The sequence below is a fragment of the Mercurialis annua genome, linkage group LG2 (genome assembly GCF_937616625.2).
Source record: "Mercurialis annua linkage group LG2, ddMerAnnu1.2, whole genome shotgun sequence".
Lineage (NCBI taxonomy): Eukaryota > Viridiplantae > Streptophyta > Magnoliopsida > Malpighiales > Euphorbiaceae > Mercurialis > Mercurialis annua.
This window is the reverse complement of record NC_065571.1, coordinates 28702758-28774846: the sequence shown is the minus strand read 5'-3', so window position 1 is coordinate 28774846 and position 72089 is coordinate 28702758. Positions and strand designations below refer to the sequence as shown.

At 33.8% G+C, this 72089-nt stretch overlaps 4 long non-coding RNA genes across 4 annotated transcripts; all 4 read left to right on the top strand.

Moving 5' to 3' along the window:
• The first annotated feature begins 20638 nt into the window (after positions 1-20638).
• LOC130015150 (uncharacterized) lies at positions 20639-22674 on the top strand. The gene is made up of 2 exons (XR_008790141.1): positions 20639-20797; positions 22281-22674. It is a non-coding gene; the product is annotated as an uncharacterized LOC130015150 (long non-coding RNA).
• Positions 22675-30521: 7847 nt separating this feature from the next.
• LOC126670609 (uncharacterized) lies at positions 30522-33149 on the top strand. The gene is made up of 3 exons (XR_007638760.2): positions 30522-30672; positions 31672-31770; positions 32929-33149. It is a non-coding gene; the product is annotated as an uncharacterized LOC126670609 (long non-coding RNA).
• Positions 33150-34346: 1197 nt separating this feature from the next.
• On the top strand, positions 34347-36013 carry LOC126670610 (uncharacterized). The gene is made up of 2 exons (XR_007638763.2): positions 34347-34760; positions 35620-36013. It is a non-coding gene; the product is annotated as an uncharacterized LOC126670610 (long non-coding RNA).
• A 6038-nt stretch (positions 36014-42051) lies between these two features.
• Positions 42052-43737, top strand: LOC130015159 (uncharacterized). The gene is made up of 2 exons (XR_008790178.1): positions 42052-42486; positions 43344-43737. It is a non-coding gene; the product is annotated as an uncharacterized LOC130015159 (long non-coding RNA).
• The last annotated feature ends 28352 nt before the right edge of the window (positions 43738-72089 follow it).

Sequence of the window (72089 nt, the reverse complement as noted above, 5' to 3'; positions counted from 1 at the left end):
ATTTCGTCACGTCACGATAAATTAATTATTGTGATAAATTCAATTTATCACACCTAATTAATTATATTGAAAATTAATTTCATCACGTTATGTTAAATTACTTCTTGTGATAAATTAAATTTATCACAACTAACAAATTATAATGACAATTAATTTTGTCACGTCATGTTAAATTACTTCTTATGATAAATTAAATTTATCACAACAAATTGATTATTATGACAATTAATTTCGTCACGTTATGAAATATTACTTGTGATAAATATTTTTTGTTACTTCACAATCTTTTTGTCACTAATAACTCGGCGTATGTAGTGACAAATGTATATTAATTGTGATAAATATGGTTTTGTCACCATAAAATCAAATGTCACTAATAACTCGGTGTATGTAGTGACAAATTTATATGAATTGTGATAAATATTTTTCTGTCACGATATTAGCGTTTTGTCACTAGAAGCCGATGTATATTACGACAAATTTTGACAACATTTGATTACTTGTGATATACATTTTCGTCACAATAAATATGAATGTGACAAAACAATTTTATCACAATAGAAAATTTATGGTGACAAACTATAAAATGGACTTATTGTGACTTGTTTGTTTTGACCAACAAAATTTGTCACAAAGTAGTCACAATAACGTTGTTGTGATAAATTTTGGGCTTAACGTGATAAATTTCGTTCGTCCCAACAAGCCAAATTTTTTGTAGTGAGACCCTAACTCTATAGAGTACTAGACACCATATAGGACTAGCGCAATTAACACGTCGGAATAAAATACCCAATAGGTAGAAACGCACAATTAATACAAGTCTATTGAGTCCATGCTTTAAAATCCATTTAGAAAATATTATTTAAATAATCTTTAAATAATAATTAGTTTCCAAATAGTAGGTTAGCCGAGTTACCAATAACTAACAAGCTAATCTCACTTGTCGAGTGACCCAAGTCTAACCCGACTCAAAACGTTTATCAAATATAAACCCGAGTTTATATTTATAAAATAATTCGATAAAATAATAATCCATTTTAAAAGCAGAACTCAATAACTTCAATTTCAAGTAACCCGAGTTACAACCAAAATTTAACCATTTTAAGTTCATAAAAGTTTAGGGACTAAACTGTACTTTAGCCAATTTAGGGACTAATTTGTATTTTAGCCAATTTAGGGACTAATTTGTACTTTAGCCAATTTAGGGACTAAACTGTATTTTAGCCAATTTGAAATTCGAAATAAAATTAATTACTTTTGTTTACAATTAAAACAAAGTATAGGTTTACAAACCAAAAACTTAATTAAATAAGTTTTAAAAGCGTTTAAGGGCTAAATTGTAATTTAGCCAATTTCATGCCAAATTGATATTCGAAATTAATTATAGTTATTATAATTCAAAATGAAATATAATATTATAACCCACAACTTAATAAGATAAAATATGTCCAAGGGCTAAATTGTAATTTAACCACTTTGATATTCGAAAACAAATATAATTAATCGAGTAATTATATTAACTAAATTTCTAAATTGCTATCGTTTATAATATTTAATTATAAATCAGAACGAAATCCAAGTTACTAGGTAATGTTTAACTTTAAGGGTTTAAGGGTTTAATTAATTTAGCCTAAACAATTAAATGATCAAAATGTATATTTGACCATCTCCTTCCATTTGGAAAACCAAATTCCCTCTAACCTACGAATTGCAGTAACCATCTATCAAACTCAAGCTTCCCCAAATTCAACAATTCATTAATAACAAATCAAGGACTCAAGATCAACAATTCATGAGTCATGCAAGGTATAACATCCACGATAAGGCAAGAGTACAACTTTTGATAAAAAGAGACATGATATAACGATTAAGAATCGAAACAAAGCCAAAACGATAACTACGGCCGAGAGACTAATCAAAAACTAAGATTAAATCAAGTAACAACTAATATACTTAGGGATTTATAGTCACAAACATATCAAAGTAAGAGTCCAAGGGAAAGAAAGGATCGGCAAAAACTATATACACAAGAAACAGTTTATACAATCTTAGACGATAAACCGAACGGCGATTGAAACGAGGTCGATCACGTACCGTTTTGCAAAATCGAGATGGGGAATCGTAGATACATGAGTCTAGAATCTCTGGGATCAAACAGAATCAATTTCGATCTAGAAACGAAGGAGAACGACTCAAATTACGGAATGTCGTTCAAATGCCAAAACTGAAATTCAATGAATTAAGGAACTTACCGAGGCAGCGACTCTGAAGGACGATACCAGCTATGTTTCTCAGAGAATGAGCAAGAGGGTGATGGCTAGGGTTTATGTGAAGTGTGGTGAAGATTTTTTATTTAGAAAGCGTATTTAAATACCGAAGAATCTAGGTTAAAATCGAGTTGGAAAGTGGAGGGAAACGTGAGTCAAGATGCTAATGATCAATTTCAGCCGGTCTCGCTGCTGGTCTCGTACGAGACCAACAGCAACACATGAGGTCTCCTTCGAGACCTCAAGGTTCGAACGAGACCTTGCGTGTTTTTTAGGTCTTGATTGAGACCTGATTTACATGATTGTGGTTGAACCATTTGGTTGAAACACAACCCAAGGATTTTTTTTAGTAGAACCTAAACCGAACCGAACAACGAAACCTAAAAAAAATCCTAAAATGAAATCGGAAATTCATCGAAAATTTTAAGGATTTTTACGGGATATTACACAAACGTTTACAAACGTTACGAAACAAATCCAAACGTTTTACCTTTTTAGCGATTTAAGCCAAACATTTATAAAGGTTATGAAACAAATTCAAATGTTTCACCTTTTTAGCAATTTAAGCCAAACGTTACCAAACAAATCTAAGCGTTTCACCTTTTTAGCAATTTAAGCCAAACGTTTACAAACGTTACAAAACAAATCCAAGCGTTTCAACTTTTTTGCAATTTAAGCCAAACGTTTACAAACGTTATGAAACAAATCCAAACGTTTCATCTTTTTAGCGATTTAAGCCAATCGTTTACAAACATTACGAAACAAAACCAAAAGTTTCATGTTTTTAGTGATTTAAACCAAACGTTTACAAACGATAAGAAACCAATCCAAACGTTTCCTCTTTTTTGCGATTTAAGACAAAAGTTTACAAACGTTACAAAATAAATCCAAACATTGAACCTTTTTTGCGATAGCAACGTTAAGAAACAAATCCAAAAGTTTCACCTTTTTAGCGATTTAACGTTTACAAACGTTACAAAACAAATCCAAACGTTTCGCCTTTTAGCAATTGAAGCCAAACATTTACAAACATTAACAAACAAATCCAAACGTTTCCCATCTTTAGCGATTTAAGCCAAACGTTTACAAATATTACGAAACAAAACCCAACGTTTAAAATGTTACGAAACAAATCCAAACGTTTCACATTTTTAGCGACTTAAGCCAAACCTTTACAAATGTTACGAAACAAATCCAAGCGTTTTGTCTTTTTAGCAAATTAAGCCAAACATTTACAAACGTTATGAAACAAATCTAAGTGTTTCACCTTTTTAGCAATTTACGCCAACCGTTTACAAACGTTCCGAAACAAATCCAACTGTTTCACCTTTTTAGTAATTAAAGCCAAACATTTAGAAACGTTACGAAACAAATCCAAGCGTTTCACCTTTTTTAGCAATTTAAGACGAACGTTTACAAACACTACGAAACAAATCCAAACGTCTCACCTTTTTAGCGATTTAAGGCGAACGTTTACAAACGTTACGAAACAAAACCAAACATTTCACCTTTTTAGCGATTTAAGCCAAACATTTATAAACATTACGAAACAAATCCAAATGTTTCCCCATTTTATCAATTTAAGCCAAACATTTACAAACGTTATGAAAAAAATCCAAACGTTTCATATTTTTAGGAATTTAAGCCAAACATTTCCAAACGTTACGAAACAAAAACCAAGCATTTGACCTTTTTAGTAATATATGCCAAACGTTTACAAACATAACAAAACAAATCCAAGCGTTTCAACGTTTTAGCAATATAAGCCAAACGTTTACAAACGTTCCGAAACAAATCCAAGCGTTTCTACCTTTTTAGCGATTTAAGCCAAACGTTTACAAACGGTACGAAACAAATCCAAACGTTTCACCTTTTTAGCGATTTAAGCCAAACGTTTACAAACGCCACCAAACAAATCCAAACGTTTCGCCTTTTAAACAATGTATGCCAAATGTTTACAAAGAATGCGAAATAAATCCAAGAGTTTTACCTTTTAAGAAAATTAAGCCAAACGTTTACAAACGTTACAAAACAAATCCAAGCGTTTCACCTTTTTAGCAATTTAAGCCAAACGTTTACAAACATTAGGGAAAAAATCCAAGCGTTTCACCTTTTTAGCAATTTAAGGCAAACGTTTACAAAGGTTTTAAAACAAATCCAAAGGTTTCACCTTTTTAAAAATTTAAGCAAAACGTTTACAAATGTTACGAAACAAATCCAAGCGTTTCACCTTTTTAGCAATTTAAGCCAAACGTTATAAAACAAATCCAAGCGTTTCACCTTTTTAGCAATTTAAGCCAAATGTTTACAGACGTTATGAAACAATCTAAGCGTTTAACCTTTTTAGCAATTAAAGCCAAACGTTTCACCTTTTTAGCGATTAAGCCAAACGTTACGAAACAAAACCAAAACGTTTCCCCTTTTTAGCAATATTAGCCAACCGTTTACAAACGTTACGGAACAAATTCAAACGTTTCCCCACTTTAGAAATTTAAGCCAAACGCTTAAAATGTTACGAAACAAATCCAAACATTTTACCTTTTTAGCGATTTAAGCCAAACGTTTACAAACGTTACGAAACACATCCAAATGTTTCACCTTTTTAGCGATTGAAGCCAAACGTTTACAAACGTTACGAAACAAATCCAAACGTTTCACATTTTTAGCAATTTAAGCCAAACGTTTACAAATATTACGAAACAAAACCAAGCGTTTCAATTTTTTAGCAATTTAAGCCAAACGTTTACAAACGTTACGAAGCAAATCCAAGAGATTCAACCTTTTCAGCAATCTAAGCCAAACATATGCAAACATTACGAAACAAATCCAAATGTTTCACATTTTTAGCGATTTAAGCCAAACATTTACAAACGGTACGAAACAAATCCAAACATTTCACCGTTTTAGCATTTTAAGCCAAACGTTTATAAATGCTACGAAATAAATCCAAACGTTTCCCCTAGCAATTTAAGCCAAACGTTACAAAACAAATCAAAGTGTTTCACCTTTTTAGCAATTTAGGCCAAACATTTACAAAGGTTAGAAAACAAATCCTCACCTTTTTAATGATTTAAGCCAAACGTTTACAAATGATACAAAACAAATCGAAACGTTTCACCTTTTTAGCGATTTAAGCCAAACGTTTACAAACGGTAAGAAAAAAATCCAAACATTTCACCTTTTTAGCGATTTAAGCCAAACGTTTACAAAAGTTATGAAACAAATCCAAACGTTAAACTTTTTTAGCGATTTAAGCCAGACGTTTACAAACGTTATGAAACAAATCAAAACGTTTTACCTTTTTAGCGATTTAAGCCAAACATTTACAAACGTTACGAAACAAATCCAAATGTTTCACATTATTAGCGATGTAAGCCAAACGTTTACAAACATTACGAAGCAAAACCAAGCGTTTCACCTTTTTAGCAATTTAAGCCAAACGTTTATAAATATTACGAAATTTCAAACGTTTCCCCTTTTTAGCGATTTCAGCCAAACGCTTACAAACGTTAAGAAATAAATCCAAACATTTTACCTTTTTAGCGATATAAGCCAAACGTTATGAAACAAATGCAAACGTTTCGCCATTTTAGCAATTGAAGCCAAACGTTTATAAACGTTACGAAACAAATCCAAGCATTTCACCTTTTTTGAAATTTAAGCCAAACGTTTACAAACGTTACGAAACAAATCCAAACATTTCACCTTTTTAGCGATTTAAGCCAAACGTTTACAAACAATACGAAACAAATCCAAATATTTCACCTTTTTAGCGATTTAAGCCAAACGTTTACAAACGTATTAAAGAAATCCAAACGTTTCACCTTTTTAGCGATTTAAGCCAAACCTTTATAAAGGTTACGAAAGAAATCCAAATTTTTTACCTTTTTAGCAATTTAAGCCAAACGTTTACAAACGTTACAAAACAAATCTCAACGTTTTACCTTTTTAGCAATTTAAGCCAAATGTTTACAAACGTTATGAAACAAATCCCAGCGTTTAACTTTTTTAGCAATTTAAGCAAAACGTTTACAAACGTTACGTAACAAATCCAAACGTTTCAATTTTATTATCGATTTAAGCCAAACGTTTACAAACGTTACGAAACAAATCCAAACGTTTCACCTTTTTTGCTATTTAAGCCAAACGTTTACAAACGTTACTAAACAAATCCAAACGTTTCCTCTTTTTAGCTATGTAAGCCAAACGTTTACAAACGTTACGAAACAAATCAAAACGTTTCCCTTTTTTAGCTATTTAAGCAAAACGTTTACAAACATTACGAAACAAAATCCAAATGTATCACCTTTTTAGTGATTTAAGCCAAACGTTTACAAACGTTACGAAACAAATCCAAACGTTTCACTTTTTTAGCGATTTAAGCAAAACTTTTACAAACATTACGAAACAAATTCAAGCGTTTCACCTTCTTAGCAATTTAAGCCAAAAGTTTATAAATGTTTCGAAACAAATCCAAGTATTTCACCATTTTAGCAATATAAGCCAAACGTTTACAAACGTTACGACACAAATCCAAATATTTCACCTTTTTAGCGATTTACGCCAAACGTTTACAAACGTTACGAAACAAATCCATACATTTCACCTTTTTAGTGATTTAAGCCAAACGTACAAAAGAAATCCAAACGTTTCATATTTTTAGCTATTTAAACCAAACATTTACAAAGGTTACGAAACAAATCCAAATTTTTCACCTTTTTAGAAATTTAAGCCAAACGTTTACAAACGTTATGAAACAAATCCAAGCGTTTTAACTTTTTAGCAATTTAAGCCGAACGTTACGAAACAAATCCAAGAATTTGACATTTTTAACAAATTAAGCCAAACGTTAACAAACGTTTCGAAACAAATCCAAACGTTTAAAATGTTACGAAACCAATCCAAGCGATTTAAGCCAAACGTTTACAAACATTAGGAAACAAAACCAAGCGTTTCACATTATTAGCAATTTAAGCAAAACGTTTACAAATGTTATGAAACAAATCCAAGTTTTTCACCTTTTTAGCAATATAAGCCAAACGTTTATAAATATTACGAAACAAATCCAAGCGTTTCACCTTTTTAGCGATTTAAGCCAAACATTTACAAACGTATGAAAAAAATCCAAACTTTTCACCTTTTTAGCGATTTAAGCCAGATATTTACAAAGGTAAGAAACAAATCCAAATTTTTCACCTTTTTAGCAATTTAAGCCGAACGTTTACAAATGTTACGAAACAAATCAAAGCGTTTCACATTTTTAGCAATTTATGACAAACGTTTACAAACGTTACGAAACAATCCAAGTGATTCACCTTTATAGCAATTTAAGCCAAACGTTAACAAACGTTACGAAAAAAATCCAAATGTTTCACCTTTTTAGCGATTTAAGAAAAAGTTTTACAAAGGTTATGAAACAAATCGAAGTGTTTCACCTTTTGAGCAATTTAAGCCAAATGTTTACAAACGTTACGAAACAAATCAAAACATTTCACCTTTTTAGTGATTGAAGACAACCGTTTACAAATGTTACGAAATAAATCCAAACCTTTCGAAACAAATCCAAACATTTAAAACGTTACGAAGCAAATTCAAACGTTTTACCTCTTCAACGATTTAAGCCAAACGTTTACAAATGTTACAAAACAAAGCCAAACTTTTACAAATGTTACGAAACAAAACCAATTGTTTCACCTTTTTATCGATTTAAGCCGAACGTTTAGAGACGTTACAAAAAAAATCCGAGTGTTTCACCTTTTTAGCAATTTAAGCCAAACGTTTACCAAAGTTACAGAACAAAACCAAGCCTTTCACATTTATAGCGATTTAAGCCAAACGTTTACAAACTCTATGGAACAAATCCAATCGTTTCACCTTTTTAGCGATTGAGCCCAAACGTTTACAAACGTTACGAAATAAATCCAAACGTTTCACCTTTTTAGCGATTTAAGCCACACATTTACAAAAATTGCGAAACAAAACCAAACGTATCACATTTTTAGCGATTTAAGCCAAACATTTACAAACGTTACGAAACAAAACAAAACGTCTAAAACTTTACGAGACAAACGTTACGAAACAAATCAAAACGTCTACAAAAATTACAAAACAAAACCAAAAGTTTCACATTTTTAGCGATTTAATCCAAACATTACGAAACAAAACCAAATGTTTCACCTTTTTAGCGATTTAAGCCAAACGTTTAAAAACTTTAGAAAAAAAAACCAAACGTTTAAAATGTTACGAAAAAAACGTTACGAAACAAATCCTTTACCAATGTTACGAAACAAAACCAAACGTCGCACCTTTTTAGTGATTTAAGCCAAACGTTTATAAACGTTACGAAACAAAACCAAACGTTTCACCTATTTAGCGGTTTAAGCCATACATTTACAAACGTACGAAACAAATCCATTTAGCGATTTAAGCCAAATGTTTACAAACTTTACGAAACAAATCCAAACGTTTCCCGTTTTTCGCGATTTAAGCCAAACGTTTACAAACGTTACGAAATAAAACCAAACGTTTCGCTTTATAAGCGATTTAAGCCAAACGTTAACAAACGTTACGAAACAAAACCAAACGTTTAAAACGTTACGAAACATATCCAAACATTTACAAACATAACAAAACAACACCAAACATTTCCCCATTTTAGCGATTAGGGCCAAGCGTTTATAAACGTTACGAAACAAAACCAAACGTTTGTAAACTTTGAGAAACAAATCCAAACGTTTCCCATTTTTATAGATTTAAGCCAACGTTTACAAACGTTACGAAACAAATCCAAACATTTCACCTTTTTAGTGATTGAAGCCAAACGTTTACAAACGTTACGAAACAAATCCAAACGTCTCGAAACAAATCCAAACGTTTGTAACGTTAGGATACAAATCCAACTGTTTCACCTTTTTCGCGATTTAAGACGAACGTTTACAAAGGTTACGAATCAAAACCAAACTTTTCACCTTTTTAGCGATTTAAGCCAAACGTTTACAAACATTACTAAACAAATCCAAACGTTTCGCCTTTTTAGCAATTTAAACCAAATGTTTAAAACGTTACAGAACAAATCAAATCGTTTTATATTTTTAGCAATTTAAGCTAAACGTTTACAAATGTTACGAAACAAATCTAAACATTTCACCTTTTTAGCAATTTAAGCCAAACGTTTACATACATTACAATACAAACCCAAACGTTTCCCCTTTTTAGCGATTTTAGCAGAATGTTTACAAACGATTCGAAACAAAACCAAACGTTTCACCTTTTTTGCGATTTAAGCCAAACATTTTCAAATGTTACGGAACAAATCCAAACATTTAACCTTTTTAGCGATATAAGTCAAACATTTACAAATGTTATGAAACAAATCCAAACGTTTCACCTTTTTAGCGATTTAAACAAAACCTTTACAAACGTTACGAAACAAATACAAACGTTTTACCTTTTTTAGCAATTTAAGCCAAACGTTTACAAAGGTTACGAAACAAATCCAAACATGTCACCTTTTTAGCAAATTAAACACAAACTTTTACAAAACGTTATGAAACAAATGCAAATATTTCACCTTTTTGGCGATTTAAGCCAAACATTTACAAACGTTACGAAACAAATACAAAAGCTTCACATTTTTAGCGATTTAAGCCGAACTTTTACAGAAGTTACGAAACAAATCCAAGCGTTTCACGTTTTTAGCAATTTAAGCCGAACGTTTATAAACCTTACGAAATTTCAAACGTTTCACCTTTTTAGCGATTTAAGCCAAACGTTTACAAACGATACGAAACAAGTCCAAATGTTTTACCTTTTTAGCAATTTAAGCCAAATGTTTACAAACGTTACGAAACAAATCCAAACGTTTTGCCTTTTAGGAATTTAAGCCAAACGTTTACAAACGTTAAGAAATAAATCTAAACGTTTCACCTTTTTAGCGATTTAAGCCAAACGTTTACAAACGATACGAAACCAAACCAAAGATTTAAAACGTTACAAAACAAATCAAAATGTTTCACATTTATAGCAATTTAAGCCAAACCCTTACAAACGTTACGAAACAAAACCAAGCGTTCCACCTTTTTAGCAACTTAAACCAAACGTTTACAAACGTTATGAAACAAATCGAAGCGTTTCACCTTTTTAGCAATTTAAACTAATCGTTTACAAACGTTCTGAAAAAAATTTAAGCGTTTCACCTTTTTAGTAAATTAAGCCAAACGTTTACAAACGTTATGAAACAAATCCAATCATTTCACCTTTTAAACGATTTAAGCCAAACGTTTGCAAACTTTACGAAACAAATCCATACAATTCACCTTTTTAGTGATTTAAGCCAAACTTTTACAAACGTATGAAAGAAATCCAAACATTTCACCTTTTTAGCGATTTAAGCCAAACATTTACAAAGGTTACGAAACAAATCCAAATTTTTCACCTTTTTAGCAATTTAAGCCAAACGTTTACAAACGTTACAAAACAAATCAAAGTGTTTCACCTTTTTAGAAATTTAAGCTAAACGTTTACAAATGTTCTAAAACATATTCAAGAGTTTCACCTTTTTAGGAATTTAAGCCAAACGTTTACAAACGCTACGAAACAAATTCTAGTGTTTCTCCTTTTTAGCAATTTAAGCCAAACTTTTACAAACGTTGAGCAACAAATCCAAACGTGTCACCTTTTTAGCGAATTAAGCCATACGTTTATAAACCTTACGAAACAAATCCAATCGCTTCCCCATTTTTGCGATTTAAGCCAAACGTTTAAAACATTACGAAACAAATCCAAACATTTCACATCTTTAGTGTTTTATGCCAAACGTTTACAAACGTTACGAAATAAATCCAAGCGTTTCACCTTTTTAGCAATTTAAGTCAAACGTTTACAAAGTTACGAAACAAATCCAAGTGTTTTACCTTATTAGCAATTTAAGCCAAAAGTTTACAAACGTTTCGTAACAAATCCAAACGTTTCAATTTTTTATCGATTTAAGCCAAACGTTTACAAACGTTACGAAACAAAACCAAATGTTTCACCTTTTTAGCGATTTAAGCCAAACGTTTACAAATGTTACGAAACAAATCCAAACGTTTCACCTTTTTAGCCATTTAAGCCAAACGTTTACAAACGTTACGAAACAAATCCAAACGTTTCACCTTTTTATCAATTTAAGCAAACTGTTTACAAACATTACGAAACAAATCCAAACGTTTCACCTTTTTAGCTATTTAAGCCAAACGTTTACAAACGTTACAAAACAAATCCAAACGTTTCACCTTTTTAGCGATTTAAGTAAAATGTTTACAAACATTACGAAACAAATCCAAACGTTTCCCCTTTTTAGCGAATTAAGCCAAACGTTTACAAATGTTACAAAACAAATCCAAACGTTTCACCTTTTTAGCGATTTAAGCCAAACGTTTACAAACGTTACCAAACAAATCCAAATGTTTCACCTTTTTAGCGATTTAAGCAAAACGTCGACAAACATTACGAAACAAATCCAAACATTTCAATTTTTTAGCGATTTAAGCCAAACGTTTAACAAAACAAATCCAAACGTTTCACCTTTAAAGCGATTTAAGCCAAACGTTTACAAACGTTACGAAACAAAACCAAAGGTTTCACCTTTTTAGCGATTTAAGCCAAACATTTACAAACGTTACGAAACAAAACCAAACGTTTCACCTTTTAAGCGATTTAAGCCAAACATTTACAAACGTTACGAAACAAAACCAAAAGTCTCACCTTTTTAGCGATTTAAGCCAAACGTTTACAAACGTTACGAAACAAATTTAATCATTTCACCTATTAAGCGATTTAAGCCAAACGTTTGCAAACGTTACGAAACAAATCCATACAATTCACCTTTTTAGTGATTTAAGCCAAACTTTTACAAACGTATGAAAGAAATCCAAACGTTTCACCTTTTTAGCGATTTAATCCAAACATTTACAAATGTTACGAAACAAATCCAAATTTTTCACCTTTTTAGCAATTTAAGCCAAACATTTACAAACGTTACAAAACAAATCAAAGCGTTTCACCTTTTTAGCAATTTAAGCGAAACGTTTAGAAAGGTTCTGAAACAAATTCAAGTGATTCACCTTTTTAGGAATTTAAGCCAAACGTTTACAAACGTTGCGAAACAAATTCTAGTGTTTCACCTTTTTAGCAATTTAAGCCAAACTTTTACAAACGTTGAGAAACAAATCCAAACATGTCACGTTTTTAGCGATTTAAGCCATACGTTTATAAACCTTACGAAAAAAATCCAATTGTTTCCCCATTTTTGCGATTTAATCCAAACGTTTAAAACATTACGAAACAAATCCAAACATTTCCCCTCTTTAGTGTTTGATGCCAAACGTTTACAAATGTTACAAAACAAATCCAAGCGTTTCACCTTTTTAGCAATTTAACCCAAACGTTTACAAAGTTACGAAACAAATCCAAGTGTTTCACCTTTTTAGCAATTTAAGCCAAAAGTTTACAAACGTTTCGTAACAAATCCAAACGTTTCACTTTTTATCTATTTAAGCCGAACGTTTACAAACGTTACGATATAAAACCAAACGTTTCCCCTTTTTAGCGATTTAAGCCAAACGTTTACAAAGGTTACGAAAAAAATCCAAACGTTTCACCTTTTTTTATCTATTTAAGCCAAACGTTTACAAACGTTACGAAACAAATCCAAACGTTTCACCTTTTTAGCAATTTAAGCAAACCGTTTACAAACGGTATGCAACAAATCCAAATGTTTCACCTTTTTAGCTATTTAAGCCAAACGTTTACAAATGCTACGAAACAAATCCAAAAGTTTCGCCTTTTTAGCGATTTAAGGAAAATGTTTACAAACATTACGAAACAATTTCAAACGTTTCGCCTTTTTAGCAATTTAAGCCAAACGTTTACAAACGTTACGAAACAAATCCAAACGTTTCCCCTTTTAGCGATTTAAGCCAAACGTTTAACAAAACAAATCCAAACGTTTCACCTTTTAAGAGATTTAAGCCAATAGCTTACAAACGTTACGAAACAAAACCAAATGTTTTACATTTTTAGCGATTTAAGCCAAATGTTTATAAACGTTACGAAACAAAACCAAACGTTTCACCTTTTAAGCGATTTAAGCCAAACATTTACAAAAGTTACGAATCAAAACCAAAAGTCTCACCTTTTTAGCGATTTAACCCAAACGTTTACAAACGTTACGAAACAAATCCAAATATTACACCTTTTTAGCTATTTAAGCCAAACGTTTACAAACGTTACAAAACAAATCCAAACGTTTCACCCTCTTAGCGATTTAAGCTAACTGTTTACAAACATTACGAAACAAATCCAAACGATTCACCTTTTTAGCGATTTAAGCAAATGTTTACAAATGTTACGAAACAAATCCAAATGTTTCACCTTTTTAGCAATTTAAGCAAAACGTTTACAAACACTACGAAACAAATCCAAGCGTTTCACTTTCTTAGCAATTTAAGCCAAACGTTTACAAACGTTACGAAACTAATTCAATCATTTCACCTTTTAAGCGATTTAAGTCAAACGTTTACAAACGTTACGCAAGAAATCCATACAATTCACCTTTTTAGTGATTTAAGCCAAACGTTTACAAACATATGAATGAAATCCAAACGTTTCACCTTTTTAGTGATTTAAGCCAAACATTTACAAAGGTTACAAAACAAATACAAATCTTTCACCTTTTTAGCAATTTAAGCCAAACGTTTACAAACGTTACGAAACAAATCCAAGCGTTTCACCTTTTTAGAAATTTAAGCTAAACGTTTACAAACGTTCTGAAATATATTCAAGCATTTCACCTTATTAGTAATTTACGTTAAACATTTACAATCGTTACGAAACAAATACTAGCGTTTCACCTTTTTAGCAATTAAAGCCAAATGTTTACAAACGTTACGAAACAAATCCAAACGTTTCACCTTTTTAGCGTTATAAGCCATACGTTTATAGACGTTACGAAACCAATCCAAACGTTTCCCCATTTTTGCGATTTAGGCCCAAACGTTTAAAACATTACGAAAGAAATCCAAACATTTCACCTCCTTAGTGTTTTATGCCAAACGTTTACAAACGTTTTGAAACAAATCCAAGCGTTTCACCTTTTTAGCAATTTAAGCCAAACGTTTACAAACGATAAGAAACAAATCCAAGTATTTCACCTTTTTAGCAATTTAGGCCAAACGTTTACAAACGTTACGTAACAAATCCAAACGTTTCACTTTTTTACCGATTTAAGCCAAACGTTACAAATCAAAACCAAACGTTTCACCTTTTTAACGATTTAAGCCTAACGTTTACAAACGTTACGAAACAAATCCAAACGTTTCTCCTTTTTAGCTATTTAAGCCAAACATTTACAAACGTTACGAAACAAATCCAAACGTTTCACCCTTTTAGCGATTTAAGTAAACCGTTTACAAATACTACGAAACAAATCCAAACGTTTCACCTTTTTAGCGATTGAAGAAAATGTTTATAAACGTTACGAAACAAATCCAACCATTTCACCTTTTTAGCGATTTAAGCAAAATGTTTACAAACATTCCGAAATAAATCCAAACGTGTCCCCTTCTTAGCAATTTAAGGCAAACCCTTATAAACGTTATGAAACAAATCCAAATATTTCACCTCTTTAGCAATTTAAACCAAACGTTTACAAACGTTACGAAACAAATCCAATCATTTCACCTTTTAAGCTATTTATGCTAAACGTTTACGAACGTTACGAAACAAATCCATACAATTCACCTTTTTAGTGATTTAAGCCAAACATTTACAAACGTATGAAAGAAATCCAAACGTTTCACCTTTTTAGCGATTTAAGTCAAACATTTACAAAGGTTAAGAAACAAATCCAAAATTTTCACCTTTTTAGCAATTTAAGCCAAACGTTTACAAACGTTAGGAAACAAATCCAAGCGTTTCACCTTTTTAGCAATTTAAGCCAAACGTTTACAAACGTTACGAAACAAATCCAAGCGTTTCACCTTTTTAACAAATTAAGCCAAACGTTTACAAAATTTACGTAACAAATCCAAACGTTTCACTTTTATATCCATTTAAGCCAAACGTTTACAAACGTTTCCAAACAAATCCAAACGTTTCACCTTTTTAGCGATTTAAGCCAAACATTTACAAACGTTACGAAACAAATCCAAATGTTTCACCTTTTTAGCAATTTAAGCCAAACGTTTGCAAACGTTACTGTCACGACCCATTTTCATGAATCGCGACCGGCGCTAGGGTATGGGTAATGTAGTACCAAAACCCGTAGCTAGCCTTTCACTTAACATATAAACACATAAACCTGCAGAAAACCAATGCTTGGGGGCAACCGAGACTTCAGCCTAAATCTAGCAGTTATAATATTCAACAATTAATATAACATGCTTAGCCAATTCCGAGTCTAATATAGATTTATCATAAATTAATGTAAATAATATAACATGCCAAAGCAATATAACCAGTCGAACCAATCCGACAAAATATATAATAATAATAAAGACGTCTAGTTACTACTGCGGTCTAAGAATAAAACAGTTTCACAGTTCTACTAAAATAAATGGAACATCCGAGGAAAAGTAAATGCGGAGATCACCAGACTCTCTCAGATCATAACCCTGGGGAAAATTGGGAAAAACAACGGGGTCAGATATACTGAGATGAGTTCATACCACTATCTACATTTATTAAGTGGAAAACCTTTAAAACCGTTTAAAATGTTTAAATACGATATTACGGATAATAGTTGGAACCCTAATCCACAATTCTAAATAATAAACATAATCCAACAGGTCTGGTCCCGAGAGCTGAGCTACACCGAGTTACCACGGACCACACTTATACCAGAGTCCCGAGAGCTGAGCTACACCGAGTTACTCTACTTGGTCCCGAGAGCTATGCTCACACCGAGTTACCACATTACCATAATTACCTTTCCCAGATCATTACCGGTGCGCACGCAGTCCTAATGATGCCCATTAGGTAGCATGTTCCGACTAGAAGCCATAATATAAAACAGTTCGAAATATACGTACAGTATATATGTTTAATATTAAAATAACAATTTACTTAATAAAGCGGTAAATAGTAAGTACAAACTCACTGCTTGCTAATCCACATGAATACCGGCAAGCAACTAATCCTGGTTCGCCTCCGGAGCACGAACAATAGACGAGTCTAGACAAATAAAATAATTATTAAAAACAGACCCTAACTCTAGAGAGTACTAGACACCACATAGGACTAGCACAAATACATGTCGGAATAAACAATCCAAAGCACACACAAATAATACCCATTAGGTAATAAAGCCCAATTAATATAAGTCTATTGAGTTCTCGCTTAAAATCCAATTTAATAAATATTATTTAATAACTTTAAATAATAAATAATTTCCAAATAGTGGGTTAGTCGAGTTACCAAAAACTACCAAGTTAACCTCACTTGTCAGGTGACCCAAGCCTAACCCGACTCAAAACGTTTATCAAATATAAACCCGAGTTTATCTTAATAAAATAAATTAACAAAATAATAATCCATTTTAAAAACGGAACTCAATAACTTCAATTTCAAGTAACCCGAGTTACAACAAAAACTTAACCATTTTAAGTTTAAAAAAACGTTCGAGGGTTAAATTGTAATTTATCCAAATTGGCAGGCCATATAATATTTTAATAATTCATAATTACCCAAGTAATTATAAATTTTTGATTAAAATTTTAATTATCGTTAACCGATTAATATTATAAAAATAATTGAATATAATAGATAAAACTAACATTATTTTTAGATTTAAAATAATGTTGTCAAATTGTCAAATCATAAATCGAAACTACATTCGAAAGTTAAAATCAAAATCAAATAACATGAGATATAAGTGATTAATTAAAATTTAACCTAAGGAATTAATTGGTTTAAAACAAAACAATCTAGGGACCACATTTGTCATTTAACCAACACTTACATTCAAAACAAACAAACAAACAAAAAAAACAGAAATGATAAACCCGATGATATAAGGAAATGATTTGTACGTTTTTCATGATTAGTTACATACTTTGAATGGCAACCTTTAATATAAAAAAAATAAAGTAAACAATTACTTTAGCTTATAAAACATAGACTTGAGGATTGAAATTATATATAAAATAAAAGATATCACTGCTCTGTATCAAACCACTCTATTACAAATAACAAATTCCACTAATCAATTAAATGATTTCGATTGGCTAAAACTTTTAACTTTGAACAACATCTATTTTCAAAACTCCATAACAAGAACAATTAACCTTTTTATTCTAACTGTTTAATCTATCGATATACACCAAAATTAAATACATAAAATCTAACAAGAATAATACCTTAAGAGTAAAACTGATATTCCGATGAAACCTTGTCTTATTAAATTTCAATCTCTAGAACGGCAAACTTTAGTTTGTTTGTAACCTAACTTAGCTTCCTTTAAATAGGCTTAGTTTAAAATTAGGGTCTTCATTTAAAATAGATGAAATACCAACTTTAGCCCTTATCTTGTTATTATCCTAATTTCACTTAATTTTATTATTATTAATATTATTATTATTATTATCTTACTTTATTTTATTATATTACTATTTTCTGAGTATTGCACAACAATACTAAAAGAAAATTATAAGGCCCACAAGTGACGACGGACCAAACCCCTAGTTTATTTAACAAGTAAAATGAGACAACCGAAGCACAAAAATAAATTGGAAAATACGGGATATTACATTCTCCCCAACTAATTAAAAATTCGTCCTCGAATTTAACACGATAAGAAAATTCACACCAGAACAACACGTAACACAAGTAAAAATCACAATAGTCACAGAAACCAAGATATCGTACCTCACGGAAATAGAAAAGGATAGCGATTCCGTATATCCGACTCGGTCTCCCAAGTACACTCCTCTACAGAATGATTGCGCCAGAGAACTTTGACCATCGGAATCTCCTTGTTCCGCAATTTACGCACTTGCGTATCAACAATCTCAACTGGCTGCTCCTCATAGGACAGCTCCTGGTCAATTTCAACACTCTGAGGCACAATCACGTGCGAAGGATCAAAAATGCACTTCCTCAACATAGAAACATGAAACGCAGGATGTACTAACGACATGTCTGGCGGCAGAACCAGACGATAAGCCACAACTCCAATCCTCTCTGAAATCTCATAAGGACCAATATACCTCGGTGCCAATTTCCCCTTGACACCAAAACGAACCACGCCCTTCATAGGCGAAACCCGAAGAAACACGAAATCACCAACATGAAACTCAATGTCTTTCCTCTTCGGATCAGCATAACTCTTATGCCGACTAAAAGCAGTCTCTAACCTCCGTTTGATCAACGGTACCTTCTCTGAGGTAATCTGAATAATCTCCGCTCCCGAGAGTTTACGCTCTCCGACCTCCTCCCAACAGATAGGAGATCTACACTTGCGCCCGTACAAAGCCTCATACGGCGCCATCTCGATACTCGCGTGGTAACTGTTGTTATAAGAAAACTCAATCAACGGCAAATGAGTATCCCAGCTACCCCGAAAATCAAGAACACACATCCTGAGCATATCCTCCAACGTCTGAATAGTCCTCTCAGACTGACCGTCAGTCTGAGGATGGAAAGCTGTACTGAAATCCAACCGAGAACCCAAGGATTCCTGTAACGCTTTCCAGAACCTCGAAGTAAACACAGAACCTCTGTCTGAAACAATAGAAACTGGTACACCATGCAAACTGACAATCCTGTCGATGTACAACTGAGCCAACCTCGAAGCAGTATACGAAACCTTAATCGGAAGGAAATGAGCTGACTTGGTCATACGGTCAACTATCACCCAGATGGAATCGTACCCCTGTCGAGTACGTGGTAAACCAACCACAAAATCCATAGCAATCCGCTCCCACTTCCACTCTGGAATAGGTAGTGGCTGCAGATAGCCAAAAGGTCTCTGATGCTCCAGCTTCACCTGCTGGCAAGTCAGACACTTAGAAACATACTCAGCGACATCCTTCTTCATCCCGCTCCACCAGTAGGTACCCTTAAGATCATGGTACATCTTAGTAGAACCCGGATGAACACTATAAGCAGACTTGTGCGCTTCTTCCAGAATTTGGTCCCTCGAACCATCTGAGTCCGGAACACACAATCTCGAACCATGTCTCAGAACACCATCCACAAAAGTAAACTCAGAATTTCCATCCTGCTGAACCTCCTCAATAATCCGTTTCAACTGTGGATCCTCAGCTTGTAAAGCTTTGATCCGATCAATCAAAACGGGTCGCACTTGCAACTGTCCTAACAAACAACCAGCCTGAGAAATCTGAAAACCATAGCCCGAAGCTATCAAACTGTGCCACTCTCTAACCATGGGTCTACGCCCAACCTGTGAAATATGAGCCAAACTGCCCGAAGACTTGCGACTCAACGCATCGGCTACCACATTAGCCTTACCAGGATGGTACTGAATAGTACAGTCGTAGTCTTTCAGTAACTCTAGCCACCTCCTCTGTCTCAAGTTCAATTCTCTCTGATCAAAGATATACTTCAAACTCTTATGATCAGTGAAAATCTCACAAGTAGCACCATACAAATAATGCCTCCAAATCTTCAGAGCAAAGACCACAGCTGCCAACTCTAAATCATGAGTAGGGTAATTCATGTAATACCCCGTACGTCTGGCGTTGCAAAAGTAGGCTACGTGCCCGATTCAAAATAAGTAAAGCGGCCAGAAAGAAAATAAACAGAAGAATTAAATAAGGACAGACGCGAGTAGGTCGATATTGATATTTTAACAAGAAAATTTTAATATCAATAATTACATAAAGGAAATGGAATTAGACTTAAAAAGGAAAATATGGAAAAGTGGATAAAGTGCACTTAGGCTCGAAAAATTGGAAAATAAGGATTTAATTCCCGAAAAATGGAAATTTAAGAGATTATTGACGGGAATTAGTACTTATAAAAATAATATCGAATAATTGGATATCGACACTTGTTAAAGCAAAATTTGAAAGGAAAAAGTGAGAAAAGGTGCATTTTAGCTCAAATTGGAATTTGAGCGTTTTTAGCCGAAAATTTCTAAATTATATTATTGGAATAAAATAATGACATATCGAGGTGGTATTATTTATTTGAACATAAATAATACACAATTTATCGAGGTCAAAAGATTAAGTGATTAATGGACTAAATTGGACAAATTAAAAGTTATAAAGTGGAAGTTAAGGAGGTGGCAAAGTGAGGGATTAAAATGGAACTTTCTACCTTAAATATATCTAGAATTTGTGTTGATTTTTCAAATCAGCAAACACATTTTCTCAGCTCAAGATAATGGGTCATCTTCTTCCTTAGAAACCTAAGGCATGGAAATTTTCAATCCTCCATAACTTCTTCATTTTTAATCGGTTTTGCGTGATTCTCGTGGCTAAGGAAAGAGGAGGAGGAGAGCTTTCAATCTATTCCACAAAATCAAGGTAAGGATCAGTAATTTGGTTATGGTTTAGCACGAAAATATTCTGTTTGTTGAGCTTGATGATGATGATGATGTGTCTAAGCTTGATAATCATGTTTTGATGGATAATTGATTGTTTAGAACTTAAATTAATGGGTAGTTTGAGTGAGTTGTGAGAGTTGTGAATTGTGGGGATGTTAGGGTGTGATGTATGTGGCTGGTCGGAGGCCGTGATGGCCGGAGTTGTTGGACCTACGGTCCAACAAATGCCACCGTGCCGTAGCACGGTGGAGCTGCTATTTGCAGCAGCCCTGGTGCGACGCACCAGGGCATAATCAGCCCCTCCCCCTACCAAAACAGGGGAGGGACATGTGAAGAATAAGGGGGCTGATGCCACCCTTCGTTTGTGTTTGAATGCGTTAAGTTTCACGTCAAAAAACGGAGCTACGGAGTTAGTAAACGAGTGTGACGTTTAAAGAGTTTTTGCACAAAAATGTTAGGGAAGTTGAGATAGATTTAAGTTGATGGTTATTGAATGAATTAAGGTTAAAATATATGGATTAATATTGAGTATATATCTGTTTTAATCGACCGAAACGTTAAAGAGATTACTTGAGAATTTGACGATGTTGCTGGATAGCAAGCGGTGAGTATATTTTACTCACTCTTATTATCGTATTAAAAACTATTTTACATATATATATTATCATTATTAAATGCATCGCATTAGTTGTTTGAGTTGAATTGTTTGATTTGGATTGTTGGTGTATGATTGAATTATATTCAACTTGTTTTTTTATGGATTGAACTACATTTTATTGGATTGACTTGTTTGATATACGAATTGTTATACTCTGCTTATGACTTGTCGATTATTTGCGAATGTGAGTTTGTATATGATCCGAAGAAACGGGCTACCTATTGGGCGTCAATAGGCCGTGTGATCACCGGAGTTTATGAAAGTCTAGATATTCGTACATAGATACGTTTGATATGAGCTCATTAAATGTTGATCAAATTTATAATTATGAAATGGAATATGTTTGGGTATCGGAAAGGAGGATTATAATTTTGGCAGATACGAGGTAACTCGGTCGAACTATCTCGGGACCCGTATCTGGTGGGTAACTCGGTCGAACTATCTCGGGACCCACAATTTGGGATTAAGTAGTGGCATGATGTAACTCGGTTGAACTATCTCGGGACTATGCCACGTGGTAGCGGGTAACTCGGTCGAACTATCTCGGGACCCGGCCACTCGGACGATATGATTCGAATATGAAACGGATTAGGAGAGGTTAAGGAGTTTAAGATTAAGGTTTCGATCGGATCAAATACTTGTCTTAAGTGAATTGTTTGCAATCGCTGTGATTGTATATGTTGGAATTCTTTGAAAATGTGATTGTATATATATATTTTAAAAAATGTTTTAAATGCGATGCTTATTTTGATAATATGGTAAGTAAAGTATAACTCACTCAGCTTAATAGCTGACCCCCAAATAGTGTGTTTTTCAGGTACCTAGATTCTAGACGTAGCTAGAAGTTCGTCTTTAACCGGAAGTTCCTTTGGCTATGTACAGTCCCGACTTCCGTAGATGCTGCAGTAGTATGATATCTGACCAGTGTCGTGGCCTATTACAGCAGTGAAATTTTATATGGTTTGTAGTTGATGTCTGTTGTGTACATGAGGCTGGCTACAATAGTTATCACGGAGGTAAATTCCCGTGATGTAATTTCGACATAGTGGTTTATGCCGGGCTAATTCGTTCATGATACAGAAACGTTAAGTCTGAGCACGTTGTATGGTTTTACCACTGTATATAAATGTATCTTTGTTTAAATGCTGCGTTTGTAAAGTCATTGTATGATTGTTTAATTGCGAAAAAGTTTTAGTGAATTTCAGGCTTGCTACGGGTTTCGGAACTACAATTCCCATTCCCTAGCGCCGGTCGCGGCCCTCAATTTTGGGTCGTGACAAAGGTGGTATCAGAGCAGTTGGTCCAGTTACCACTGCCAGTCTTTGAAAAGTGTCTGTTTGACCCTAAGTACCTAGGAACTACTGCAGCGTATAGTGTCTAGCCTTATTGACTATATGTGTTTGATTTTATTTGTTTGATGTTATTGGCTGTCTATTGCGAGTAGAACGCGTGTGTGTGAGATTGCTTAAGTGTTTAAGTGAATGTGATATGCTTAGATAGTTAGTCAAGTTTTAAGCTAGATAGTGCATATCATATATTAAATCATTGGATATTATGGAAAAGTGGTTTGGACAATATCTCATGATTAAGAATTGTCCTTGTTCAGCATATCTGGGCAAAATAGAGCTCAGCTACATGCTATATCAGAAGAGGAGGAAGCGCCTCCTATTTATTAAATGGATTTCATGTAGATATTGACAGACTATCGGAGATACGTCAGAATGACTGCATATCAGATATTCAAACTCGAAGTGGGACCATTGTCCCGGAGATGGAAGTTAGTGAGGAAAGTGAGGAAGACCCGTTCGAAGAGGAAGCATCAAGTGAACTGTTAGTAAATTAGGGGTTTAGGACCCGACTATGTTGAGCTTTACAACGATGCATCTAAGTATTTAGGAATGTTGTCCGCTAAGGCTCGTCAGACAGCCAGCGATCATGAGTGGAATGACGATTCCATTCCACCTTTCTTCTTTTGACGTGAGAAACCAACATTCCCTTTTCATAGGAGTACTATTCCTAGTATTTGGCATAACCCCGCAATTTTGCACAGAGGTAGAGGCAGTGCTAGACGCGCTAGAGGACGCGGATGTGGCATTGCGACCCGAGAAGGGTGAGTCCAGTGAGACGCCCTCAAGTATGAAATGCTTTCTATGCTTATGTGCCAAACATGTTTATGTGATTGAAATGTTTGTATTGTTTTATTTATTTTGTGATCGATTGATATGACATATATTGATATAATTGTGTATTGTTTGGATAATGCCTATAGAGATAGATTGAGAAACCCGCGCATATAGGCTTTATCCTAAACATAGTTGCTTATATGATAACTGAAACCAAGAATGCATAAAATACATAACATACATAATATATATAGCGTGAAACGTAATCCCCTAAATTACATTTCCATTACCATAAGGATGGTAAACGATATTAAAGAAACCATATTATGAAAGATTGACACGTGAGCCTAAGGGCTACATGAGATAAGAATATGATCGAGGTGGTAAAGTATAAAGATGGGTGAGTATCGAAGACGGGGAAACGAAATATTTGTTTAGCAATGCTAGAAGAGGATGGCATTGACTATAAAACATTTAGATGAGTGTTAAAGGATGACGAGAATTCCAATATCAAAATCATAATAAACCCCAATAAATTATAATGAAAAGCCATTAATGTCGCAAGGTGTGTAATCTGAAGGGACTTACGACTGCTTTCAAGGAAAGAAAGTCTTGTGATTTTAAATGGTGCAATTGTGCTCAGACCTTGCATATGAAACATTATGATCACGTTAGAAATGTATACAAAAATGATTTTCAAAAATATAGATCATGCATCATATTTGTGTAAACATCGAAAAGGACGTGATTTTATTCAGCAACTCTTTGGTGATGAGAGGTGTCATCACTCTGAGCTACAATTGTACCAATGTTTTCAAACGATTTAAAGTAAAAGAATTTGAGTCGAAAGAAGAGTTTGAAAGACTGGTGCACCAGCAATGTTTGAAATGTATTTGTTTTGTAAGAAACTCAGATGTAAAGCCCTGCGACAACAATAATAAAAGATTCTTGATAAACAAGAATGAACGTATGTGATAAAATACACCCCAATATAAGAATGAATCCCTAATGATATAAATATTATTGCAATTTATCGATGCGAGACGTGTAAGATATCAGTAAGGTACCTAAGATTGGTGCTTACCCAAGTGTGATACGGGGTGATAATACAACATCTAAAGCGAGAAGAGAAAGGGTATAGATCCGAGGAAGACACAGACCATGGAAAAGACCATATAAGGGTAAGAACGATTAAAAATATACGCGTACAATACTGAAATACTCGATGAGAATAAATGAGAAGAGGAGTAGACCGTAATAAGGTAGGCTAACTGAAAGGTGCCTAATGTAACAATTTAAGAGGTGGATTCGATATGGCCACAAGCGAAAGGAGCTAAGCGGATGAGTTTGACATAAGTCTGGGATCGACCGCACTGATGGGTCAGGTGACAGTAAGAGTCCAATATAAAGATATACGCGCAATCAAAGATGTAATACGTTGACAAATGCGAGCAGGGAGTAGGTTTACCTCCTATCGATAAACGATATTGGAGATATGGAAACAAGAAGTACAAGAAGATCAAAAAACAAAAAAAAAACGATAAGACAAAGACAATGACTTCAACGGACAATGATAAGGAAATCAATAGTCATATGTTTGTAAGAACCAAAACGTATCATGTACAACATGTATATTGGAATGAGATGGATAAAGTGATTGAGAAGTATTATAATAGGAATGATGAAATGATCGAGAAACATAATAAGGAAAGGATTACATCAAATAATGGTAAAGGTATTACCAGTTAGATATGGACGATTGAAGTTATAAGATCAAGAGATAAGAAGCACACCATGAAATATGGACGCGACACATGTTAAGGAATATATAGAGAGCATTCAACTTCATGAAATTCAACACCATAGGACCATGAAGTATTACATTGGTATAAATGGAAAGATTTCTTATATACCATCAGGCCTTGATAAGGATATCAAACGAATGATCGTATAAATCTAACTGTTGACTATATTAGTAAGTAAATGGTTAATTAGAATGTCGCATCAAAAACGTGAAAGGAGAAAATAAGCATAGACATGACAGAATACGGGAAAGACATGAGGAACGTTAAAAAAATGACATCAGACTCCGATAAACTCGGAAGTCTATGTGATGCGAAACAAAGGTAGAGACTATCAAGGATAGTACAACCTAACAAGAAAATTTTAGGGTTAAGATTAAGATTTGAGAAATGATCGAAAGGAGACCGATAGAATTATTATGGAATAATAATTCATCACAAATAGCGAAGAACATAAACGACTAAGGGACAAGGAAAGACATAGTTTGGGAATAAGAAATATATGTTTATAATGACATATCGAGAGATGGATTGAGATTAAGGAGGAGAACCAAAAGAACGACATTAATTGAGTATAAGATAATAAGTTACGCATTGTTTGGTTCAGAAAAACATGGTAACCCGAAAATCAAGGACTAAGATACGAGATACAATAAAGGATAAACCTTATACTTAGTATGAATAGTATAAATGCACGTTAAGTAGAGATGTTAAGAGGGAATTTTCAAAGCAAGGTAGATTGGAATTGGCAACGATATAACGCAATTCCATATTAGCTCATGAAGCTATCTTTCGGGCGAATTTCGGACCCCGAAAATCAGTGGTGTTTTTAATCGTAATCAATGGATATAAGTAAATGACATTGCATAGATAAAATTTGGATAATTTGATCATGACATTATTCAATTGGATTAGTTATTTTTCACTCTCAAAGACGAGCCGAAAACGTGAGTTAACCTAAGGGTAAAAGTATGGCCAGTAACCAACTTTGAGGACGATTTCAGACATTAAGGAAATGTCGAAATGAAATTTGATCTTAATGAAAGTTGTAGAGGAGGTATTAAAACATAAGATTATTGAATTTAATTCAGACTAAGACATTTTTAGACGCTTGGTTTATCAACTTGAGCAGCGGTTATAAGATCTGCAAGTGCAGTCTTAAAACTACCCCAAGGAGGCGATTTCAGCGCAAGTTTTCGACATCATCGAGCATTATTTTTGACTCGATGTTCAAACGAAAGTTGGAGATAGCGTTGCGGACTACAAGTTTATCAATTTTGTTTGACAAACAAGCTACTCGATATAAGTGATTTTAAGGGTCAAAGTTGACCAGAAGAGCAATTTTGGATATGTTTAAAATAACTTAAAATATTGAGTTATTCAAATAAATTGTTCTAAATTAATCAAATTAAGATTTTGATTAATAGATAAAGGTATTTAAAGGACATTTTAAGATAGTATCAAATATGATACGCTACAAATACGACTTGCAAGAAATTGCAGAAAAACGACGAATAAACGTTGAAAAATATCAGCGCTGAGAAATGAGAAGATACAAGGAATTGGCCGACGACAGAACGGAGATTAAAAGAACATTAAAGAGGATCCAATTATAGTGAAAGGACGTATAAGAAACAGCTACAAAAGGATGCAAAGGACGTGCAATAATCGGAGTGACAAGTTTACGCGCCATCGTTATAATGAAGTAAACGATGTAAGGAAATGGTAAGATGTTTACCCAGAAAAAGAAATATAAGAAAATTCGAGGACGAATTTTTATAAGGGGGGAAGAATGTAATACCCCGTACGTCTGGCGTTGCAAAAGTAGGCTACGTGCCCGATTCAAAATAAGTAAAGCGGCCAGAAAGAAAATAAACAGAAGAATTAAACAAGGACAGACGCGAGTAGGTCGATATTGATATTTTAACAAGAAAAGTTTAATATCAATAATTACATAAAGGAAATGGAATTAGACTTAAAAAGGAAAATATGGAAAAGTGGATAAAGTGCACTTAGGCTCGAAAAATTGGAAAATAAGGATTTAATTCCCGAAAAATGGAAATTTAAGAGATTATTGACGGGAATTAGTACTTATAAAAATAATATCGAATAATTGGATATCGATACTTGTTAAAGCAAAATTTGAAAGGAAAAAGTGAGAAAAGGTGCATTTTAGCTCAAATTGGAATTTGAGCGTTTTTAGCCGAAAATTTCTAAATTATATTATTGGAATAAAATAATGACATATCGAGGTGGTATTATTTATTTGAACATAAATAATACACAATTTATCGAGGTCAAAAGATTAAGTGATTAATGGACTAAATTGGACAAATTAAAAGTTATAAAGTGGAAGTTAAGGAGGTGGCAAAGTGAGGGATTAAAATGGAACTTTCTACCTTAAATATATCTAGAATTTGTGTTGATTTTTCAAATCAGCAAACACATTTTCTCAGCTCAAGATAATGGGTCATCTTCTTCCTTAGAAACCTAAGGCATGGAAATTTTCAATCCTCCATAACTTCTTCATTTTTAATCGGTTTTGCGTGATTCTCGTGGCTAAGGAAAGAGGAGGAGGAGAGCTTTCAATCTATTCCACAAAATCAAGGTAAGGATCAGTAATTTGGTTATGGTTTAGCACGAAAATATTCTGTTTGTTGAGCTTGATGATGATGATGATGTGTCTAAGCTTGATAATCATGTTTTGATGGATAATTGATTGTTTAGAACTTAAATTAATGGGTAGTTTGAGTGAGTTGTGAGAGTTGTGAATTGTGGGGATGTTAGGGTGTGATGTATGTGGCTGGTCGGAGGCCGTGATGGCCGGAGTTGTTGGACCTACGGTCCAACAAATGTCACCGTGCCGTAGCACGGTGGAGCTGCTATTTGCAGCAGCCCTGGTGCGACGCACCAGGGCATAATCAGCCCCTCCCCCTACCAAAACAGGGGAGGGACATGTGAAGAATAAGGGGGCTGATGCCACCCTTCGTTTGTGTTTGAATGCGTTAAGTTTCACGTCAAAAAACGGAGCTACGGAGTTAGTAAACGAGTGTGACGTTTAAAGAGTTTTTGCACAAAAATGTTAGGGAAGTTGAGATAGATTTAAGTTGATGGTTATTGCATGAATTAAGGTTAAAATATATGGATTAATATTGAGTATATATCTGTTTTAATCGACCGAAACGTTAAAGAGATTACTTGAGAATTTGACGATGTTGCTGGAAATTTTGCGCTGCAAAACAGCCATGTTTCAAGGGTAATATCTCGAGCTATATAACTCCAAATTAAGTTCCGTTTATTGGTACGAAAATTTAAGGATGTCGTCTATAAATGTGACTACGAACATTTCATATGGATTTTGGTTATATATCAAGTGGGATAATCCAAAACTTATAACTACGTTTGGACTAGTAGTTACTTTCAATTAAGTTCAAAGAATTCAACTAAAGAAACTACATGTCAAATTAAGAAAAGTTCGGGGTAGGTAGTTTGGACAAACTTTCCGACCTCTAACGCTTGTCAAGGTCAATGTGAATCTAAATGGAAATTGCAGAGAGAGTTGCAGAGAGTGCATTTAAAGAAAGTGATAAACAATTGGACGATTTTAAGTGATTCATTTAATGGTTTAAGTTTACCATTAAATCATCAACATTTTTGGAATACATTAACCTTAATAAAAGTTATTATATCAAATTTTAACAATTAGAGTACCGCGAATTCATTTATGATTGAAGTATTAGTTCGTTCGTGTTAGGAACGCAATTTTACATTGAAATTGGTTAAAGTTAAGGGAGTTTATTGGATTTAGAATGTGAAAGTAAAGAGCGTAACAAGCGTTTAAGATGGTTATTTTGGAGGTAATTTTGGACGTGTTCGTGAATTTTTTTTTGTAATTACTCTTAATGCCTTGTGGAAGGAGTATGTCAGAAAGGATAACGACAAGCTCGGATTAACCATGAAAAACAAGACCTGCCTTAGGCAAGCAGGCAAACATTTACCCTTAAGTAAGCCTATTAATTAAAGGTTAAGCACAATTCTAATGCTAATCTAGGAAAGCCACTTCTGGATCAATTTTCGATCCCAAGAAATGTTATTTTGGACCTAGGACCAAAATAAAAGTTGTAGGTAGTGTAGCATAGAATAAGTTTCAAGTGATAAATTAAAACTTGGATAAATTTTAGATGCTGGTTTTGTGGCCTGAAGCGGGCTAAAAACCTAAAGTTTACAAAATTAAGAAGAAGTGAATTTTAGTTAGTTTGGAAAACTAACTACGTAATACATGGATAACGTAATACAAAATAAGTATAAGTTAGAAAATCGTAGAATAAAATATCCTATGAGATTATGCCTTAAGGGGATGGCGGAAGTAGTGAGCACTACCAATATTAAAATAATTGGATGGTAAGCATTATAAGAAAATTCGAGGACGAATTTTTTTTAAGGGGGGAAGAATGTAATGCCCCGCATTTTTGGAGAAATGTTTAATTGGATTAGACATATTATTTTAGCCAAAGGGAGCTAAAATAAGGAAATTTTCGTAAACAAGGCGGAAAATGGCGTTTTGACAAAGGATTAATTTTAATAAAGTTGGACTATATATTAGATGAAATTAATTGGAATTAAAATTTTATCTCGTATTTGGATATCGAGATAAGCATATTGTTATTTAATGGAAAAATTGGAGAAATTCCCATTAAACAAAATAAATGATTTTTAAAGTGGATATTTAATATCCGCAAATTTTATTATTTGGATTATTATAAGAGAATCCATAAATAATTGGAATATTATTTTAAATACGGGTATAAGAACGACAAATAAATTATACGGTCAAATTATAAAATTTTAAGAAAAAAGACAATAATTAACATCTTTGGATTACTAGAGGACTCCGTATAATTTAAAGTTGTCGTTAAAGTGGATTTGAACTCGATACAAAAACGACATGGTTAATCAATGAGATTAATTATTGTTATGAATTTTAAGTAAGAATTTAATAAAAGAATGATTAATAAAAGAAGTTTTTGAATTTGGGGTGAGATTGTATTAAAATAGAATTAGCCCATTTGATTAGCAAGCCCACACTACTTTTATTTAGTCTAGACATAAAGGAACAATCCAGGGAGTTCTTCTTCTCATCCTCATCTTCTACACATCATGAATTAAAGAAGAAAGAGAGCTAGAGTGTAGAATTTTGAGTAGCAATTTCAAATAATCACTCTCAAGAAAGATCAATTCATCATTTGCCATCAATTTTGGAGCTTAAATGGAGGTAATTATCTCTTATTCATGGTTGAAACATTGAATTGATAGGTTAAGGTTTATGGCTTAAAGAGAAAAGCTTGGCTTCCATATAATTAAACTCATATCTAGATGGTTAATCTTTAAGTCTAAGGTCAATTAAGCTATGAATTGATGATGGATTTAAGGGTTTAAGTAATCAATTTTGTTAAGAAAAGTTTAAGAACAAAGCTGTAAATTTTTAAGGTTTTCAATAATTGCAAGTTGAGGTGAATAGAGGTCGGGTTTGGCGGAAGTGAACGGTGGCCGGCGAGAGACCGGTCAGGCCGTGGTGGCCTGACCCGTCTGCTCTGTTGAGCAGACCCAAGTCTGCTCAACAAGAGCAGACGTGGTCTGCTCTATAAGAGCAGACCTGTGTCTGCTCTAAAAGAGCAGACCTGGTCTGCTCAAAAGAGCAGACCGGCTGCTCTTAAGGAGCAGACCAGCTGGTCTGCTCAATGGGCAGACCAGCCGGTCGCTCCGGATCCGAGTGCCACCGAAATTGTTTTTTTTAGGGTGTTTTTATAAATTAAACCAATCAATTTAGGGTGAAATAAAGCTGAAAATGAATTTAGAAGGTTTAATAAAATGAGTTTTGAAATAGAAGTAAAAATAAGTTATGGCATAGATTAAATTTAAGTTTAAATGCTCGAATATAAAGTTTAAATTGGGTTTAAGCGGGTTTAAAATGATTTAAAAGTCGAGTAACGAGGTTAGTGTGACAACATATATTTAGGAATAAAAGTTATTACAAGTGGGATTAATAATATAAATTAGTTAAAGTGATAATTTAGAAGTTAAGTTAAGCATTTAAAATTTTGGATTATTAGCGTGAATTATTAGCTAGCAAATCAAAATGATTTTAAGAAGGCAAGAATGAACAAAAGGACTTAGCATTAATTCAAGTTCGAATACTTGAAATTTTATTCGAAAAGGAATGAGTAGGCTAGTTTTAAATAGAGTATTAATTTAGCATTTGTTCATATTATAGATTCTACACGTGGGCGGATTGGAGAATTAGAAGAATTGGAATTAATCAACGGACTATTTTATATTTTGCAATTGGAAAATTTGAATTTAAGCGATCGAGGTGAGTTCGCGATTTACTTTCGAGTATTATTATTTTTATTTATAAATAGATACATGTATTTGATGGAATGTTTTAATCTAAACCTATATATTTGTTTATAAAACTCATATTGATATTAATAGAGCTTTATTAAAATATTTTAAATAATAAGTTTATGACTTTTATTAACAGTTTATTTTATGCTATAAACGAATAAAATATATTACATTTTATTAAAGGTCGCATAAATTGAGTTTGAAATATATTAAAAAATGTTTGATATTAGACTTTGATTTTTTATAATGAATAATGCGATTTATAGTTGATGATGGCTAGATCGTGAGATCGCCTTTGAAATAGCATCGTTTATTTGAAAAGAGCATGTATTATTTAGTTAATGCTCTTTATTCTTTTTAGACCTTTAAACATGTATATGAGTATAGAGAATTTGAGAATTTTATTATAATACTTGTTATTTTGATAGCTTCGCTATATGTATATTTATTATACGAGCTTATACATTGTTTGTCCTGTGGAATTATTATTTAAACCCAATAAGTGATCTGTGGGAAACGAGCTACCTATTGGGCGTCAATAGGCTGTGTGATCACCAGTACTGATACGAGTCGAGTCTAGGCGTCTATGGTCAATGATTTGAAATGATAAATTATGATTATCGATCGATTAATGGAATAAGGAGGATAAAAAGAAATGTGATAGACACAAGGTAACTCGGTCGAACTATCTCGGGACCTGTGTCTAGTGGGTAACTCGGTCGAATTATCTCGGGACCCACAACTTGGGATTAAGTAGTGGCATGATGTAACTCGGTTGAACTATCTCGGGACTATGCCACGTGGTAGCGGGTAACTCGGTCGAATTATCTCGGGACCCGGCCACTCGGACGACATGATTCGAAAAATAGTTATCGTCAATTATGTCCAATAAGTCCGTAGCACTTGGGTTTAGGGTTTCGAACGGATCCGATATTGGAAACTATTAAGTACATTTTATGTTTATTTATGTTTAATTTATCATTTATTATCGAAGTATGTTTAAATACAAGTTTATTGTTGAAATATTTAGAAAAGTATATTTTATTGTTAATGCGACCTGATTTTAAGTATAATACCGTTAGTAAATTGTGAACTCACTCAGCGTTGTCTGACCCCCCAACAGTGTTTTCTTTCAGGATTAACATATGACGATGTGGTCGAGCTTCCATTCGTTGTTCCGGAAGTCTCAGTTATGGGAGGTCTTATTCTTCTTAGAGCTGCAGTAGTCATGATAGTAGACCTAGCTAGTAGCAGACGATTTATGTTTATATTATGACCTGCTAAAATGATGTATTTTGGAAAAATGAATTACCCAGGGATTTAATATATGGTTAATTGGTATTTTATACAGGTGTGGTTATTTAAGTTTACAGGCGTTATATTGCCGATTTTTCGAAAATGGTTTTATTAAGTATTATAACGATTTTGGAAAAGCGAAAATTTTTTTAGGTAAATTTAGGCTTGCTACGGGTTTCGGAACCAAAATTCCCATTCCCTAGCGCCGGTCGCGGCCCTCGATTTCGGGTCGTGACAAAATTGGACAAATTAAAAGTTATAAAGTGGAAGTTAAGGAGGTGGCAAAGTGAGGGATTAAAATGGAACTTTCTACCTTAAATATATCTAGAATTTGTGTTGATTTTTCAAATCAGCAAACACATTTTCTCAGCTCAAGATAATGGGTCATCTTCTTCCTTAGAAACCTAAGGCATGGAAATTTTCAATCCTCCATAACTTCTTCATTTTTAATCGGTTTTGCGTGATTCTCGTGGCTAAGGAAAGAGGAGGAGGAGAGCTTTCAATCTATTCCACAAAATCAAGGTAAGGATCAGTAATTTGGTTATGGTTTAGCACGAAAATATTCTGTTTGTTGAGCTTGATGATGATGATGATGTGTCTAAGCTTGATAATCATGTTTTGATAGATAATTGATTGTTTAGAACTTAAATTAATGGGTAGTTTGAGTGAGTTGTGAGAGTTGTGAATTGTGGGGATGTTAGGGTGTGATGTATGTGGCTGGTCGGAGGCCGTGATGGCCGGAGTTGTTGGACCTACGGTCCAACAAATGCCACCGTGCCGTAGCACGGTGGAGCTGCTATTTGCAGCAGCCCTGGTGCGACGCACCAGGGCATAATCAGCCCCTCCCCCTACCAAAACAGGGGAGGTACATGTGAAGAATAAGGGGGCTGATGCCACCCTTCGTTTGTGTTTGAATGCGTTAAGTTTCACGTCAAAAAACGGAGCTACGGAGTTAGTAAACGAGTGTGACGTTTAAAGAGTTTTTGCACAAAAATGTTAGGGAAGTTGAGATAGATTTAAGTTGATGGTTATTGCATGAATTAAGGTTAAAATATATGGATTAATATTGAGTATATATCTGTTTTAATCGACCGAAACGTTAAAGAGATTACTTGAGAATTTGACGATGTTGCTGGAAATTTTGCGCTGCAAAACAGCCATGTTTCAAGGGTAATATCTCGAGCTATATAACTCCAAATTAAGTTCCGTTTATTGGTACGGAAATTTAAGGATGTCCTCTATAAATGTCTAAGTTTAAGTTTCTGCTAGTTTGGCCTCGAAATGGCTCAAATAATTCAGAACATTATGTTGCGTATAGCAGCTCTGAAATTTGGACAGCCCCAAGTTATTAACTTTAGAGCCAAATTCCGACACCTTCGGGTACTTATCTCAGTCCGAGACCTAAATGAAAGTTTTAGGCGACGTTCTGAACATTAAGAATGTCAATTTTATTTAGTGGTCGGACTGTTTTAAGTAAACGGTTTCAATAGACGAAGTTGGCTAGAAACCTAGTTTTGGATTAATTAATTATAGTTAGATTGTAATTAATTCGAGTTATTATCGAAATTGTGTAGACTTGACGAGACGACTACCAATGGAACCCAAAACTTACGAAACGCGAGATCGCTAGGTATTATCGAAGATTATGGATAGCAAGCGGTGAGTATATTTTACTCACTCTTATTATCGTATTAAAAACTATTTTACATATATATATTATCATTATTAAATGCATCGCATTAGTTGTTTGAGTTGAATTGTTTGATTTGGATTGTTGGTGTATGATTGAATTATATTCAACTTGTTTGTTTATGGATTGAACTACATTGTATTGGATTGACTTGTTTGATATATGAATTGTTATACTCTGCTTATGACTTGTCGATTATTTGCGAATGTGAGTTTGTATATGATCCGAAGAAACGGGCTACCTATTGGGCGTCAATAGGCCGTGTGATCACCGGAGTTTATGAAAGTCTAGATATTCGTACACAGATACGTTTGATATGAGCTCATTAAATGTTGATCAAATTTATAATTATGAAATGGAATATGTTTGGGTATCGGAAAGGAGGATTATAATTTTGGCAGATACGAGGTAACTCGGTCGAACTATCTCGGGACCCGTATCTGGTGGGTAACTCGGTCGAACTATCTCGGAACCCACAACTTGGGATTAAGTAGTAGCATGATGTAACTCGGTTGAACTATCTCGGGACTATGCCACGTGGTAGCGGGTAACTCGGTCGAACTATCTCGGGACCCGGCCACTCGGACGATATGATTCGAATATGAAACGGATTAGGAGAGGTTAAGGAGTTTAAGATTAAGGTTTCGATCGGATCAAATACTTGTCTTAAGTGAATTGTTTGCAATCGCTGTGATTGTATATGTTGGAATTCTTTGAAAATGTGATTGTATATATATATTTTAAAAAATGTTTTAAATGCGATGCTTATTTTGATAATATGGTAAGTAAAGTATAACTCACTCAGCTTAATAGCTGACCCCCAAATAGTGTGTTTTTCAGGTACCTAGATTCTAGACGTAGCTAGAAGTTCGTCTTTAACCGGAAGTTCCTTTGGCTATGTACAGTCCCGACTTCCGTAGATGCTGCAGTAGTATGATGTCTGACCAGTGTCGTGGCCTATTACAGCAGTGAAATTTTATATGGTTTGTAGTTGATGTCTGTTGTGTACATGAGGCTGGCTACAATAGTTATCACGGAGGTAAATTCCCGTGATGTAATTTCGACATAGTGGTTTATGCCGGGCTAATTCGTTCATGATACAGAAACGTTAAGTCTGAGCACGTTGTATGGTTTTACCACTGTATATAAATGTATCTTTGTTTAAATGCTGCGTTTGTAAAGTCATTGTATGATTGTTTAATTGCGAAAAAGTTTTAGTGAATTTCAGGCTTGCTACGGGTTTCGGAACTACAATTCCCATTCCCTAGCGCCGGTCGCGGCCCTCAATTTTGGGTCGTGACAAAGGTGGTATCAGAGCAGTTGGTCCAGTTACCACTGCCAGTCTTTGAAAAGTGTCTGTTTGACCCTAAGTACCTAGGAACTACTGCAGCGTATAGTGTCTAGCCTTATTGACTATATGTGTTTGATTTTATTTGTTTGATGTTATAGGCTGTCTATTGCCGAGTAGAACGCGTGTGTGTGAGATTGCTTAAGTGTTTAAGTGAATGTGATATGCTTAGATAGTTAGTCAAGTTTTAAGCTAGATAGTGCATATCATATATTAAATCATTGGATATTATGGAAAAGTGGTTTGGACAATATCTCATGATTAAGAATTGTCCTTGTTCAGCATATCTGGGCAAAATAGAGCTCAGCTACATGCTATATCAGAAGAGGAGGAAGCGCCTCCTATTTATTAAATGGATTTCATGTAGATATTGACAGACTATCGGAGATACGTCAGAATGACTGCATATCAGATATTCAAACTCGAAGTGGGACCATTGTCCCGGAGATGGAAGTTAGTGAGGAAAGTGAGGAAGACCCGTTCGAAGAGGAAGCATCAAGTGAACTGTTAGTAAATTAGGGGTTTAGGACCCGACTATGTTGAGCTTTACAACGATGCATCTAAGTATTTAGGAATGTTGTCCGCTAAGGCTCGTCAGACAGCCAGCGATCATGAGTGGAATGACGATTCCATTCCACCTTTCTTCTTTTGACGTGAGAAACCAACATTCCCTTTTCATAGGAGTACTATTCCTAGTATTTGGCATAACCCCGCAATTTTGCACAGAGGTAGAGGCAGTGCTAGACGCGCTAGAGGACGCGGATGTGGCATTGCGACCCGAGAAGGGTGAGTCCAGTGAGACGCCCTCAAGTATGAAATGCTTTCTATGCTTATGTGCCAAACATGTTTATGTGATTGAAATGTTTGTATTGTTTTATTTATTTTGTGATCGATTGATATGACATATATTGATATAATTGTGTATTGTTTGGATAATGCCTATAGAGATAGATTGAGAAACCCGCGCATATAGGCTTTATCCGAAACATAGTTGCTTATATGATAACTGAAACCAAGAATGCATAAAATACATAACATACATAATATATATAGCGTGAAACGTAATCCCCTAAATTACATTTCCATTACCATAAGGATGGTAAACGATATTAAAAAAAGCATATTATGAAAGATTGACACGTGAGCCTAAGGGCTACGTGAGATAAGAATATGATCGAGGTGGTAAAGTATAAAGATGGGTGAGTATCGAAGACGGGGAAACGAAATATTTGTTTAGCAATGCTAGAAGAGGATGGCATTGACTATAAAACATTTAGATGAGTGTTAAAGGATGACGAGAATTCCAATATCAAAATCATAATAAACCCCAATAAATTATAATGAAAAGCCATTAATGTCGCAAGGTGTGTAATCTGAAGGGACTTACGACTGCTTTCAAGGAAAGAAAGTCTTGTGATTTTAAATGGTGCAATTGTGCTCAGACCTTGCATATGAAACATTATGATCACGTTAGAAATGTATACAAAAATGATTTTCAAAAATATAGATCATGCATCATATTTGTGTAAACATCGAAAAGAACGTGATTTTACTCAGCAACTCTTTGGTGATGAGAGGTGTCATCACTCTGAGCTACAATTGTACCAATGTTTTCAAACGATTTAAAGTAAAAGAATTTGAGTCGAAAGAAGAGTTTGAAAGACTGGTGCACCAGCAATGTTTGAAATGTATTTGTTTTGTAAGAAACTCAGATGTAAAGCCCTGCGACAACAATAATAAAAGATTCTTGATAAACAAGAATGAACGTATGTGATAAAATACACCCCAATATAAGAATGAATCCCTAATGATATAAATATTATTGCAATTTATCGATGCGAGACGTGTAAGATATCAGTAAGGTACCTAAGATTGGTGCTTACCCAAGTGTGATACGGGGTGATAATACAACATCTAAAGCGAGAAGAGAAAGGGTATAGATCCGAGGAAGACACAGACCATGGAAAAGACCATATAAGGGTAAGAACGATTAAAAATATACGCGTACAATACTGAAATACTCGATGAGAATAAATGAGAAGAGGAGTAGACCGTAATAAGGTAGGCTAACTGAAAGGTGCCTAATGTAACAATTTAAGAGGTGGATTCGATATGGCAACAAGCGAAAGGAGCTAAGCGGATGAGTTTGACATAAGTCTGGGATCGACCTCACTGATGGGTCAGGTGACAGTAAGAGTCCAATATAAAGATATACGCGCAATCAAAGATGTAATACGTTGACAAATGCGAGCAGGGAGTAGGTTTACCTCCTATCGATAAACGATATTGGAGATATGGAAACAAGAAGTACAAGAAGATCAAAAAACAAAAAAAAAACGATAAGACAAAGACAATGACTTCAACGGACAATGATAAGGAAATCAATAGTCATATGTTTGTAAGAACCAAAACGTATCATGTACAACATGTATATTGGAATGAGATGGATAAAGTGATTGAGAAGTATTATAATAGGAATGATGAAATGATCGAGAAACATAATAAGGAAAGGATTACATCAAATAATGGTAAAGGTATTACCAGTTAGATATGGACGATTGAAGTTATAAGATCAAGAGATAAGAAGCACACCATGAAATATGGACGCGACACATGTTAAGGAATATATAGAGAGCATTCAACTTCATGAAATTCAACACCATAGGACCATGAAGTATTACATTGGTATAAATGGAAAGATTTCTTATATACCATCAGGCCTTGATAAGGATATCAAACGAATGATCGTATAAATCTAACTGTTGACTATATTAGTAAGTAAATGGTTAATTAGAATGTCGCATCAAAAACGTGAAAGGAGAAAATAAGCATAGACATGACAGAATACGGGAAAGACATGAGGAACGTTAAAAAAAATGACATCAGACTCCGATAAACTCGGAAGTCTATGTGATGCGAAACAAAGGTAGAGACTATCAAGGATAGTACAACCTAACAAGAAAATTTTAGGGTTAAGATTAAGATTTGAGAAATGATCGAAAGGAGACCGATAGAATTATTATGGAATAATAATTCATCACAAATAGCGAAGAACATAAACGACTAAGGGACAAGGAAAGACATAGTTTGGGAATAAGAAATATATGTTTATAATGACATATCGAGAGATGGATTGAGATTAAGGAGGAGAACCAAAAGAACGACATTAATTGAGTATAAGATAATAAGTTACGCATTGTTTGGTTCAGAAAAACATGGTAACCCGAAAATCAAGGACTAAGATACGAGATACAATAAAGGATAAACCTTATACTTAGTATGAATAGTATAAATGCACGTTAAGTAGAGATGTTAAGAGGGAATTTTCAAAGCAAGGTAGATTGGAATTGGCAACGATATAACGCAATTCCATATTAGCTCATGAAGCTATCTTTCGGGCGAATTTCGGACCCCGAAAATCAGTGGTGTTTTTAATCGTAATCAATGGATATAAGTAAATGACATTGCATAGATAAAATTTGGATAATTTGATCATGACATTATTCAATTGGATTAGTTATTTTTCACTCTCAAAGACGAGCCGAAAACGTGAGTTAACCTAAGGGTAAAAGTATGGCCAGTAACCAACTTTGAGGACGATTTCAGACATTAAGGAAATGTCGAAATGAAATTTGATCTTAATGAAAGTTGTAGAGGAGGTATTAAAACATAAGATTATTGAATTTAATTCAGACTAAGACATTTTTAGACGCTTGGTTTATCAACTTGAGCAGCGGTTATAAGATCTGCAAGTGCAGTCTTAAAACTACCCCAAGGAGGCGATTTCAGCGCAAGTTTTCGACATCATCGAGCATTATTTTTGACTCGATGTTCAAACGAATGTTGGAGATAGCGTTGCGGACTACAAGTTTATCAATTTTGTTTGACAAACGAGCTACTCGATATAAGTGATTTTAAGGGTCAAAGTTGACCAGAAGAGCAATTTTGGATATGTTTAAAATAACTTAAAATATTGAGTTATTCAAATAAATTGTTCTAAATTAATCAAATTAAGATTTTGATTAATAGATAAAGGTATTTAAAGGACATTTTATGATAGTATCAAATATGATACGCTACAAATATGACTTGCAAGAAATTGCAGAAAAACGACGAATAAACGTTGAAAAATATCAGCGCTAAGAAATGAGAAGATACAAGGAATTGGCCGACGACAGAACGGAGATTAAAAGAACATTAAAGAGGATCCAATTATAGTGAAAGGACGTATAAGAAACAGCTACAAAAGGACGCAAAGGACGTGCAATAATCGGAGTGACAAGTTTACGCGCCATCGTTATAATGAAGTAAACGATGTAAGGAAATGGTAAGATGTTTACCCAGAAAAAGAAATATAAGAAAATTCGAGGACGAATTTTTATAAGGGGGGAAGAATGTAATACCCCGTACGTCTGGCGTTGCAAAAGTAGGCTACGTGCCCGATTCAAAATAAGTAAAGCGGCCAGAAAGAAAATAAACAGAAGAATTAAACAAGGACAGACGCGAGTAGGTCGATATTGATATTTTAACAAGAAAAGTTTAATATCAATAATTACATAAAGGAAATAGAATTAAACTTAAAAAGGAAAATATGGAAAAGTGGATAAAGTGCACTTAGACTCGAAAAATTGGAAAATAAGGATTTAATTCCCGAAAAATGGAAATTTAAGAGATTATTGACGGGAATTAGTACTTATAAAAATAATATCGAATAATTGGATATCGATACTTGTTAAAGCAAAATTTGAAAGGAAAAAGTGAGAAAAGGTGCATTTTAGCTCAAATTGGAATTTGAGCGTTTTTAGCCGAAAATTTCTAAATTATATTATTGGAATAAAATAATGACATATCGAGGTGGTATTATTTATTTGAACATAAATAATACACAATTTATCGAGGTCAAAAGATTAAGTGATTAATGGACTAAATTGGACAAATTAAAAGTTATAAAGTGGAAGTTAAGGAGGTGGCAAAGTGAGGGATTAAAATGGAACTTTCTACCTTAAATATATCTAGAATTTGTGTTGATTTTTCAAATCAGCAAACACATTTTCTCAGCTCAAGATAATGGGTCATCTTCTTCCTTAGAAACCTAAGGCATGGAAATTTTCAATCCTCCATAACTTCTTCATTTTTAATCGGTTTTGCGTGATTCTCGTGGCTAAGGAAAGAGGAAGAGGAGAGCTTTCAATCTATTCCACAAAATCAAGGTAAGGATCAGTAATTTGGTTATGGTTTAGCACGAAAATATTCTGTTTGTTGAGCTTGATGATGATGATGATGTGTCTAAGCTTGATAATCATGTTTTGATGGATAATTGATTGTTTAGAACTTAAATTAATGGGTAGTTTGAGTGAGTTGTGAGAGTTGTGAATTGTGGGGATGTTAGGGTGTGATGTATGTGGCTGGTCGGAGGCCGTGATGGCCGGAGTTGTTGGACCTACGGTCCAACAAATGCCACCGTGCCGTAGCACGGTGGAGCTGCTATTTGCAGCAGCCCTGGTGCGACGCACCAGGGCATAATCAGCCCCTCCCCCTACCAAAACAGGGGAGGGACATGTGAAGAATAAGGGGGCTGATGCCACCCTTCGTTTGTGTTTGAATGCGTTAAGTTTCACGTCAAAAAACGGAGCTACGGAGTTAGTAAACGAGTGTGACGTTTAAAGAGTTTTTGCACAAAAATGTTAGGGAAGTTGAGATAGATTTAAGTTGATGGTTATTGAATGAATTAAGGTTAAAGTATATGGATTAATATTGAGTATATATCTGTTTTAATCGACCGAAACGTTAAAGAGATTACTTGAGAATTTGACGATGTTGCTGGATATTTTGCGCTGCAAAACAGCCATGTTTCAAGGGTAATATCTCGAGCTATATAACTCCAAATTAAGTTCCGTTTATTGGTACGGAAATTTAAGGATGTCGTCTATAAATGTCTAAGTTTAAGTTTCTGCTAGTTTGGCCTCGAAATGGCTCAAATAATTCAGAACATTATGTTGCGTATAGCAGCTCTGAAATTTGGACAGCCCCAAGTTATTAACTTTAGAGCCAAATTCCGACACCTTCGGGTACTTATCTCAGTCCGAGACCTAAATGAAAGTTTTAGGCGACGTTCTGAACATTAAGAATGTCAATTTTATTTAGTGGTCGGACTGTTTTAAGTAAACGGTTTCAATAGCCGAAATTGGCTAGAAACCTAGTTTTGGATTAATTAATTATAGTTAGATTGTAATTAATTCGAGTTATTATCGAAATTGTGTAGACTTGACGAGACGACTACCAATGGAACCCAAAACTTACGAAACGCGAGATCGCTAGGTATTATCGAAGATTATGGATAGCAAGCGGTGAGTATATTTTACTCACTCTTATTATCGTATTAAAAACTATTTTACATATATATTATCATTATTAAATGCATCGCATTAGTTGTTTGAGTTGAATTGTTTGATTTGGATTGTTGGTGTATGATTGAATTATATTCAACTTGTTTGGTTATGGATTGAACTACATTGTATTGGATTGACTTGTTTGATATATGAATTGTTATACTCTGCTTATGACTTGTCGATTATTTGCGAATGTGAGTTTGTATATGATCCGAAGAAACGGGCTACCTATTGGGCGTCAATAGGCCGTGTGATCACCGGAGTTTATGAAAGTCTAGATATTCGTACATAGATACGTTTGATATGAGCTCATTAAATGTTGATCAAATTTATAATTATGAAATGGAATATGTTTGGGTATCGGAAAGGAGGATTATAATTTTGGCAGATACGAGGTAACTCGGTCGAACTATCTCGGGACCCGTATCTGGTGGGTAACTCGGTCGAACTATCTTGGGACCCACAACTTGGGATTAAGTAGTGGCATGATGTAACTCGGTTGAACTATCTCGGGACTATGCCACGTGGTAGCGGGTAACTCGGTCGAACTATCTCGGGACCCTGCCACTCGGACGATATGATTAGAATATGAAACGGATTAGGAGAGGCTAAGGAGTTTAAGATTAAGGTTTCGATCGGATCAAATACTTGTCTTAAGTGAATTGTTTGCAATCGCTGTGATTGTATATGTTGGAATTGTTTGAAAATGTGATTGTATATATATATTTTAAAAAATGTTTTAAATGCGATGCTTATTTTGATAATATGGTAAGTAAAGTATAACTCACTCAGCTTAATAGCTGACCCCCAAATAGTGTGTTTTTCAGGTACCTAGATTCTAGACGTAGCTAGAAGTTCGTCTTTAACCGGAAGTTCCTTTGGCTATGTAAAATCCCGACTTCCGTAGATGCTGCAGTAGTATGATGTCTGACCAGTGTCGTGGCCTATTACAGCAGTAAAATTTTATATGGTTTGTAGTTGATGTCTGTTGTGTACATGAGGCTGGCTACAATAGTTATCACGGAGGTAAATTCCCGTGATGTAATTTCGACATAGTGGTTTATGCCGGGCTAATTCGTTCATGATACAGAAACGTTAAGTCTGAGCACGTTGTATGGTTTTACCACTGTATATAAATGTATCTTTGTTTAAATGCTGCGTTTGTAAAGTCATTGTATGATTGTTTAATTGCGAAAAAGTTTTAGTGAATTTCAGGCTTGCTACGGGTTTCGGAACTACAATTCCCATTCCCTAGCGCCGGTCGCGGCCCTCAATTTTGGGTCGTGACAATTCACCTCATGCTTCTTCAACTGTCTGGAAGCATAAGCAATCACCTGCCCATGTTGCATCAGAACGCAACCCAAACCAATCCGAGACGCATCAGAATACACTGTGAAACCGTCAATGCCAGAAGGCAATGCCAAAACTGGAGCTGTAGTCAAAATCTACTTGAGCTTCTCAAAGCTCGCCTCGCACTTGTCATTCCACTCAAACTTGACACCCTTCTGTGTCAGTTTAGTCAAAGGTGTAGATATTCTGGAGAAATCTTGCACGAACCGACGATAGTAGCCAGCTAAACCCAGAAAATTTCTGATCTCGGTAACTGACCTTGGCCTTTGCCAATCCATGACCGCCTCAATCTTCTTCGGATCAACCTTGATCCCATCTTTCGACACCACGTGTCCTAGAAAGGTAACCTGATCCAACCAGAACTCACATTTTGAGAACTTAGCATACAACTGATGCTCACGCAACGTTTGTAGTATAGTCCTCAAATGATAAGCATGCTCCTCCTCACTCCGAGAATAGATCAATATGTCATCAATGAAGACGATAACAAATTGATCCAAAAACGGCTTGAACATCCTGTTCATCATATCCATAAACGCTGCTGGTGCGTTCGTCAGACCAAAGGACATAACCAGAAACTCAAAATGTCCATAACGAGTCCGAAAAGCAGTCTTAGGCACATCTGCATCACGGATCCGTAGCTGATGATACCCAGACCTCAAATCAATCTTAGAAAAACACTTCGCACCCTGCAACTGGTCAAACAAATCATCGATGCGAGGAAGAGGATATATGTTCTTGACAGTAGCCTTGTTCAACTGTCTGTAGTCGATACACAGTCGAAAGGAACCGTCTTTCTTCTTCACAAACAGAACTGGAGCACCCCACGGAGAAGTACTCGGTCTGATGAACCCGCTATCCAACAACTCTTGTAACTGGTCCTTCAACTCCTTCAGCTCTGCAGGAGCCATCCGATACGGCGGTATCGAAATCGGAGCTGTACTAGAAACCACATCAATGCAAAACTCAATATCACGATCAGGTGGTAATCCAGGCAATTCCTCTGGAAATACATCAGTGAACTCATTCACTATCGAAACACTATGCATATCACCACTACTAGTCTCTAAATCACGAACCACAGCAAGAAAACCTTGGCAACCCTTGCCTAACATCCGCTTCGCCTTGATGGCGGAAATCAGATTCTTAGGTGTCTCTGCCTTTTCTCCCTGAAAGGAAAAAGGTAGATCACCTGGAATCCTGAACTCGACTGACTTCCCTCGACAGTCAATAGAAGCATAATGGCGTGACAACCAGTCCATCCCCAAGATAACATCAAAAGAAAGAACGTCAAGTACAATCAAATCAGCACATAATTCTCTACCCTGAATAACCACTGGACACGAAGGATAAACAACGTCCACTACTACACCTTCAGACATAGGTGTAGACACAGCTAGAGGTTCACTCAAAACAGATGGTGCCATACCCAATTTCCCAGCAAAACATGTAGATACAAACGAATGGGTTGCACCCGCATCAAATAACACTAAAGCATCTATAAAAGAAATCGGAATGGTACCTTGCACCACAGCATTTGATGCACGCGCATCCTGAGGAGTAAGTGCGAACACTCTGGCCTGACCCTGCGGCTGCTGCTGCGAACTCTGTCCAGTACCATAACCGTTGGAACCTCTACCGCCGTTACCACGGCCACCAAAACCTCTGCCACCAGAACCACGGCCCCGCTGGCCACCAAAAGATGCTGCAGGTTGAGAGTACCCTACAGACTGTGTAAACGCAGGTCTCTGCTGCTGATAAGATGACTGCGCCACACTGGAGTTAGACGTCTGCTGTCCAGATGTCGGACACTCCCTGGAGAAATGACCCGGCTGGCCACAAGTGAAACAACCTCCAGGAGCTAACTGGCATTGACCATAATGCCTACGTCTGCAATTCTGGCAGAACGGAATGTTCGATCCACCACTGTACCCGCGTCCTGAACCACGGTTGCTCCCCCTGCTACTGGAACTGTACGGAGCACTCCTGGCACTATGCCTCCCTTTGTTGTGAGTCCGTAGACTCCCCCTGTTGGCCTGAGAAGAGCCACTATAGAAATTCCCACTACTATGCTGCACTGGGGCCTGCTGCCCCCCACTAGGAAGATCACTCTTTCCCTTTTGATTCTGGAAAGGGTCAGAGATCGTTCCAAACTGAACCATCGAATTCTCCATCCGTCGCGCACTATCCACTAACCGGGCAAACTCCATGTTTGTCCCTATCAGCAAAGGGAGAAACTCCGAGCCTAAACCCCTAATATAACGGTCGTTCACTCGCTCTTGATCACCCTGTAGATCTGTAGCAAACCGCCCCAAACGTACAAACTCAGTAGTGTTGTCTGTCACCGATCTATCCCCCTTCTTCAAAGTTAGCAGCTTTTCTCTGAAACTCTCAGTAACTGAGAAGGGTAGATAGTAACCTCTGAACCTGATCACAAAATCAGCCCAAGACAAAGTATCCATAACTGGCCTGATGTTATCGCGATACCAGTCCTTAGCTGGACCCTTCAGCGACATCTCCACAAGCATCACTGATTGACGATCAGAAACTTGAATCCTCTGACTGTTGTACTCAAATTCCTCCAAAAAGTGAAGAGCATCCCCAGTACTATCAAAAGAAGTCGGATTCAACTTCAAGTAGATCATCACCAACTCTCTGTCCGTTGGAATGTGACCGACACCAGCAAGTCCACCAACACCAGCTACAACACCAGCCTGAGGTTGCTGTTGCTGCGCTAGCTGACCCAGTACAGTACACTGATTCTGCAGAAGAGCCTGGTTGTTCTGCATCTCGACAATCCCAGCTAAGAAGGTAGTGAAGTCGAACGCTTGCATATTTGGTGCTTGTTGCACCTCTGGTGCCTGATGCACATTCGGTGCCTGAATACCTGCTGCACCGCGTCCTCTAGCTCCACCTCTACCAGCACCAGCTCCTCTGCCTCTACCAGCACCTCTACCTCTGCCAGCACCTCCACCTCGACCACGTCCAGCATTAGCCTGAACTGGTGGTACGTTCTGATCGACTTCCATGGAAATCGCATCATCAGCCACAGCTTCTTGCTCTGCCGCAGCACGAGCACGAGTACGAACAACGTTGTCCATATCCTAAGATTGAACAACAACAATTTAAATAACAGATATTTCATACCCAAGTATGAACAAAACAAGCAACATATAAGATTCCCCAAGAAATCAACAGCAAAAACTATTCACCAAAGTGAAATAAAATTAACATTTAACGGCATCAAATTAACATATAATGACTGACTCAACGCAATCCTATTGGTGTAGGCAGAATGTTTTAAAATTAAAAGATGACGTTTTTAAAGACATGACAGAATCCTATATCCGCAGTAGTTCCTAAGACACAACCATACTTAACAGAGTAAACACATAGCAAGTAAATGGCCTTGGTTTGAAACCAAAGCTCTGATACCAAGTTTGTCACGGCCCATTTTCATGAATCACGACCGGCGCTAGGGTATGGAAAATGTAGTACCAAAACCCGTAGCTAGCCTTTCACTTAACATATAAACACATAAACCTGCAGAAAACCAATGCTCGGGGGCAACCGAGACTTCAGCCTAAATCTAGCAGTTATAATATTCAACAATTAATATAACATGCTTAGCCAATTCCGAGTCTAATATAGATTTATCATAAATTAATGTAAATAATATAACATGCCAAAGCAATATAACCAGTCTAACCAATCCGACAAAATATATAATAATAATAAAGACGTCTAGTTACTACTGCGGTCTAAGAATAAAACAATTTCACAGTTCTACTAAAATAAATGGAACCTCCGAGGAAAAGTAAATGCGGAGATCACCAGACTCTCTCAGATCATAACCTTGGGGAAAATTGGGAAAAACAACGGGGTCAGATATACTGAGATGAGTTCATACCACTATCTACATTTATTAAGTGGAAAACCTTTAAAACCGTTTAAAATGTTTAAATACGATATTACGGATAATAGTTGGAACCCTAATCTACAATTCTAAATAATAAACATAATCCAACAGGTCTGGTCCCGAGAGCTGAGCTACACCGAGTTACCACGGACCACACTTATACCAGAGTCCCGAGAGCTGAGCTACACCGAGTTACTCTACTTGGTCCCGAGAGCTATGCTCACACCGAGTTACCACATTACCATAATTACCTTTCCCAGATTATTACCGGTGCGCACGCAGTCCTAATGATGCCCATTAGGTAGCATGTTCCAACTAGAAGCCATAATATAAAACAATTCGAAATATACGTACAGTATATATATTTAATATTAAAATAACAATTAACTTAATAAAGCGGTAAATAGTAAGTACAAACTCACTGCTTGCTAATCCACGTGAATACCGGCAAGCAACTAATCCTGGTTCGCCTCCGGAGCACGAACAATAGACGGGTCTAGACAAATAAAATAATTATTAAAAACAGACCCTAACTCTAGAGAGTACTAGACACCACATAGGACTAGCACAAATACATGTCGGAATAAACAATCCAAAGCACACACAAATAATACCCATTAGGTAATAAAGCCCAATTAATATAAGTCTATTGAGTTCTCGCTTAAAATCCAATTTAATAAATATTATTTAATAACTTTAAATAATAAATAATTTCCAAATAGTGGGTTAGCCGAGTTACCAAAAACTACCAAGCTAACCTCACTTGTCAGGTGACCCAAGCCTAACCCGACTCAAAACGTTTATCAAATATAAACCCGAGTTTATCTTAATAAAATAAATTAACAAAATCATAATCCATTTTAAAAACGGAACTCAATAACTTCAATTTCAAGTAACCCGAGTTACAACAAAAACTTAACAATTTTAAGTTTAAAAAAACGTTCAAGGGCTAAATTGTAATTTATCCAAATTGGCAGGCCATATAATATTTTAATAATTCATAATTACCCAAGTAATTATAAATTTTTGATTAAAATTTTAATTATCGTTTTCCGATTAATATTATAAAAATAATTGAATATAATAGATAAAACTAACATTATTTTTAGATTTAAAATAATGTTGTCAAATTGTCAAATCATAAATTGAAACTACATTCGAAAGTTAAAATCAAAATCAAATAACATGAGATATAAGTGATTAATTAAAATTTAACCTAAGGAATTAATTGGTTTAAAACAAAACAATCTAGGGACCACATTAGTCATTTAACCAACACTTACATTCAAAACAAACAAACAAACAAAAAAAAAGAAATGATAAACCTGATGATATAAGAAAATGATTTGTACGTTTTTCCCTGATTAGTTACATACTTTGAATGGCAACCTTTAATATAAAAAAAATAAAGTAAACAATTACTTTAGCTTATAAAACATAGACTTGAGGATTGAAATTATATATAAAATAAAAGATATCACTGCTCTGTATCAAACCACTCTATTACTAATAACAAATTCCACTAATCAATTAAATGATTTCGATTGGCTAAAACTTTTAACTTTGAACAACATCTATTTTCAAAACTCCATAACAAGAACAATTAACCTTTTTATACTAACTGTTTAATCTATCGATATACACCAAAATTAAATACATAAAATCTAACAAGAATAATACCTTAAGAGTAAAACTGATATTACGATGAAACCTTGTCTTATTAAATTTCAATCTCTAGAACGGCAAACTTTAGTTTGTTTGTAACCTAACTTAGCTTCCTTTAAATAGGCTTAGTTTAAAATTAGGGTCTTCATTTAAAATAGATGAAATACCAACTTTAACCCTTATCTTGTCATTATCATAATTTCACTTAATTTTATTATTATTAATATTATTATTATTATTATCTTACTTTATTTTATTATATTACTATTTTCTGAGTATTGCACAACAATACTAAAAGAAAATTATAAGGCCCACAAGTGACGACGGACCAAACCCCTAGTTTATTTCACAAGTAAAATGAGGCAACCGAAGCACAAAAATAAATTGGAAAATACGGGATATTACAGTTACAAAACAAATCCAAACGTTTTGCCTTTTTAGCGAATGAAGCCAAACATTTTCAAACGTTACGAAATAAATCCAAACGTTTCACCTTTTATCGATTTAAGCCAAACGTGTACAACGTTACCAACAAAATCAAAACGTTTCAGCCTTTTAGCGATTTAAGCAAAATGTTTACAAACATTACAAAACAAATCTAAACATTTTAACTTTTTATCGATTTAAGCCAAACGTTTAAAGAAACAAATCCAAACGTTTCACCTTATTAGCGATTTAAGCCAAACGTTTACAAACGTTACGAAACAAATCAAAAAGTTTCAACTTTTTAGCGATTTAAGCCAAACGTTTACAACGTTGCGAAACAAATCCAAACGTTTACAAACATTACGAAACAAATCCAAATGTTTCACCTTTTTAGCTATTTAAATCAAACGTTTACAAACGTTACAAAACAAATCCAAACGTTTAACCTTTTTAGCGATTTAAGCAAACCGTTTACAAACATTACAAAACAAATCCAAACGTTCCGCCTTTTAGCAATTTAAGCCAAATGTTTACAAACATTTCGAAACAAATCCAAATGTTTCACCTTTTTAGCTATTTAAGCCAAACGTTTACAAACGTTACGAAACAAATCCCAACGTTTCACCTTTTTAGCGATTTAAGTAAAACGATTACAAACATTACGAAACAAATCCAAACGTTTCACCTTTTTAGCGATTTAAGTCAAACGTTTACATACATTACGAAACAATTCCAAATGTTTCACCTTTTTAGCGATTTAAGCCAAACGTTTACAAACGTTACCAAACAAATCCGAACGTTTCATCTTTTTAGCGATTTAAGCAAAACGTTTACAAACATTACGAAAACATTCCAAACGTTTCTACGTTTTTGCGATTTAAGCCAAACATTTAACGAAACAAATCCAAATGTTTCACCTTTATAGCGATTTAAGGAAAACGTTTAAAAACATTACAAAACAAATCCAAACGTTTCACCTTTTTTAGCGATTTAAGCCAAACGTTTACAAACATTACGAAACAATTCCAAACGTTTCCCCTTTTTAGCGATTTAAGCCAAACATTTACAAACGTTACCAAACAAATCCGAACGTTTCATCTTTTTAGCGATTTAAGCAAAACATTTACAAACACTACGAAACGAATCAAAGCGTTTCCCCTTCTTAGCAATTTAAGCCAAACGTTTATAAACGTTACGAAACAAATCCAAACGTTTCCCTATTTTTGTGATTTAAGCCCAAACATTTAAAACATTACGAAACAAATCCAAACATTTCACCTCCTTAGTATTTTATGCCAAACGTTTACAAACGTTACGAAACAAATCCAACCGTTTCACCTTTTTAGCAATATAAGCCAAACGTTACGAAACAAATCCAAGTGTTTCACCTTTTTAGCAATTGAAGCCAAACGTTTACAAACGCTACGTAACAAATCCAAACGTTTCGCTTTTTTACCGATTTAAGCCAAACGTTTAAAAACATTACGAAACAAAACCAAACGTTTCACCTTTTTAGCGATTTAAGCCAAACGTTTACAAACATTACGAAACAAATCCAAACGTTTCTCTTTTTTAGCTATTTAAGCCAAACGTTTACAGATGTTGCAATACAAATCCAAATGTTTCCCCTTTTTAGCGATTTAAGCAAGCCGTTTACAAACATTACAAAACAAATCCATACGTTTCACCTTTTTAGCGATTTAAGCAAAAATGTTTATAAACGTTACGAAATAAATCCAAACGTTTCACCTTTTTAGCGAGTAAAGCTAAACGTTTACAAACATTACGAAACAAATCCAAGGTTTCACCTTTTAGCAATTTAAGCCAACCGTTTATCAACGTTAAGAAACCAATCCAAATATTTCACCTTTTTAGCAATTTAAGCCAAACGTTTACAAACATTACGAAATAAATCCAATCATTTTACCTTTTAAGTTATTTAAGCCAAACGTTTAAAAACCTTACGAAACAAATCCTTACAATTCACCTTTTTAGTGATTTAAGCCAAACGTTTACAAACGTATGAAAGAAATCCAAACGTTTCACCTTTTTAGCGATTTAAGCTAAACATTTACAAAGCTTACGAAACAAATCCAAATTTTTCACCTTTTTAGCAATTTAAGCCAAATGTTTACAAACGTTACCAAACAAATCCAAACGTTTTAGCTTTTTAGCGATTTAAGCAAAATGTTTACAAACATTACGAAACAAATCCAAAAAATTTAACATTTTAGCTATTTAAGCAAAACGTTTAACGAAACAAATCCAAACGTTTCACCTTCTTAGCGATTTTAGCAAAACGTTTACAAACGTTAAGAAACAAATCAAAACGTTTCACCTTTTAAGCGATTTAAGCCAAACGTTTACAAACGTTACGAAACAAAAGCAAACGTTTAAAGCGTTACGTAACCAACCCAAACGTTTCACATTTTTAGCAATTGAAGCCAAACGTTTACGAACATTACGAAACAAAACCAAGCGTTTCACCTTTTTAGCGATTTAAGTAAAACGTTTACAAGCGTTGCGAAACAAATCCAAACGTTTCACCTTTTTAGCTATTTAAGCCAAACGTTTACAAACGTTACAAAACAAATCCAAACGTTTCACATTTTTAGCGATTTCAGCAAACCGTTTATAAACATTACGAAACAAATCCAAATATTTCACCTTTTTAGCGATTTAAGCAAATGTTTACAAACATTACGAAACAAATCCAAATATTTCACTTTTTTAGCAATTTAAGCCAAACGTTTACAAACGTTACGAAACAAATCCCAACGTTTCACCTGTTTAGCGATTTAAGTAAAACGATTGCAAACATTACGAAACAAATCCAAACGTTTCACCTTTTTAGCGATTTAAGTCAAACGTTTACATACATTACGAAACAATTCCAAACGTTTCACCTTTTTAGCGATTTAAGCCAAACGTTTACAAACTTTACCAAACAAATCCGAATGTTTCATCTTTTTAGCGATTTAAGCAAAACGTTTACAAACATTACGAAAACATTCCAAACATTTCTACGTTTTTGCGATTTAAGCCAAACATTTAACGAAACAAATCCAAATGTTTCACCTATATAGCGATTTAAGGAAAACGTTTAAAAACATTACAAAACAAATCCAAACGTTTCACCTTTTTTAGCGATTTAAGCCAAACGTTTACAAACATTACGAAACAATTCCAAACGTTTCACCTTTTTAGCGATTTAAGCCAAACATTTACAAACGTTACCAAACAAATCCGAACGTTTCATCTTTTTAGCGATTTAAGCAAAACGTTTACAAACACTACGAAACGAATCAAAGCGTTTCACCTTCTTAGCAATTTAAGCCAAACTTTTATAAACGTTACGAAACAAATCCAAATGTTTCCCTATTTTTGTGATTTAAGCCCAAACATTTAAAACATTACGAAACAAATCTAAACATTTCACCTCCTTAGTGTTTTATGCCAAACGTTTACAAACGTTACGAAACAAATCCAAGCGTTTCACCTTTTTAGCAATATAAGCCAAACGTTACGAAACAAATCCAAGTGTTTCACCTTTTTAGCAATTGAAGCCAAACGTTACGTAAAAAATCCAAACGTTTCACTTTTTTACCGATTTAAGCCAAACGTTTAAAAACATTACGAAACAAAACCAAACGTTTCACCTTTTTAGCGATTTAAGCCAAACGTTTACAAACATTACGAAACAAATCCAAACGTTTCTCTTTTTTAGCTATTTAAGCCAAACGTTTACAGATGTTGCAAAACAAATCCAAATGTTTCACCTTTTTAGCGATTTAAGCAAGCCGTTTACAAACATTACAAAACAAATCCAAACGTTTCACCTTTTTAGCGATTTAAGCAAAAATGTTTATAAACGTTACGAAATAAATCCAAACGTTTCACCTTTTAAGCGAGTAAAGCAAAACGTTTACAAACATTACGAAACAAATCCAAGGTTTAACCTTTTAGCAATTTAAGCCAACCGTTTATCAACGTTAAGAAACCAATCCAAATATTTCACCTTTTTAGCAATTTAAGCCAAACGTTTACAAACATTACAAAATAAATCCAATCATTTTACCTTTTAAGTTATTTAAGCCAAACGTTTAAAAACCTTACGAAACAAATCCTTACAATTCACCTTTTTAGTGATTTAAGCCAAACGTTTACAAACGTATGAAAGAAATCCAAACGTTTCACCTTTTTAGCGATTTAAGCTAAACATTTACAAAGGTTACGAAACAAATCCAAATTTTCACCTTTTTAGCAATTTAAGCCAAATGTTTACAAACGTTACCAAACAAATCCAAAAGTTTTAACTTTTTAGCAATTTAATAAAAAAGTTTACAAACATTACGAAACAAATCCAAACATTTTAACATTTTAGCGATTTAAGCAAAACGTTTAACGAAACAAATCCAAATGTTTCACCTTCTTAGCGATTTTAGCAAAACGTTTACAAACGTTAAGAAACAAATCAAAACGTTTCACCTTTTAAGCGATTTCAGCCAAATGTTTACAAACGTTACGAAACAAACGCAAACGTTTAAAGCGTTACGAAACCAATCCAAACGTTTCACATTTTTAGCGATTTAAGTAAAACGTTTACAAGCGTTACGAAACAAATCGAAACGTTTCACCTTTTTAGCTATTTACGCCAAACGTTTTCAAACGTTACAAAACAAATCCAAACGTTTCACCTTTTTAGCGATTTCAGCAAACCGTTTACAAACATTACGAAACAAATCCAAATATTTCACCTTTTTAGCGATTTAAGCAAAGGTTTACAAACATTACGAAACAAATCCAAATATTTCACCTTTTTAGCAATTTAAACCTAACGTATACAAACGTTACGAAACAAATATAAGCGTTTCACTTTTTTAACAAGTTAAGCCAAACGTTTACAAACGTTATGTAACAAATCCAAACGTTTCACTTTTTTATCCATTTAAACCAAACATTTACAAATGTTACGAAACAAATCCCAACGTTTCACATTTTTAGCGATTTAAGTAAAACGTTTACAAACGGTACGAAACAAATCCAGACATTTCACCTTTTCAGCTACTTAAGCCAAACCTTTACAAACGTTACAAAACAAATCCAAATGTTTCACCTTTTTAGCGATTTAAGCAAACCGTTTATAAACATTACGAAACAAATCTAAATGTTTCACCTTTTTCGCGATTTAAGCAAATGTTTACAAACATTACGAAACAAATTCAAACGTTTCACATTTCTAGCGATTTAAGCAAAACGTTTATAAACAATACGAAACAAATCCAAGCGTTTCACCTTCTTAGCAATTGAAGCCAAACGTGAATAAACGTGACGAAACAAATCCAAATATTTCACCTTTCTAACAATTTAAACCAAACGTTTACAAACGTTACGAAACAAATCCAAGCGATTCACGTTTTAAACAAATTAAGCCAAACGTTTACAAACGTTACGCAACAAATCCAAATGTTTCACTTTTTTATCCATTTAAACCAAATGTTTACAAACGTTTCGAAACAAATCCAAAAGTTTCACCTTTTTATCGATTTAAGCCAAATGTTCACAAACGCTACGAAACAAATCCAAACGTTTCCCCTTTTTAGCTATTTAAGCCAAACGTCTACAAACGTTACAAAATAAATCCAAACGTTTCACCTTTATATCGATTTAAGGAAAACGTTTAAAAACATTACGAAACAAATCCAAACGTTTCAACCTTTTTAGCGATTTAAGCTAAACGTTTACAAACGTTACGAAACAAATCCAAACGTTTCACCTTTTTAGCGATTTAAGCCAAACGTTTAAAAACGTTACCAAATAAATCCAAACGTTTCCCCTTTTTTGCGATTTAAGCAAAACGTTTACAAACATTACGAAACAAATCCAAACATTTCAAATTTTTAGCAATTTAAGCCAAACGTTTAACGAAACAAATCCAAACGTTTCCCCTTTTTAGCGATTTAAGCCAAACGTTTACAAACGTTACGAAACAAAACCGAACGTTTCACTTTTTTAGCGATTTAAGCCAAACGTTTACAAACGTTACGAAACAAATCCAAATATTTCACCTTTTTAGCTATTAAAGCCAAACGTTTACAAACGTTACAAAACAAATCCAAACGTTTCACCTTTTTAGCGATTTAAGCAAACCGTTTACAAACATTACGAAACAAATCCAAACGTTTCACCTTTTTAGCGATTTAAGCAAATGTTTTCAAACGTTACGAAACAAATCCAAACGTTTCACCTTTTTAGCGATTTAAGCAAAACGTTTACAAACACTACGAAACGAATCAAAGCGTTTCACCTTCTTAGCAATTTAAGCCAAACGTTTATAAACGTTACGAAACAAATCCAAACGTTTCCCTATTTTTGTGATTTAAGCCCAAACATTTAAAACATTACGAAACAAATCCAAAAATTTCACCTCCTTAGTGTTTTATGCCAAACGTTTACAAACGTTACGAAACAAATCCAAGCGTTTCACCTTTTTAGCTATATAAGCCAAACGTTACGAAACAAATCCAAGTGTTTCACCTTTTTAGCAATTTAAGCCAAACGTTTACAAACGCTACGTAACGAATCCAAACGTTTCACTTTTTTACCGATTTAAGCCAAACGTTTATAAACATTACGAAACAAAACCAAACGTTTCACCTTTTTAGCGATTTAAGCCAAACGTTAACAAACGTTACGAAACAAATCCAAACGTTTCTCTTTTTTAGCTATTTAAGCCAAACGTTTACAAACGTTACAAAACAAATCCAAATGTTTCACCTTTTTAGCGATTTAAGCAAACCGTTTACAAACATTACAAAACAAATCCAAACGTTTCACCTTTTTAGCGATTTAAGCAAATGTTTATAAACGTTACGAAATAAATCCAAACGTTTCACCTTTTTAGCGATTTAAGGAAAACGTTTAAAACCATTACGAAACAAATCCAAACGTTTCAACTTTTTTAGCGATTTAAGCCAAACGTTTACAAACGTTACGAAACAAATCCAAACATTTCACCTTTTTAGCGATTTAAGCCAAACGTTTAAAAACGTTACCAAATAAATCCAAACGTTACACCTTTTAAGCGATTTAAGCAAAACGTTTACAAACATTACGAAACAAATCCAAACATTTCAACTTTTTAGCAATTTAAGCCAAACGTTTAACGAAACTAATCCAAATATTTCACCTTTTTAGCTATTAAAGCCAAACGTTTACAAACGTTACAAAACAAATCCAAACGTTTCACCTTTTTAGCGATTGAAGCAAACCGTTTACAAACATTACGAAATAAATCCAAACGTTTCACCTTTTTAGCGATTTAAGCAAATGTTTTCAAACGTTAAGAAACAAATCCAAACGTTTCACCTTTTTAGCGATTTAAGCAAAACGTTTACAAACACTACGAAACGAATCAAAGCGTTTCACCTTCTTAGAAATTTAAGCCAAACGTTTATAAACGTTACGAAACAAATCCAAATGTTTCCCTATTTTTGTGATTTAAGCCCAAACATTTAAAACATTACGAAACAAATCCAAAAATTTCACCTCCTTAGTGTTTTATGCCAAACGTTTACAAACGTTACGAAACAAATCCAAGCGTTTCACCTTTTTAGCAATATAAGCCAAACGTTACGAAACAAATCCAAGTGTTTCACCTTTTTAGCAATTTAAGCCAAACGTTTACAAACGCTACGTAACGAATCCAAACGTTTCACTTTTTTACCGATTTAAGCCAAACGTTTATAAACATTATGAAACAAAACCAAACGTTTCACCTTTTTAGCGATTTAAGCCAAACGTTTACAAACGTTACGAAACAAATCCAAACGTTTCTCTTTTTTAGCTATTTAAGCCAAACGTTTACAAACGTTACAAAACAAATCCAAACGTTTCACCTTTTTAGCGATTTAAGCAAACCGTTTACAAACATTACAAAACAAATCCAAACGTTTCACCTTTTTAGCGATTTAAGCAAATGTTTATAAACGTTACGAAATAAATCCAAACGTTTCACCTTTTTAGCGATTTAAGCAAAACGTTTACAAACATTACGAAACAAATCCAAGGTTTCACCTTCTTAGCAATTTAAGCCAACCGTTTATCAACGTTAAGAAACCAATCCAAATATTTCACCTTTTTTGCAATTTAAGCCAAACGTTTACAAACGTTACGAAATAAATCCAATCATTTTACCTTTTAAGTTATTTAAGCCAAACGTTTAAAAACCTTACGAAACAAATCCTTACAATTCACCTTTTTAGTTATTTAGGCCAAACGTTTACAAACGTATGAAAGAAATCCAATCGTTTCAACTTTTTAGCGATTTAAGCTAAACATTTAAAAAGGTTACGAAACAAATCCAAATTTTTCACATTTTTAGCAATTTAAGCCAAACGTTTACAAACGTTACCAAACAAATCCAAACGTTTTAGCTTTTTAGCGATTTAAGCAAAATGATTACAAACATTACGAAACAAATCCAAACATTTCAACATTTTAGCGATTTAAGCAAAACGTTTAACGAAACAAATCCAAACGTTTCACCTTCTTAGCGATTTTAGCAAAACTTTTACAAACGTTACGAAACAAATCAAAATGTTTCACCTTTTAAGCGATTTCAGCCAAACGTTTACAAACGTTACAAAACAAAAGCAAACGTTTAAAGCGTTACGAAACCAATCCAAACGTTGCACATTTTTAGCGATTTAAGCCAAACGTTTACGAACATTACGAAACAAAACCAAGCGTTTCACCTTTTTAGCTATTTAAGTAAAACGTTTACAAGCGTTACGAAACAAATCCAAACGTTTCACCTTTTTAGCTATTTAAGCCAAACGTTTACAAACGTTACGAAAAAAATCCAAGCGTTTCACCTTTTTAGCGATTTCAGCAAACCATTTACAAACGTTACGTAACAAATCCAAACGTTTCACTTTTTTATTCATTTAAACCAAACATTTACAAATGTTACGAAACAAATCCCAACGTTTCACATTTTTAGCGATTTAAGTAAAACGTTTACAAACGTTACGAAATAAATCCAAATGTTTCACCTTTTTTGCGATTTAAGCAAATGTTTACAAACATTACGAAACAAATCCAAACGTTTCACCTTTTTAGCGATTTAAGCAAAACGTTTATAAACAATACGAAACAAATCCAAGCGTTTCACCTCCTTAGCAATTTAAGCCAAACGTGAATAAACGTGACGAAACAAATCTAAATATTTCACCTTTTTAACAATTTAAACCAAATGTTTAAAACTGTTACGAAACAAATCCAAGCGTTTCACGTTTTTAACAAATTAAGCCAAACGTTTACAAACGTTACGCAACAAATCCAAATGTTTCACTTTTTTATCCATTTAAACCAAATGTTTACAAACGTTACAAATCCAAAAGTTTCACCTTTTTATCGATTTAAGCCAAACGTTCACAAACGTTACGAAACAAATCCAAACGTCTCCCTTTTTTAGATATTTAAGCCAAACGTCTACAAACGTTACAAAATAAATCCAAACGTTTCACCTTTATAGCGATTTAAGGAAAACGTTTAAAAATATTACGAAACAAATCCAAACGTTTCAACTTTTTTAGCGATTTAAGCCAAACGTTTACAAACGTTACGAAACAAATCCAAACGTTTCACCTTTTTAGCGATTTAAGCCAAACGTTTAAAAACGTTACCAAATAAATCCAAACGTTTCACCTTTTTAGCGATTTAAGCAAAACGTTTACAAACATTACGAAACAAATCCAAACATTTCAACTTTTTAGCAATTTAAGCCAAACGTTTAACGAAACAAATCCAAACGTTTACAAACGTTACGAAACAAATCCAAATATTTCACCTTTTTAGCTATTAAAGCCAAACGTTTACAAACGTTACAAAACAAATCCAAACGTTTCACCTTTTTAGCGATTTAAGCAAACCGTTTACAAACATTACGAAACAAATCCAAACGTTTCACCTTTTTAGCGATTTAAGCAAATGTTTACAAACGTTACGAAACAAATCCAAACGTTTCACCTTTTTAGCGATTTAAGCAAAACGTTTACAAACACTACGAAACGAATCAAAGCGTTTCACCTTCTTAGCAATTTAAGCCAAACGTTTATAAACGTTACGAAACAAATCCAAACGTTTCCCTATTTTTGTGATTTAAGCCCAAACATTTAAAACATTACGAAACAAATCCAAAAATTTCACCTCCTTAGTGTTTTATGCCAAACGTTTACAAACGTTACGAAACAAATCCAAGCGTTTCACCTTTTTAGCAATATAAGCCAAACGTTACGAAACAAATCCAAGTGTTTCACCTTTTTAGCAATTTAAGCCAAACGTTTACAAACGCTAAGTAACGAATCCAAACGTTTCACTTTTTTACCGATTTAAGCAAAACGTTTATAAACATTACGAAACAAAACCAAACGTTTCACCTTTTTAGCGATTTAAGCCAAACGTTTACAAACGTTACGAAACAAATCTAAACGTTTCTCTTTTTTAGCTATTTAAGCCAAACGTTTACAAACGTTACAAAACAAATCCAAACGTTTCACCTTTTTAGCGATTTAAGCAAACCGTTTACAAACATTACAAAACAAATCCAAACGTTTCACCTTTTTAGCGATTTAAGCAAATGTTTATAAACGTTACGAAATAAATCCAAACGTTTCACCTTTTTAGCGATTTAAGCAAAACGTTTACAAACATTACGAAACAAATCCAAGGTTTCACCTTCTTAGCAATTAAAGCAAACCGTTTATCAACGTTAAGAAACCAATCCAAATATTTCACCTTTTTTGCAATTTAAGCCAAACGTTTACAAACGTTACGAAATAAATCCAATCATTTTACCTTTTAAGTTATTTAAGCCAAACGTTTAAAAACCTTACGAAACAAATCCTTACAATTCACCTTTTTAGTTATTTAGGCCAAACGTTTACAAACGTATGAAAGAAATCCAATCGTTTCAACTTTTTAGCGATTTAAGCTAAACATTTAAAAAGGTTACGAAACAAATCCAAATTTTTCACATTTTTAGCAATTTAAGCCAAACGTTTACAAACGTTACCAAACAAATCCAAACGTTTTAGCTTTTTAGCGATTTAAGCAAAATGATTACAAACATTACGAAACAAATCCAAACATTTCAACATTTTAGCGATTTAAGGAAAACGTTTAACGAAACAAATCCAAACGTTTCACCTTCTTAGCGATTTTAGCAAAACTTTTACAAACGTTACGAAACAAATCAAAACGTTTCACCTTTTAAGCGATTTCAGCCAAACGTTTACAAACGTTACAAAACAAAAGCAAACGTTTAAAGCGTTACGAAACCAATCCAAACGTTTCACATTTTTAGCGATTTAAGCCAAACGTTTACGAACATTACGAAACAAAACCAAGCGTTTCACCTTTTTAGCTATTTAAGTAAAACGTTTACAAGCGTTACGAAACAAATCCAAACGTTTCACCTTTTTAGCTATTTAAGCCAAACGTTTACAAACGTTACGAAACAAATCCAAGCGTTTCACCTTTTTAGCGATTTCAGCAAACCATTTACAAACGTTACGTAACAAATCCAAACGTTTCACTTTTTTATTCATTTAAACCAAACATTTACAAATGTTACGAAACAAATCCCAACGTTTCACATTTTTAGCGATTTAAGTAAAACGTTTACAAACGTTACGAAATAAATCCAAATGTTTCACCTTTTTTGCGATTTAAGCAAATGTTTACAAACATTACGAAACAAATCCAAACGTTTCACCTTTTTAGCGATTTAAGCAAAACGTTTATAAACAATACGAAACAAATCCAAGCGTTTCACCTCCTTAGCAATTTAAGCCAAACGTGAATAAACGTGACGAAACAAATCTAAATATTTCACCTTTTTAACACTTTAAACCCAATGTTTAAAACTGTTACGAAACAAATCCAAGCGTTTCACGTTTTTAACAAATTAAGCCAAACGTTTACAAACGTTACGCAACAAATCCAAATGTTTCACTTTTTTATCCATTTAAACCAAATGTTTACAAACGTTACAAATCCAAAAGTTTCACCTTTTTATCGATTTAAGCCAAACGTTCACAAACGTTACGAAACAAATCCAAACGTTTCCCTTTTTTAGCTATTTAAGCCAAACGTCTACAAACGTTACAAAATAAATCTAAACGTTTCACCTTTATAGCGATTTAAGGAAAACGTTTAAAAATATTACGAAACAAATCCAAACGTTTCGACTTTTTTAGCGATTTAAGCCAAACGTTTACAAACGTTACGAAACAAATCCAAACGTTTCACCTTTTTAGCGATTTAAGCCAAACGTTTAAAAACGTTACCAAATAAATCCAAACGTTTCACCTTTTTAGCGATTTAAGCAAAACGTTTACAAACATTACGAAACAAATCCAAACATTTCAACTTTTTAGCAATTTAAGCCAAACGTTTAACGAAACAAATCCAAACTTTTACAAACGTTACGAAACAAATCCAAATATTTCACCTTTTTAGCTATTAAAGCCAAACGTTTACAAACGTTACAAAACAAATCCAAACGTTTCACCTTTTTAGCGATTTAAGCAAACCGTTTACAAACATTACGAAACAAATCCAAACGTTTCACCTTTTTAGCGATTTAAGCAAATGTTTTCAAACGTTACGAAACAAATCCAAACGTTTCACCTTTTTAGCGATTTAAGCAAAACGTTTACAAACACTACGAAACGAATCAAAGCGTTTCACCTTCTTAGCAATTTAAGCCAAACGTTTATAAACGTTACGAAACAAATCCAAACGTTTCCCTATTTTTGTGATTTAAGCCCAAACATTTAAAACATTACGAAACAAATCCAAAAATTTCACCTCCTTAGTGTTTTATGCCAAACGTTTACAAACGTTACGAAACAAATCCAAGCGTTTCACCTTTTTAGCAATATAAGCCAAACGTTACGAAACAAATCCAAGTGTTTCACCTTTTTAGCAATTTAAGCCAAACGTTTACAAACGCTACGTAACGAATCCAAACGTTTCACTTTTTTACCTATTTAAGCAAAACGTTTATAAACATTACGAAACAAAACCAAACGTTTCACCTTTTTAGCGATTTAAGCCAAACGTTTACAAACGTTACGAAACAAATCTAAACGTTTCTCTTTTTTAGCTATTTAAGCCAAACGTTTACAAACGTTACAAAACAAATCCAAACGTTTCACCTTTTTAGCGATTTAAGCAAACCGTTTACAAACATTACAAAACAAATCCAAACGTTTCACCTTTTTAGCGATTTAAGCAAATGTTTATAAACGTTACGAAATAAATCCAAACGTTTCACCTTTTTAGCGATTTAAGCAAAACGTTTACAAACATTACGAAACAAATCCAAGGTTTCACCTTCTTAGCAATTAAAGCCAACCGTTTATCAACGTTAAGAAACCAATCCAAATATTTCACCTTTTTTGCAATTTAAGCCAAACGTTTACAAACGTTACGAAATAAATCCAATCATTTTACCTTTTAAGTTATTTAAGCCAAACGTTTAAAAACCTTACGAAACAAATCCTTACAATTCACCTTTTTAGTTATTTAGGCCAAACGTTTACAAACGTATGAAAGAAATCCAATCGTTTCAACTTTTTAGCGATTTAAGCTAAACATTTAAAAAGGTTACGAAACAAATCCAAATTTTTCACATTTTTAGCAATTTAAGCCAAACGTTTACAAACGTTACCAAACAAATCCAAACGTTTTAGCTTTTTAGCGATTTAAGCAAAATGATTACAAACATTACGAAACAAATCCAAACATTTCAACATTTTAGCGATTTAAGCAAAACGTTTAACGAAACAAATCCAAACGTTTCACCTTCTTAGCGATTTTAGCAAAACTTTTACAAACGTTACGAAACAAATCAAAACGTTTCACCTTTTAAGCGATTTCAGCCAAACGTTTACAAACGTTACAAAACAAAAGCAAACGTTTAAAGCGTTACGAAACCAATCCAAACGTTTCACATTTTTAGCGATTTAAGCCAAACGTTTACGAACATTACGAAACAAAACCAAGCGTTTCACCTTTTTAGCTATTTAAGTAAAACGTTTACAAGCGTTACGAAACAAATCCAAACGTTTCACCTTTTTAGCTATTTAAGCCAAACGTTTACAAACGTTACGAAACAAATCCAAGCGTTTCACCTTTTTAGCGATTTCAGCAAACCATTTACAAACGTTACGTAACAAATCCAAACGTTTCACTTTTTTATTCATTTAAACCAAACATTTACAAATGTTACGAAACAAATCCCAACGTTTCACATTTTTAGCGATTTAAGTAAAACGTTTACAAACGTTACGAAATAAATCCAAATGTTTCACCTTTTTTGCGATTTAAGCAAATGTTTACAAACATTACGAAACAAATCCAAACGTTTCACCTTTTTAGCGATTTAAGCAAAACGTTTATAAACAATACGAAACAAATCCAAGCGTTTCACCTCCTTAGCAATTTAAGCCAAACGTGAATAAACGTGACCAAACAAATCTAAATATTTCACCTTTTTAACAATTTAAACCAAACGTTTAAAACTGTTACGAAACAAATCCAAGCGTTTCACGTTTTTAACAAATTAAGCCAAACGTTTACAAACGTTACGCAACAAATCCAAATGTTTCACTTTTTTATCCATTTAAACCAAATGTTTACAAACGTTACAAATCCAAAAGTTTCACCTTTTTATCGATTTAAGCCAAACGTTCACAAACGTTACGAAACAAATCCAAACGTTTCCCTTTTTTAGCTATTTAAGCCAAACGTCTACAAACGTTACAAAATAAATCCAAACGTTTCACCTTTATAGCGATTTAAGGAAAACGTTTAAAAACATTATGAAACAAATCCAAACGTTTCAACTTTTTTAGCGATTTAAGCCAAACGTTTACAAACGTTACGAAACAAATCCAAACGTTTCACCTTTTTAGCGATTTAAGCCAAACGTTTAAAAACGTTACCAAATAAATCCAAACGTTTCACCTTTTTAGCGATTTAAGCAAAACGTTTACAAACATTACGAAACAAATCCAAACATTTCAACTTTTTAGCAATTTAAGCCAAACGTTTAACGAAACAAATCCAAACGTTTACAAACGTTACGAAACAAATCCAAATATTTCACCTTTTTAGCTATTAAAGCCAAACGTTTACAAACGTTACAAAACAAATCCAAACGTTTCACCTTTTTAGCGATTTAAGCAAACCGTTTACAAACATTACGAAACAAATCCAAACGTTTCACCTTTTTAGCGATTTAAGCAAATGTTTTCAAACGTTACGAAACAAATCCAAACGTTTCACCTTTTTAGCGATTTAAGCAAAACGTTTACAAACACTACGAAACGAATCAAAGCGTTTCACCTTCTTAGCAATTTAAGCCAAACGTTTATAAACGTTACGAAACAAATCCAAACGTTTCCCTATTTTTGTGATTTAAGCCCAAACATTTAAAACATTACGAAACAAATCCAAAAATTTCACCTCCTTAGTGTTTTATGCCAAACGTTTACAAACGTTACGAAACAAATCCAAGCGTTTCACCTTTTTAGCAATATAAGCCAAACGTTACGAAACAAATCCAAGTGTTTCACCTTTTTAGCAATTTAAGCCAAACGTTTACAAACGCTACGTAACGAATCCAAACGTTTCACCTTTTTACCGATTTAAGCCAAACGTTTATAAACATTACGAAACAAAACCAAACGTTTCACCTTTTTAGCGATTTAAGCCAAACGTTTACAAACGTTACGAAACAAATCCAAACGTTTCTCTTTTTTAGCTATTTAAGCCAAACGTTTACAAACGTTACAAAACAAATCCATACGTTTCACCTTTTTAGCGATTTAAGCAAACCGTTTACAAACATTACAAAACAAATCCAAACGTTTCACCTTTTTAGCGATTTAAGCAAATGTTTATAAACGTTACGAAATAAATCCAAACGTTTCACCTTTTTAGCGATTTAAGCAAAACGTTTACAAACATTACGAAACAAATCCAAGGTTTCACCTTCTTAGCAATTTAAGCCAACCGTTTATCAACGTTAAGAAACCAATCCAAATATTTCACCTTTTTTGCAATTTAAGCCAAACGTTTACAAACGTTACGAAATAAATCCAATCATTTTACCTTTTAAGTTATTTAAGCCAAACGTTTAAAAACCTTACGAAACAAATCCTTACAATTCACCTTTTTAGTTATTTAGGCCAAACGTTTACAAACGTATGAAAGAAATCCAATCGTTTCAACTTTTTAGCGATTTAAGCTAAACATTTAAAAAGGTTACGAAACAAATCCAAATTTTTCACATTTTTAGCAATTTAAGCCAAACGTTTACAAACGTTACCAAACAAATCCAAACGTTTTATCTTTTTAGCGATTTAAGCAAAATGATTACAAACATTACGAAACAAATCCAAACATTTCAACATTTTAGCGATTTAAGCAAAACGTTTAACGAAACAAATCCAAACGTTTCACCTTCTTAGAAATTTTAGCAAAACTTTTACAAACGTTATGAAACAAATCAAAACGTTTCACCTTTTAAGCGATTTCAGCCAAACGTTTACAAATGTTACAAAACAAAAGCAAACGTTTAAAGCGTTACGAAACCAATCCAAACGTTTCACATTTTTAGCGATTTAAGCCAAACGTTTACGAACAATACAAAACAAAACCAAGCGTTTCACCTTTTTAGCTATTTAAGTAAAACGTTTACAAGCGTTACGAAACAAATCCAAACGTTTCACCTTTTTAGCTATTTAAGCCAAACGTTTACAAACGTTACGAAACAAATCCAAGCGTTTCACCTTTTTAGCGATTTCAGCAAACCATTTAAAAACGTTACGTAACAAATCCAAACGTTTCACTTTTTTATTCATTTAAACCAAACATTTACAAAAGTTACGAAACAAATCCCAACGTTTCACATTTTTAGCGATTTAAGTAAAACGTTTACAAACGTTACGAAGCAAATCCAGACGTTTCACCTTTTCAGCTATTTAAGCCAAACGTTTACAAACGTTATAAAACAAATCAAAACGTTTCACCTTTTTAGCGATTTAAGCAAACCGTTTATAAACATTACGAAACAAATCCAAATGTTTCACCTTTTTCGCGATTTAAGCAAATGTTTACAAACATTACGAAACAAATCCAAACGTTTGACCTTTTTAGCAATTTAAGCAAAACGTTTATAAACAATACGAAACAAATCCAAGCGTTTCACCTTCTTAGTAATTTAAGCCAAACGTTAATAAACATGACGAAACAAATCCAAATATTTCACCTTTTTAGCAATTTAAACCAAACGTTTACAAACGTTACGAAACAAATCTAAGCGTTTCACCTTTTTTAAAAATTAAATCAAACGTTTACAAACGTTACGCAACAAATCCAAACGTTTCACTTTTTTATCCATTTAAGCCAAACGTTTACAAACGTTTCGAAACAAATCCAAAAGTTTCACCTTTTTATCGATTTAAGCCAAATGTTTACAAACGTTACGAAACTAATCCAAACGTTTCACCTTTTTAGCTATTTAAGCCAAACGTCTACAAACGTTACAAAATAAATTCAAACGTTTCACCTTTATAGCGATTTAAGGAAAACGTTTAAAAACATTACGAAACAAATCCAAGCGTTTCACCTTTTTTAGCGATTTAAGCCAAACGTTTACAAACGTTACGAAACAAATCCAAACGTTTCACCTTTTTAGCGATTTATGCCAAACGTTTAAAAACATTACCAAATAAATCCAAACGTTTCCCCTTTTTAGCGATTTAAGCAAAAGCTTTACAAACATTACGAAACAAATCCAAATATTTCAACTTTTTAGCGATTTAAGACAAACGTTTAACGAAACAAATTCAAACGTTTCCCCTTTTTAGCGATTTAAGCCAAACGTTTATAAACGTTATGAAACAAAACCGAACGTTTCACCATTTTAGCGATTTAAGCCAAATGTTTACAAACATTACGAAACAAATCCAAATATTTCATCTTTTTAGCTATTAAAGCCAAACGTTTAAAAACGTTACATAACAAATCCAAACGTTTCACCTTTTTAGCGATTTAAGAAAACCGTTTACAAACATTACGAAACAAATCCAAACGTTTCACCTTTTTAGCGATTTAAGCAAATGTTTACAAACGTTACGAAACAAATCCAAACGTTTCACCTTTTTAGCGATTTAAGCAAAACGTTTACAAACACTACGAAACGAATCAAAGCGTTTCATTTTCTTAGCAATTTAAGCCAAACGTTTATAAACGTTGCGGAATAAATCCAAACGTTTCCCCATTTTCGCGATTTAAGCCCAAACGTTTCCCCATTTTTGCGATTTAAGCCCAAACGTTTAAAACATTACGAAACAAATCCAAACATTTCACCTCCTTAGTGTCTTATGCCAAACATTTCAAACGTTACGAAATAAATCCAAGCGTTTCACAGTTTTAGCAACTTAAGCCAAACGTTTACAAACGTTAGGAAACAAATCCAAGTTTTTCACCTTTTTAGCAATTTAAGCCAAACGTTTATAAACGTTACGTAACAAATCCAAACGTTTCCCTTTTTTACCGACATAAGCCAAACGTTTACAAACGTTATGAAATAAAACCAAATGTTTCACCTTTTTAGCTATTTAAGCCAAACGTTTACAAATGTTACGAAACAAATCCAAACTTTTCTCCTTTTTAGCTATTTAAGTCAAACGTTTACAAACGTTACAAAACAAATCCAAACGTTTCACCTTTTTAGCGATTTAAGCAAACCGTTTACAAATATTACGAAACAAATCCAAACGTTTCACCTTTTTAGCGATTTAAGCAAATGTTTATAAACGTTACGAAACAAATCCAAACGTTTCACCTTTTTAACGATATACGCAAAACGTTTAGAAACATTACGAAACAAAACCAAGCGTTTCACCTTTTTAGCAATTTAAACCAAATGTTTACAAACGTTACGAAAGAAATCCAAACCTTTCACCTTTTTAGCTATGTAAGCAAAACGTTTACAAACGTTACAAAACAAATCCAAACGTTTCACCTTTTTAGAGATTTAAGCAAACCGTTTACAAACATTACGAATTAAATCCAAACTTTTCACCTTTTTAGCGATTTAAGCAAATGTTTACAAACGTTACGAAACAAATCCAAACTATTCACCTTTTTAGCGATTTAAGCAAAACGTTTACAAACACTACGAAACAAATGCAAACCTTTCACCTTTTTAGCTATTTAAGTCAAACGTTTACAAACGTTACAAAACAAATCCAAACGTTTCACCTTTTTAGCGATTTAAGCAAACTGTTTACAAACATTACGAATTAAATCCAAATGTTTCACCTTTTTAGTGATTTAAGCAAATGTTTACAAACGTTACGAAACAAATCCTATCATTTCACCTTTTAAGCGATATAAGCCAAACATTTACAAACATTACGAATCAAATCCATAAAATTCACCTTTTTAGTAATTTAAGCCAAACGTTTACAAACGTATGAAAGAAATCCAAACATTTTGCCTTTTTAGCGATTTAAGCCAGACATTTACAAAGGTTACGAAACAAATCCAAACATTTCACCTTTTTAGCAATTTAAGCCAAACGTTACGAAACAAATCCAAGCGTTTCCCCTTTTTAGCAGTATAAGCCAAATGTTTACAAACGTTACAAAACAAATCCAAGCGTTTCACCTTTTTAACAAATTAAGCCAAACGTTTACAAACGTTACGAAACAAATCCAAACGATTCACTTTTTTATCCATTTAAAACAAACGTTTACAAACGTTTCAAAACAAAATCAAACATTTCACCTTTTTAGCGATTTAAGCCAAACGTTTACAAACGTTATGAAACAAATCCAAACATTTCAGCTTTTTAGATATTTAAGCCAAACGTTTACAAACGTTACAAAACCAATCCAAACGTTTCACCTTTTTAGTGATTTAAGCAAACCGTTTACAAACATTACGAAACAAATCCAAACGTTTCGCCTTTTTAGAGATTTAAGCAAAATGTTTACAAACGTTAGGAAACAAATCCAAACGTTTCACCTTTTTAGCCATTTAAGCAAAACGTTTACAAATGTTACGAAACAAATCCAATTGTTTCACCTTCTTAGCACTTTAAGCCAAACGTTTATAAACGTTACGAAACAAATCCATGTATTTCACCTTCTTAGCAATTTAAGTCAAACGTTTATAAACGTTACGAAACACATCCAAGTATTTCATCTTTTTAGCAATTTAAAGCAAACGTTTACAAACGTTACGAAACAAATCCAAACATTTCACCTTTTAAGCGATTTATGCCAAACGTTTACAAACGTTATGAAACAAATCCATACAATTCACCTTTTTAGTGATTTAAGCCAAACGTTTAGAAACGTTTAAAAAAAATCCAAATGTTTCACCTTTTTAGAGATTTAAGCCAAACATTTACAAAGGCTTCGAAACAAATCAAATTTTTTTTACCATTTTAGCAATTTAAGCCTAGCGTTTCACCTTTTTAGCAATTTAAGCCAAACGTTTACAAACATTACAAAAGAAATCCAAGCGTTTCACCTTTCTAACAAATTAAGCCAAACGTTTACAAACGTTATGTAACAAATCCAAACGTTTCGCATTTTAATCAATTTAGGCCAAACGTTACAAACGTTTCGAAACAAATCTAAACGTTTCACCTTTTTAGCGATTTAAGCCAAGCGTTTACAAATGTTACGAAACAAATCCAAAGGTTTCACCTTTTTAACTATATAAGCCAAACGTTTACAAACGTTTCGCCTTTTTAGCAATTTAAGTAAAACGTTTACAAACATTACTAAACAAATTCAAACGTTTCACCTTTTTAGCTATTTAAGCCAAACGTTTACAAACGTTACGAAAGAAATCCAAACGTTTCAGCTTTTTAGCAATTTAAGCCAAATGTTTACAAACGTTATCAAACAAATCCAAACGTTTCACCTTTTTAGCAATTTAAACAAAATGTTTACAAACATTATGAAACAAATCCAAACATTTCAACTTTTTAGCGGTTTAAGCAAAACGTTTAACGAAACAAATCCAAACGTTTAACCTTTTTAGCGATTTAAGCCAAACGTTTACAAACGTTACGAAACAAATCAAAACGTTTCACCTTTTAAGCGATTTAAGCTGAACGTTTACAAACGTTACGAAACAAAACCAAATGTTTAAAGCGTTACGAAACCAATCCAAACGTTTCACATTTTTAGCGATTTAAGCCAAACGTTTACAAGCGTTACAAAACCAATCCAAACGTTTCACCTTTTTAGCAATTTAAACCAAATTTTTTAAACGTTAGAAAACAAATAAAAACGTTTTATATTTTTAGCAATTTAAGCCAATTGTTTACAAATGATACGAAACAAATCTAAACGTTTCCCCTTTTTTAGCGATTTAAGCCAAACGTTTACAAACGTTACAATAAAAATCCAAACGTTCCACCTTTTTAGCGATTTAAGCCGAATGTTTACAAACAATACGAAACAAAACCAAACATTTCACCTTTTTTGCGATTTAAGCTAAACGTGTTTCACCTTTTTAGCGATTTAAGCCAAACGTTTACAAACGTTTCACTTCTTTAGCGATTTAAACCAAACCTTTACAAGCGTTACGAAGCAAATCCAAACGTTTTATCTTTTTAGCGATTTAAGCCAAACATTTTCCCTTTTTAGTAATTTAAGCCAAACGTTTATAAACGTTACGAAACAAAACCAAATGTTTCACTTTATTAGCGATTTAAGCCAAACGTTAACAAACGTATCGAAACAAAACCAAATGTTTAAAACGTTTCGAAACATATCCAAACGTTTACAAACGTTACAAAACAACACCAAATGTTTCCCCATTTTAGCGATTTAAGCCAAACGTTTAGAAACGTTACGAAACAAAACCAAATGTTTGTAAACGTTACGAAACAAATCCCAACGTTTCTCATTTTTTATTGATTTAAGCCAAACGTTACAAAACAAATCCAAACGTTTCGAAACAAATCAAAACGTTTAAAACGTTACGAAACAAATCCAACCATTTCACCTTTTTATCGATTAAAGACGAACGTTTACAAAGGTTACGAAACAAAAGCAAACAAAACATTTCACGTTTTTAGCGATTTAAGCCA